The sequence below is a fragment of the Vanessa atalanta genome, chromosome 22, assembly GCF_905147765.1.
Source record: "Vanessa atalanta chromosome 22, ilVanAtal1.2, whole genome shotgun sequence".
NCBI lineage: Eukaryota > Metazoa > Arthropoda > Insecta > Lepidoptera > Nymphalidae > Vanessa > Vanessa atalanta.
The window spans coordinates 9,643,146-9,715,234 of NC_061892.1; the positions used below are offsets into that span (position 1 = coordinate 9,643,146).

At 33.3% G+C, this 72,089-nt stretch overlaps 1 protein-coding gene across 1 annotated transcript; it reads right to left on the minus strand.

The window, feature by feature from the left end:
• Window positions 1–13,769: 13,769 nt before the first annotated feature.
• LOC125072786 (retinal homeobox protein Rx1-like) lies at window positions 13,770–53,765 on the minus strand. The gene is made up of 4 exons (XM_047683480.1): window positions 53,354–53,765; window positions 39,303–39,547; window positions 14,241–14,400; window positions 13,770–13,939 (listed from the first exon to the last, which is right to left on the minus strand). Exons 1-4 carry the CDS (start codon window positions 53,763–53,765, stop codon window positions 13,770–13,772), a joined length of 987 nt encoding a protein of 328 aa, XP_047539436.1.
• Window positions 53,766–72,089: the final 18,324 nt, after the last annotated feature.

The following is a 72,089-nucleotide window of genomic DNA, read 5'->3' on the forward strand; positions in this document are numbered from 1 at the left end:
CAATGCATTAAATATCAATATTTAGTATTGCTGTGTTCCGGTTTGTAGGATGTGAGCCAGCTACTACAGGCACAGGGGACGTAACATCTTAGTTCTCAAGGTTGGCGGTGGATTGGCGATGTAAGGAATGGTTAATATGTCTTACAACAAGTCAAGTATTAAGTACTATGTATATATGGGCGTGAAATCGCCATCTATTAGTAATGGTTGTCAAATAATTATGTTTATGTTTTAAGTCATCGTTTATGTCTAATAACTATTTGTAAACATGATACTGTTATTTATCAGACTTTAATAATTAATAGACATTTGATTGTTGAATATTTATTAGACTTTGGTTTGATTGGTTTAATATTTTAAAGATATTTTATGTTTCATTTATTGTTTAAAAATAAACATTTTTTTGCTTGTGTAATGTTCAAAATAAAATCTCTCACGATTAATTTAATTATTCTGAATCGAATTGAATTGATTATGGAATAAGTAAAACTTAATTCGGATTCGTCTTGTAACGCCTGTAATGTGTCATAAAGGACTTTGTAATAAAAATGTTGGTTTATTTAAGTATGTTATTTTTTAAGTAATTCGCTTAAAATTAATTATTTAGACCTATGTGTAATAATAAGAATCAAATATATATTATTTTTTAATATTAAACTTTATTTCAGGAATGAATTGTAGTAATTGCATTAGTTTATTATAAAAAATTGTAGATATGAATAACCGTTTGATTCATTCGAAAAGCACGCCTTAGAAACGGGCATTGTTATAGCAACGCCATCTTGCATGGACACTTTTTAAAACAATAAACTGTTAATATAACAAATAAAACTTCTCTAAATTGATTGTATTTCACTGCGATGGAATCTGTACCAGGAAACCCGTCAATATCTCCGACATATCCTTTCTCGTAATTTTGACCGATAACAAAAACTTAATACTACTTCTACTACGCACTATCGACATTATAAAGATACGAATACCAAGCGAATTCTTAAATTAAAACTTTTATTCTATTAGTAAGACGGGCGTTAAACGCGGTAGAGCCGTTGTAAAAAGTAAAAACTCTGGCTCGCGTCCAAACGCGTCGTATCGAAACTAGATCGTCTTGATGATACCTCGAACTAGTTCTTCCATATTTCATCGTAAAATAAAATATTTTTCCTAGTATTCATTGTAGGAATATAATGATATACTTAACACTCAAAACAATACCAACCTACATATAGTTTTGAAAGCACTTTGTGTTGTAATTTAATGAGACTCAACGTAAGTAGTAGTTATTAGTAGTCTTTTTTATCATATATATTTATTATCAACAAAAAATGTTACACAACTATTGGCGACATATTTAATTTAAAAAAAAATAGCCTGTGTCTCTCACCATAAGTATAAAACTCAAGGTAAGGATTGTATCGAGAAAATATAAATCAATCTTTTTAGGTGTTTAAAAGTTATGGTGCAACAAAGAAACACACATAAATACATTCATGGATCTTAAAATCATTACACTCCTTATTTGGGTTGGGTAGTCATGTTCACTAGGATTATTAAACAATTTTATGAGATGATTTTATTTAATCTAAATTGAAATGCTCAAGTTAATATAAGTAGGTACATAATGTAATCGTGTACGTGTTGTAGGAGGAGAGGTAGCGGGCTGGCGGGTGTGCGAGATGCGGGGACGTAGGGGGGTAGGTTGCAGAATTTAATATTGGAGCGCGGGTTAAGGCGACGTGCAAATAAAACTCTATGAGACCGCACCCCTGCCTTAAGGCCAAGACTATAAACTGCAAAATTTAAACCACACCACTTATATTTTTATAGTTATTAAAATCTACGCTGTCAAGTGTGCTTATTTCGTTTGTATTACTTGAGATTACGGTTAGCAGACAGAAGGAAAATGGCTCGAGGAAATTTGCTTATTAAATCGCATGAAAATCTTCCACGTGTGTATTCAGCCAGCGGAGGAACAAGCATCCCAACTTCTCTCTATGAGGTAGCTTCTGCCCGGTGCTGTACTGACTGCTACTTATTTGGCCCGTGTATCGTTTAGTTATTCATTTTAATTTAATACCGCTCGTCCTCCCCTTAACATTGTGTCTGCAGATATTTTTACAAACTTTATTAGGGTGGACAGCGTGCGGTGTAGCGGCGGCGCGGTGTGCAGTAACAGCTCAGCTTTCTTTATTAAATTGTCCTTCGGGGTCGCGAATTTGCTTACAACGACATCCGACGACACGACCATGAACCGACCACGACACGACACGACTACTACTACCAAATGACAATACCCTTAATATTTATGACCACTTAGATAATTTAATATTGGTAATATTCTGACGTCATCAGCTGTATTACACCGTCACCACACACGTCACACGTCACCGTCCATTCATCTGTATATTTTATATATCTGCAAATATTCTTCTGATGACCGTGGAAATATATTTCCTTAATTGCTATATTAGTTTCGATATAAAAAGTATACTAATGATCAAGAAAATATATCTATTTATCTCCATGGATTAAAATTTGAATAAATAAATAGTTAAACATGCTGGTGATGCGCTGTTTTATTGATGGTGTTGTTATGACGCTCATAAATACTCCGATGCTGCGAAATCTCATATCCTTTTAAGGCTTTCAATCGACAAATGCAGGTATTCTCGTGCTGTTGTTACCGTGAGAGAAGAAATGATTTTATGTCCCATTTTCGTATTTATAGGGAAAAAATCGCTAGACAATTTATTACTCTTTATAAATATTAAAGTTATGTATTATAAATAAAAATACATAATCGAACAGATTAGATAACGTGAAGTGTAATAGAACCTCCGCGTTGAATGCATTCGGCGTCTCAACGAGCTCTTAACATATTTTAAAACGCGATTCGATACAACTGATAACGAATTATCCATCCATCCTCCTGCCCTTATCCCAATTTTACTTTAATTTTTATTTTATTTTATTGACTTAAAATTAAATGATATTCCTCGTAATTGTGAGTCGATAGAGCTTCCTTATTATAAGGTTTATTCGATGAGTTCACATTCGTTGATGGTCATTCGGAATAAATAATAAGTTAGCTGTGTTTAAATAATATACATATATATGTAGTTTAACAGTTTGAAATTCTGTAATACAACTCTACACTAAATAAATGCAAAAGACAAAATTTATTTTTGATTTTCGATGATCCTAATGATATATTTTAATATCTACAACACTATTGAAAATTCGTTGATAAATGATTCAATAGAAACGTGTAATCATTATTAGTATTTATGTAAATGTTATTTGAAGGCGAAACTTAACTAATTATATTGTAACCACAAATCATACCTAATTATTTCATGAACAAGATGTTTTTTTACTGCGCTGATTCTGAGCCGATACGCTAATTTGCCTTTATTTTATTTAAAGGTAGGTATAGGTTTGCGGACGAGCAAATGGGCTAACTGATGGTAAAATGGATACCACTGTTCTAGCCATCGGCAATATAAGAAATAATAGCGATTAGTTACATCGCCAATGCGCCACGCTTCAAACTGGAAGTAAAGGTGAGAAAAATATTTGATGAGAGTACCTACCCAGACGGGTACTAACTACTAATTAATACTTTAAGCAGTAAAGTATTACCACCAAGTAATAAAAGTGTTCGCTCGTCTTATTCTAAAACCCTGCATATTACTGTTAATATGATAATAACAGTTGTTCTTTATTTTATCAGTATCGTTTTTTTTTTTTTTTCTCGTAACGTATAAACAAAAAGAGAACGAAGAGGGACTTTTACCATGTGACGCCATCTATTAAATGTTTTACATACCACATTACATTTTCTATTCCACGCTAGATGGCTCTCTATGTAACACTGAGATATGAACTAAAGAACAGAATTACTTTATACAACGACTATTAGATGGCGCTTTTAGTTTAAAATAAAAAAATACAATAATGTACATGTAGGTATATATATTAACGAAAACGATAAGTAATACTTTTTCCTCTATTTTAATTTTTTCGACGACGTCCGTGGTCGAGTAGTCTGTACACCGGTTTTCATGGGTATGCCACTCTGAGGTTCCGGGTTTAATCCCGGCCGAGTCGATGTAGAAAAAGTTTATTAGTTTTCTATGTTGTCTTGGGTCTGGGTGTTTGTGGTATCGTCATTACTTCTGATTTTCCATAACACAAGTGCTTTAGCTACTTACGTTGGGATCAGAGTAATGTATGTGATGTTGTTCAATATTTATTTATTTATAATTTTTACACCTATTAAAATTATTTGTTGTAATTTCAGACGTGCACTGGTATTCCTTTTATCATTAAAATCTTTTGAACTTTATTATAAGGTACATTTTTAACACTTGTTGGAGATATGTTTGTGTTTTATGTAATGTGCAATAAAGTGTTAGGTACATAGCTAAAAAAAGGATTATGTACATATCTACGCACGTGATTTCTTCTTTTTTAGAAAACAAAAATGGGAAATTATATATTAAAATTGAAACAATAAATAAAAACAATGATACGTATAGTATATAAATGCAATCTAAAAGGTAAAAATAAAAATTAAATATTGATACATCAATAATAATATTTATATTCATGATTATTTTTGATTTATCACATTTTAGAATGACAACAGTTTTAATTATTTTCCTTTGATTTAATGTTATAGACGTCAAATTAATACTCAATATCATATTTGACATAAATTATTCATTTTATTTATTACATAATTGATTTGTTATTTTAAATAGTTTATTAGATTAATACAAAATAATTATTGATGCTCCTGGCTTCAAGCGATTTGTCCAATCCAAGAATCATCGAAGCTTTTCCCAGCCCTGAGACGAGCTGCGAGCTTTTATTATATATATTATTTAATTATAATTATGTTGATAAGATTGTAAACGGTAACGTACAAAATTAGATAACAATCTAAATTCCAATAATCTGCTCTTCACTTAATCAATCGCTGTCAAAGAAGAGTTGATAAGGCGGTTAGCGAGTGCTTGGGAGCCAATAAAGCAATCCAATAAGTCGGCGGGCGGCGATCAGGCCTCATATCTGCAGCAATTACGGCAAAACAAATGAAAGCTAACGAAATTCACCTCCGAGAGAGCGAGGAGCGGGACACGGGACCGCTGGAGACGATTCCAGAACTGTTTGGTTTTATATTTATTGATTAAATTAGGGCAAAAATATGTTGTATTTTTTTTATAATATTGTTATGTCAAATAGATCACAATAGGTGGTAGGTGGTCTCCAGGATCAATAGACATTTTGCGTCGTAAGAAAAATTAGCCTTCCCTTAAAAATCCAACGCGCGACCAAGTATATAATATCATAGGTATAGGCTTTACGGCGTCTTAATACGGTAATATTTTTCTTATAATTATACGCACTTTTTTATATTGAGTGAAAATAAATGATTTTTGTCAAATATAACAAAAGTGGTTGAATGATAAACTTGCGTACAATTTCGTCTTGATCGTTTCAAACCTGTCACCGCATTGTATGAGCGTTAAGTTTTATTAAATAAACTAATTTATTAAAACAACAAACTATTATTTAATTCCGTACTAAAAACGAAAAATAACATACATTGGTGTACATATACATGTTACTTATACTTTGGGTTTCCACCAGCACCAAGGCCGTTAAATTTAAGCGCAATTGTTCGGATGGTAATTGTTTTAAAATTCAATTTTAGTTGAAAAAACGATATCTCTATATATCCACAGGACAATCCAGCAGCACGTATGCATCATATAACGTATTATATTGTATGTATTTTGTTTTACGAAATCTATGAATTAAATGTGAAGGAGTCGCATCCTCGTATCCCTCAGTTCGCAAGCGAGTGCCAAAGGGCTGTGTGTCGGGTGTTTTAGGGTTTTTTCAGCGGCTTTGAATTGCAAATTGTCGCCGCCGCCTCCCCGCGTCGTCCCGCCCTGTCGTGAGCCCCGCTCGGGGCTACGAACGTAATTAAAAATTGTAAGCGTCGTCAGCGCTGCAGCGACGAATAGTTGAACTAATTATATACAAATTATCTTGTTGTTTAGTGTTTGTTTTTATTGGTTAAAAGTTTACGTTTACTTTCTTTAATATAGGATAGTAAATTATTTAGATAAACATAAAAAATGGTTTATTGAAATTAAAAGTATTTAATCAGTATTCGCATTTTAAAGTAAAACATCTTAAATGCTATAACGATATTCATCGTTTTAATAGTAATACTAAAAATAGTATATAAGAATAATATTATATCGCACCAATAGTGGCAGCTTACATCTATCGGACACAAGATGGCGCTAACGACTTAAATCAAGTGTTTGTCTTGAATAATTAATTGAAATAACGCAATAGAAGACCTCTTGATAGCCATTTTTAAGTTCTGATTTATTAATATTGTTGTAAACAATGTGAGTTTAAAGAACAAGAATGCTGATCAAAAAACATTACATCTTAAAGAGAATACAGATATATGTATGTATATTTATGTACCGGATTGGGTAATGTTAATGACACTGAGATTATGCAATGTTTGTTCTGGGTTTGTAATCTCTGCGTCGTTAGTTTTTATTATTTAACAGTATTAATATAAAATGCGTGCGCGTCAATTTGTCGACAGCGGCGCTAATGCGCGCTTGCCGTGTTGAGAGATCTTTACGTGTAATTATTGGACGCCCAGTATTATACTGTAGGAGCTATACTTGGTTTTATATTATTTAAAATAAATATATTTTATGTAAAGTATACAACAGACTCTAAGAATTTTGAATTAAGGAGGAAGTTTTCGATATATTATATATACTGGTCATATTATCTTAGTCGAGCGAGTGATAAGTTATAAACACAAATAATAATAAATAACCATTTCATTGATACTTGTCTTGAATTTAATTCGCGACATTCACTTAAAATCCACATGTCATATTTACTGAGTCATCAGGGATTAAATTGTATTACCAGTTAAAGTATTTGCAACATCATGTTTGGAAGTACTTAGACTTAAAACCTATCACAAATACTTCTACGAAATGTGTAATTGTCCCTCACAAATTTTTAAATGAACCATAATCACACATATTTATATCAAGGTCATAATTATATCGACACTAATAGTCGATTTTTTATTAGTAGTCGAGGAAAGTCGAGTGTAAAATGTAGCTCGTCCACATATCTTGTGATTGTCGGAGCGGTCTCTCGGCTCGCGGGCGCTACACTCGCTGAGCGCGCAATAATTCGTTGATTTAGTTAAACTAAGGCTCTATGCAAATCACTTTTAAAATATTCCCCCGTTAATGAACCTAATTTGTTTCGTTTATTAATATTTTTTGGGTTCCGTATTCGTTTTTATTAATTATTTATTTCATAATTATGTTGTGTTTCATTTGGTATTTATTTAAATGTATTTTACGCTATAAAAAACTAATAAAAAAGGCATTTTAGTGCAATTTTTATATAAATAATAAAAACTGTTACTTCTTTTTTATTTTCCTTGTAAAATATATGAAAATTTCATTGTAAATAAATAATTAAAGTACGTTTTTTATGTACTAATATTGCTAATATGCCAATACATCTTTGTTTCGTCAATATCTTTTATAAAATACTCATATCGGTTGAATGCATTTGCTTCTTAGAGCTCGATACTCTCCTCGGGATGTTTTTACAGTGGGAATAAAAATATTATGGTTTGGTTATATATATATTGATTGTCACGAATATATATATATATATATATATATATATATATATATATATTTATATAAGCGAAATATCACTCACCGACTCATCGTGAGATTTCCGGAACTATAGCTCTAGTTGACTTTAAATTTATCAAAGTTACTTATTCCGCGACGAAAATAAAACTAATAAACGTTTTTTTTTTGCAGACGGTCGCTGACTTCCTACTAGACCCATAAGAATATAATATCGTCATGTACATTAACTATAGAATAGATCATATTGATATAATCATCGTACCACAAACACGGGAAGAAAAGGTAAACTTATAACACCAAGTTTCCGACTCCGCAAAGTTAATACATCCTTCCTGGGGCATTATTTTTCGGAGGTATTCGTTTTTATACTAAGATTCCGCAGATATTTTTATTTATTCTAAATTTAAATCTAAAAATATTATATAAACCTATTATACAAGAATATATAGAATATACAAAAGCGTGGAGTTCATCATATATAAACATTTTTGGAAATGGTGGTGGAAGGGGTTTTAGGGTTCATATTTCTTACAGCGCCTTTGTCTATGTCATATCGGTGGTGACCACTTACCATCAGGTGGCCCATATGCTCGGCCGCCAACAGAAGCCATAAAAAAAAATCATTGAAGAAAAAGAGTAAATACTGAGTTTCTTGTCGATTTTTTTCACTTTAATCTATATAACTGGTAGCTTTACATTTATTTGAATTCTACAACATGACGATTGAAAAGATATATATATATATACATTCAATGTTTGTTATTTATTATATATATATATATATATATATATATATATAAGATTGTACTTGAATTATCAAAGTCATTTTATAAACGTGATAAACTACCGAAAGATCAACCCACTGGGAACTGTACTGGCGAGCGCCACGTAAGCCAGTGGAGTTATACGTATTACGATACAAACGTTTTATGTATATCCTTACGCCCGTACGAAGCCGGAACAGGTAGTTAGTATAGTTATTTTTTAATCGTGTAAAGAGTACAATGAGTACGGAACACTGAACTGTCACAAATATAAATAATAACTTTGAAATGGTAAACAATACCGAAGCAAGATGACGGGCGATAGCGGTGACTGATGCGTGCCTGCGTTAATGCGAGACGGCGCGGCGTCATGACAGATGTCATTAAGCTTTAACCGACTGCAGAGAAGAAGGAAGGATATATATATATATGTGCGTTTATATGTTCGTCGTTCGGAAGTAACTTTATTGTTTATGAACCAATTCTAACGAATATGTTCAGGTTCGGGAAAGTTTAGCTTCAAAGTTGTATCATCTTAATTTCACTGGTAATTTTTTTATTTGACGCGCATATTCAGCAAACTTTTGATATTGGTTTTAATGTTTTGAGACATAGACATAGACATTGGTGCTGTAAAAAATATTAAACATTCCTTACTTCACGTCAATGCGCCACTAACCTTGGGAGGGAGGTATTATGTCCCTGTCTGTGCGTCTGTAGTTTTATGTGTTATTTATAATGATGTTTTAAATAAAATAAAGTCAAAAAATATTGGTATTGTGTAAAACCAATATTTTTTTACTTAAATAGAATACTGAAATATGAAATGACTAGTCTTGACTTGATGGCATAAGAATCCTCTCTTACAAGTACGAAGCGTTGTTTCGAAGAATAAAATATGAATTATCAAGTTTTTTTTTTTGTTAGAAATACAAATTACTTTAACAATGATTTTTGCTGTATTACTTTATTTTATATATTATATTTTTTTATCTTCGTTAGTGTTCAAATTATTTTTTTTAATTTGACAACAGACGTATTTTGGACGCTTCCTGAGATCCTGTTGTAGAACCATATGAACTGTTACACGAAAGTTACTGATTCTATGCAGTCGAGTAAGACGAATAATAAGTTTGTGTTTGTTCCTTGTACCAATGAGTATTACATTTTCTTACAAAATCATTAATATTTTTCTGTACATAACATTACAGGATATATATTGAGAAGCAATAGTTAATATCTTGATTTCTTTAAATATATGATTGTATAGCTTCAGCCTAGCCTCAATGATTCTATAGCTTCTATCAACCCAATAACTTACTATCGGTCCGACCTGAGAAGTATATTAAATAAATATCTAAATTTTATTTTTCGTGGAATATTATTAATAAAAAGCCAATTCAATCTAAAAATTGGAGTAATCTCGGAACGCACCGTTCGCCGTTCAATCTCTCTCGTGTTTACGATGTAATCCGAGAGGCGATTGGCGACACATCGTGTGTGTACGAGTCGACAATCAAGATTCATGTAAGCCATAAAAAAGATAAGATATTAATCATTAAAAACTTTTTGCAACGCACCTGCAAGCACCCCGGTGTTGCGGTGGTGGTCACTTTCCATCAGGTGAGCCTCCTGCTCGTTTGCCAGCTATAAAAAAAACATTCTATCTTCTTTGGACAATTTCAGTTAAATTATGACTTTAGGGTAAAGATGGTGCTTATCAAAGTGTTCGTTAGTTGTATTGTAGTACTAGCTGAACTCACGGCTTCGCTCAACTTGAATTCAGTTTGATGAAAATGCTAAAAAAATATTGGCCTATACCAAGGTTATTATTTAAAACATAATTATAAATAACACAAAAATCTACAAGGGACATAATACCTTACCTCCCAAGGTTTGTGGTGCATTGTCGAGATGTAAGGAATGGTTAATATTTCTAACAGCGCCAATATGTATGTATGATCGACAGTGACCATTTACCATCAAGTAGTCGTTTGCCCAACCTTCTACCTAAATTACCTATTTAAATATAGAACTACTAAAACTAATTTAGGCATATCTACTCCTTTGTATAGGGCTATAAAAGCCTCTTATTCCACTTTTAACCAAGCTGATAGGTGTTATTGATACATTTAGCAACTCTGAATTGACTTTTAAAAATAAAGTAAAAAATATCCGTTACCATGACACTGATCTCATGCCACTTGTATGTTTGTCTTAAGATTTATATATAAATGTATTTTTCTAATATAACTTTCATTCTATAATTTGAATATTGAATAGTTTTGTTAGCTATATATTGATTAAGTCTGCACAGTAGTTTGTTTTTTTGTTTTTAAATGATGAGTTCGCCTGTAAAGGAAAATTGATGTCAATTATAACACCCAGATCTCGACCGTATTTGTCTCTTTAAGCGTTACGTTCGAGGGCAAAAAACAAAACTATCTGTCTCTTGAGACTTTTAACATCGCAATTTTTTTTGATAATCGTTTTAATTTAAACGATACTTAAAAATATAAGTATATAGTTTTAACGATCTAAATATCCGTGTCTTACTTCAAATTGCACAGTTGGACTTTGGAGGAGTAATGCAAAAAGCTTCATTAAAACTATAACAGCTCGCCTTATTGCCTTCACTGGTATATATTTGTAATATATTACGGAATTATTAACATTAGTTAATAATTCTTATACGAATAATGAATATAAATATAGAGCTTAAAATTTGTGGTATGTTACGCATGTTGATCGGTTGTAAATAAATAAAAATCCATTTATAAAAGAACACATTTATTTACCTCTCGTTACGTATCGTGTGTATACTCGTACATATATCTTAAGCTAAGCTACACATTCATTTCTATTTACATTCATATGTTACTATTTACTACAACTATATTTATTACATTTTAATAAAAAATATATAAGAATCTAATTTTTTCAAGTGAAACTTCTATAGAAATATTTTAACGAATTTTAAGAGTTAACTTTTGAGATGCAAGTATATTTTTCTTTTACGTTTACATACGTTGCGTTACGTTTGACTTTGTGTTTGGTGTGCAAGAATTTGTTTGATAAATTGCGATTATTCACAGATCTGCGTCTTGTCAGCGCGTTTACAATATACGTGTAAAAAATCAAATCCTAACACACTCAAAGTTCAGGACGAAATCGTAAAACGCAAGTTAATAAATAAAAAAATTGATGGCCTCGACTGTTGAAAGTGAGCTGGTAGAGACGCTATGAGTTTACCATATGACTATTAAATCACGTAGATATTGCGTTTCTTAACTTTATAGTACTGTTTGGTACGTTATCGACCAGAAGATGTCAATCACGAACAAATCTTCGGTCTTCGGTGCAAACTGTAGGCATTTTATTAAATGATGTCAGATCTGTATCCAGACATGATGCCAGATATTGTTAAACAGTTCGGTAGATTCAGCACCAAGGCCATCCTTTGATTATGTACTGTAAACTACTAATTCACCCACAAAATAATTTATATTAGATCTTTTTATGAGTTAACCAATTCATTTAATTAAATCCCACCGCTTTTAAAACAATTTGTTGTAATTAGAGATACGTTGAAGAAAATTGAAATTTTTCAATTGAAGTTAATAAAAAAAACAGAGTGTCATTATATGAAATTACAGTACATGTCTATTGTTTGAGTCGATAGTACAGTTTCACTCATATAATTATGGCGATTTTGTAATAAATTACGAAATTATATTATGTACATTCTCTATATACAAAACTTATGTATGATTTGACAACACTATGTGGTACAAACATCAATTACAAACGAAGAGTGACAAGTCTAATATAGTATTATAATATATTTTAAAGATATATAAAATGATAAATTAAAATATTCATCACGCGATTATATTTACAAAATAATAATGATTTAAATGACATTGTGTTTATAATTTTATCGAACAAATTATTTGCAAAAGAAAACTCGACAAAGACATATAAATATTATACAGCCCGACAAGATATTCTGCATTTTAAATTACTGATGAGAGAAGAGATTGACATTTCCGATTTATACCTATTCACACACGAAGGCGCGCCCCTCCAAACTACATTGACGCCCGTGCTTACAAATATCTTAGTGTGTGTGACCGATAAGAGTAAGGTTAGCAAAAAAATACAAATTAGATTATATTTGTTTTATTTATTTTATAAAAACGCCGACAATTCACAGTAGAGGGGCGCGCCTTGGTGATTCAATAGATATATACGCCGAGCTATGTCATTAGAAAAAAAAAAAATAAGACTTTTGTCCAAAAACTGATCAAAACTAGTGTCGTTAAATTATATAATATAAACAAGATATTATATATTTTAATTATAAATAACTTAGAATAGTATTTACAGTTATTGCTTTATAATCTACTTAAGCTAGATTCAAACATCCTTCGAACATAAAAATACATATTCTTATAGTTTTCATTACCCTATATATATTCATATTTTAGATCCGGAGGTCATTTGAAACAAGTTTCATTTACTATATGGAATGTCAGTCAAAAATCTCAAACTAAAATATATAATTATGATACAATATGCTCTATTGCAGATATATAACTACCTAGTACGATCTGCGGATCTATTGCGTAAAACACAAACCTCGACTTCGAACTCGATCGTAAAATTTCAATTGATACGCGTCATTGAATACAATAACTATTTTGAAAGGACACAAAAATCTGAGTAGCCTATGAATGTCATTTCACGATCGTTGCGAGTATCGAGATACAATTTGTTTTAAATAATAACTTAGGTGACTCAAGACATAAGAAGATTTAAAGTCCACAGAAACAAAAGAGTTCATATGGTTCAGTGGACAGACCACTTGAATAATAGCCGAAGGTTCAGGCTTAAAGCCAATCATCGCTGAGCTATAACACACTAAACATTCGTCTCATCATGCGGCGGTGAAGGAAAACACCTGCATCTACCAGCGTTGGAAAAAGGCATCAGCACAGCCGTGAACAATTTACAGGTGTTACTTTTTTACTTTAACACCACTGCACGTTATTAGAAGGCTTTCTTCTAAGACTTCTTATAGATTTACCAATAAGATTAATTTTCCTTTACCGCTGATAATTTTTGATCTAGCCAGATTTTAACTCATGGGTTAAGATTTAGTTAATCAATTTTTTTTGGGAGTCCCACCGGAAATATCATGATATCCGAACTACTTATATTAATTTTTAGCTTATAAAACTGGAATGTGTCAAAGTGGAACTAACTAAACCATCTGGAGACCCTTGCTTATGCTTTCTACGTGCTCCTTTGCCTTGAGACGTAAGGCGGCAATGGACGAGGACCTCGGGTCGGGTGCTGGAGCGGGCGCGGGGGCTGCTGGCGCGGGGGGAGTCAGGTAACTCGGGTACCCCGATGGTGGATGACTTAAGAAACCTGAAATAGTAAAGACGTGTATCAGAAAATGTATTTAGTTGTATTATATTGGTTCGGCGGTAAAAATAATTCTTATTAAACGAATTCACTACTTAACAGTAAGGACATTATAATACGTTAATTTTTTAATATTTGTTATATCATGAATTATCTTACAAATATTAAATAAGGAACATTCAACTAAGACTTCGGAAATATGTATCATAACACTACCTTCAGAATTGTTTATTTAGTGGGATATAAAAATGTTTTTCTTTGGTTTTAAAAGTTAACGCTTGGATTAATTTACAAGATATATTACCTGGTAAAGCAGTGAGCAAAGGCGGTGCCAGCCACGGGTCGACTGGCAAGCCAAGACCAGATAGTCTCGGCACTGGAGCACCATACTCTGAAAGGCCGAGTCTTGCCGCTTCCATTTTCTCTTGCCGTCGCCATTTTGCACGGCGGTTTTGAAACCATACCTGGAATGGAGAAAACACTATGAGTAAAGTTTGGCTTTCAGTCTTCTATTCTGCACCTAATCTGCACATTAATATCTTCTAGCAAAGTAGCAAAAGTTAAAAATTGGTCACTGTGACCAAAAATGTGTTAGTTAAAATCTTTTAAGCAAACTATCGAAACGTCATCGCTATGTTTAAGATAATTACCTACCTATTAATTCACTAAAACAAACAAGAATCGTGAAATGAAAGCTAGCAACAGTTTTCATACAACCATAAATCGTCCCTAACCGTTAAACTTTTGATCAGCGACACCCTACGATTGCTAAACAACAGACCTAACGAGCCAAGCCGAGTTCCACCAACTTCCACATAATTGATGTGCCATCCATAATACCATTATAGTATCAAACTTCGCGTTTCAAGCAATAAAACCGAAAAAGCAACGCTTCAACGATAAATCAGGTAGAAAACACGTCACTAAACTGTTTGAGGCCAGACATAACAAAACTAACTTTGAATACTCTGAAGCATGAAACGCGAACTCAATCATATGAATGTGCCATCAGGTCTTCTACCTCCCAGGAGCTATTCACGGCAAATTAAACTTTATACAATTTAAAATACAGTTAATATTAGTTGTGATCTCGTGAGACGTACGACATAAATGCGGCGTCAAGTTGTAGTGTGAAATGATATATTTTTGGGGGTAGAAGAGCGGTAAAAGTACGGCGATCGCGTGACCGGTTCGATTTCAGTTCTGAGACAGGTTAGGGACATGCGAGGCTTGATGGCTTTCCTGTCAAACGTATTAAATTTGTTTAACATTCGACCGAAATGGGTCTCGCGGATCACGCCATAGATATGACAGTCGAGTGTAAATGCTATGAAAAAATATATCCAAGACTTTGGCAACCAACAACGAAATACATTTATTCATTTGCCTTAACAGAATTGCAAAGTGTAACTACCTAACGTTCCAGCCGCAGCTAGTAAATGTCCTAATGGGTAATGGTCTTCTTTTAATACATTAAAAATTTGGAGTGATATCGTAAAATAAGTTCCATTTTTTTTTCTTAACTGACGAAGGCTTACAGGTGAGAATTGTACAACCTCTTTTAAATATTTTGGTTTTGCTTACAGGAAATCATGCCGATCAACTAGTTTGCTTACTAATAAATAATTCATATAACGTGTTTATTCTGAAGAGAAATCATAATCGAGACCTTCATACAAATGATTAAAATGCGTGCTGTTATTGATAGTAGAAGGATAACATCAAAAGTGCTAACGATTTAATGAGTTTGGGGGCTTTTGACGAATGGTATCGGCTGGTGTACCCGCCGCTAGTCAGCGCTATGCAGACCGTTCTTAGAGAATTCAAAAATTATTTAAATTAAGTTACTCACACAAGTTTTAATCGTTATATGTTAATGTCATTGGAGCTCTTATTAAAAGACCGATTTCAATATGTATTTAAATTTGTAACAATAGCAATTAGAAATCGTTGTATACAATATGTGTAAAAATTACATAAAATTTAGGAACAGCAGGTGTACAAAGGCGATATTATTACTAAGGAAATGATTTCTTCCAGGCAACCTACTATTATGCCGCTCGCAACTCGCTGTAGTAGCCGCGGTTTGTGTACAAGATGATTAAGATTATGATATAGATATAGAAATACAGACATATATTGCTCAGATGATGGAACGGCAATTCAACACCAATCAGATCAGAATCAGTCTTTAGGTGCTTTCTGAGTCAAACTACGGACTGATCCTAAGAATATTTCTCGTATAAATCGCACATGATTTTACTGGAGTGGACGTTTGAGCTCATGAAATTTGCATTTGCAAATTAGAAATTGTAAATTGAGCTAATATAGACAACGTGCTTCGGCATCTGACAACAATAAATCTGAAAGAATAAAAAAATATATATCGGGGGAAGGTAAGATGCCTTTGATGACCTCTCCGAGCTTTGGCTTGGAAGTAATAAGCATTGAAGCGTCAAATCTTATAATTGTAGATATTTTTGTTGATATTTAAGATCACGTGTAGTGCGAATGGGTATGTTCGCCTTGTCTTTTAAGCGAATTTATATAGCTAAGAGTATATTCAGATACATAGTGTGCCCAGATTTTTCAAAGATCTGGTAATATCAAAGATGATGTTTTTACAATCATGTGTTTTACAGCGATCATAGAGACGTTAAGTAGGTTTTTAAACCTAAATTAACAATAACAAACAGAAGTAACGCCTTAATCTATAAAATTGGAATGTTAACAAATGTAAATGTTAATAATACAGCAAATGTTTATTTAATGACATTTGTGGTGACTAGTTATTAAGGTAGCATTTGCGGAACAGTAAATTGAATACCTACTTAAATTAACCGGAAAAACAAAACGAACTAATAGACAACTACATATGTTTAAAAGACAGCAAGAAAGGGATGACGACGATGATAATGATGAAATTGTAGCACATTAATGTGCGAAATAAGACACACACACACAAACAATGTTCCATAATTATGTCTACTAAGTAAAATGGAATGCCCGGTCCCCATTTATAATTCACATTTCGTAAAAATTAATAACAAAGGAAATCAAAACATTCGAAGCAATAACAGGGTTGTCACACTCGCACATCTACGGTCTGAAAGCGATGTGGCGGGCGGTTCGGAAATCTAATTATAACTCAACAAACGAACGGCAAATAGCCCTGTTTTGGTAATTAATAAAAGTAAAATTACACTCGCGAGCATGAAACGACTGGTTCCCGTTTGTTAGAAATTAATAAGTGTTCGGCGATCACGCAATGAGGGAGAGCTTACGATAGACCTCATAATAATTATGTTTGAGCAATAAAACTATAATAGGCTTGTTTATTAACTGATATGACCGTTTTTGAAATATGTGTACTGCTGGGTGTCATTGGGTCACATTGGGTGGGTGTACTGAGACCACATTGCCTTAACTATGATAGAACTATGATTCACTCTTAAATGTTTTTATTTTTATATTCTAAATGGCTGTACCCTTTAATCTTACGTTCTGAATTAGTAAAATCAGTGATTACGCTAAGTAATTTTTGAGACACATATTAACACATAAAGTAGTCTAAATTTTTTAGGTTTTGGTAGAAATGATTGAGTGGGCTCTTGTGCCCGTCTAAAAAAAATTTCATGTGTCGGATAAAATTCAACTATATCCCCCAGCCCGCAATATACACCCAAAACTTCACCTCAAGAGTAAGAAGGCCTTTGCCCAGCTGTATGAAACAAAATGGTTAAGCTTACGTAAATAGACCTGACAACAGTTCCGTTCGTAAAAAATATAAGCGATTCGGTACCGCGTGACTTGAGACAGAGTTATTAGTTTCTTGTCACTTACGCCTTAACACGATATCGCTAAATATTTGTATGATACTCAAATATATGGATAGTATAATTTGCGAGTGAATTGACTTCGACGCCTCTAAGCGATTATTTTTGGGTCATTAAAATGGCATTAATATACCTATAATTAAATTATGCCAAAAGTAAGATACAAAAAAGTGTTTCATAGAAAATTAAACTCCAAATAAACATTCAGCATAGAACTTTAAGTGATGTTGAAATAAAAATAACAAATAAGAGCATTTAGCACGCAGCGGGCATCACATCCTTACGTCCGATTGAATAAAACGTAACAATAAAACAAAATAACCGAATACGCCCGCGCCAACTGTCACGCGAAAAAAAAGAAACGTCAAAACACTAACAATGGCGCTCAAATATGACAGATGTCAGATTTGTGTTCGGAGCGGAGCGCCGTGATTGGTCGCCCGCGGTTAATTTAAATATCGAATAGTCTCTCGAGAGCACCGAATCCCAGTTTGTTATATTGGATTGGGAGTAATTGAGTTATTCAACGCTTGTACGAGGTCTTTTAATGTTAATCGAGTGACAAATTGACTTTGCTAGTAACATGTGTTGTTTCGTTGCAATAATGTTAACATAATATCCGCAAATCGAATTTTACAAACGAGCCTGTTTGGGGCCTTTTAGGACGCATTGTTTTTTGGGGGAATTACTTTTCGTTTTATCAGCCGAATGAACAAAAGAATTGACGCTTTGTAGTAGTTTTATTCGGTGTGCTTTTAAATAAAAGTCGCATTTAATTTTAATGTTGTTATTTGTTACTTGAAAGTTATATATTTTAATAAACACGCTGAACATGGTCTTTAATTAGTAATTTCTTAAATACTGAACTTTACCTTATAATTTCATTTGAGGCAAGTCTTATCAATTATTTCAGTGCGTTTTATGACCATTACGAACAAAAATTAAAAATTACAGAGTTCGTGTTAAGAATTCTGGCTCTAATTAGCCCCGCGAGGCGTGCGTGTCTGACTGTCGAGTGCCGACTGTGAGCTTGTCCGAGTGTAGACATATTTTTATACAAATATTGTACCGAGTTAAAGAACATATTTGTCATTAATATAGAGTATAAAGTTCATATCTAAAATTAAATTTGTTTTTTGTTCCAAATTTTTTATTTTATTTTTTCAGTTTAATTATATAAGATAAAAAAGGCAATGTCATACCTGTTTGACTGGCTAGTAATTTAAGTACAGCTTAGACACTGTATTTGGGGAAACATTTTATTGGAAGATTTAATCAACTGTTTATTGTATCTTAATTTAAAGCTGTTGGTTTTTTGCTATTCGGAGATGATAATATATTGTTACATTTAGTACGAAAGATTAAAGATTAGTTGTTTTTTAAGAAATAAATAATAGCTTCAAATTGTTTTTATATTGGCGCAATTTTAGACATGTTTTTAATTGTCCAAGATAGTTATAAAATTCATGTTATTTGTTGAAATCCAAAAATATTCCTATTTTCTTGTGTAGAAATCAAGTGAGTCGATAACGTTCGTTCAGGGCTTCAGATTTAGAACTTAATATTTATATAACCAATAAAATAATTGGCAGCGTCAAAAGAAACTTCACGTTTGGCATTTCTATCTGGTAATGAAAATGTCTTTAGCCAGGAAATACATAATTATAAAAAAGCGTGTAAATCACTATGGGTATGTGACGTGAAGTGAAACGGTAAGTCAATTAAACTCCCGACGCAGATACAGAAGTTCAACTTCATGAATAAGGTACTTAGTGTCATATTAATGTAATTTCAGAAAGTGAATTGATCTCAATCCACATTATTCGATAAACAGTACGCATTCCGTGCGGAAGTGTCGGTGGCACGCCCCCCCGCCACTAATCTTGCTTCCGATTTAATAATATGAAGAGCATTCGTCAAATAGACTCGCGGCGAGGCAGACGTGTCGTATTATTTGTGTAATCTTGGCGCAATTTTATGTATTATGAATTTCTGTGTTGTACGCCACCTTCTTTTATGAATGCTTTTCTCGTGATCTTGGAAAAAAGATATGCAATAAAAAAATATTAGTATGTATATGTATATTTGTGAGAATTTCAACGAACAAGTTTTGTTGATGATAAATGATTATTATTTGTTCTTATTGCTGGAAAATCATGCAAAAGTAATAACTTTTTTTTATAGTTGATCGGATGGCTAAATGGGCCACCTTATGGTAAATGACATCAGCCATTTAACTTGCTCACTCACCTTTCAAATCAGAGCACATCAATACTTTGTATTGCTGATGGAGTGGTACCCAGATGGACTTGTAATAAGCCTTAAGACCAACTTAAATGGTTACCACTTTTATATAATACTAGCTGTGCCTCGCAGTTACGCCTTAAATTAAGATTAAAAACATATATATATATATATATATATATGGCTATTTTATATAGTTTTTCGTCTACTATTAAGCTACCACTCCAATCTATCGTTATAGCGTAAAGTTATATATTCTATAACCTCAATAAACGAACTATGTATTTTATTTATTTTATTTATTTAAAAACTTTATTGACCAACAACAAAAGTTGGAACAAAAGGCGGACTTAATGCTTGAAGGCATTCTCTACCAGTCAACCTTTATTGTATAGGGTATATATTCCAATCGAAGAATGAGTAAAGATAAAAAAAGCCTTAGTTTAACATATTCCGTGTGAATCTCTGCTACCTATACTTATTATGTTGTTTGCAATGTTCTTCAAATATCATTCATTGTCAAGTAGGAGACAAATTATAAAAACAAATTAAGTACGTAAATGAAAACATCAGTGGTCAGTACGGGCTCGAACCCGCGTACCGGCTAGACTCGCCTACAGTCGACTCCTACTACAACAAATAATCTAATAAATTATTTTTGGATTCGATTGGAAAAGGGTAAAGCAACTTTTATTCGATGCAAGTACAATTGCATTCAAAAGTGTTTCATATATTGTCTGTATGTATAATGAATGGCTGCATATGTATCGTACAGTCAATGTCAATGTTAAAAAAAGAACATCCATGCGCCTAACCAAAAAGAGACGCGCCACGTTGACCGTTGTCAGTTTTTTTCAAGTAACGTTTCGTACTGCGAACGTTAGGAGCTCGACACAATCGATAACCGCTTGACGGGAGAAAAAGATAAAAAGAAATAATAAATACTGCGGGAAACAAAAAGAGACGGGACGGACTCGTTTTTTATTATATAACGTCGTGTATAGTTTTCAATTGGACTTCGAAACACTACGAATATGAATGCAATATATATTTAAAGACAATACGTATTTTTTAGTATCGGCGAATCGAAGCCATTGATTTGGTTCAACTGTTAATTTTAATTATAGCGTTCGGTCGTATCCGGCTCGTTTAATGCACTATGACATAATGTATTCTAATATAATATACTAAAATCAAATCACTATTCAGCGACGTAATTAGTTGAATATAAATGTTTTTAAATATGACAATGATCTAGTTAATTTCGAAGTGTCAGTCAGTCGTTTGCGGTTCTGATAAGTAATTTAGACTCAGTATCGAGTAGGCGGGGCAATGATGAAATGAATGACCAATGGGTGAGAAGTAATTGTGTCCGTTTGTATGTATGTGTTACTCACTCTTGATTTTAATATTTTGAAATGTAATAGTAGAGGATGTTCTAATATTTTTTTGTTAATCAAAGATCTCTAGGTTTAAAATGGGTAGGTACTTATAGATACTAAAATTATTTGTTATATAAACGGCGAGTAGATATGCGCTTAGATAATATTATATTCTTTATTGCACTAAAATATGTTACAACGATGGTACAGTAATATATGTACAGGCAAAGGTGGACTTATCTCTAAAAGAGATTTCTTCCAGTCAACCTATGGAGGTGAGTGACAGGGTGATGTAGCGGGCAAAATAGTGCAGACTGTAGTATAGAAAATATGAAAATATAAATACTTACATAAATAAAAATATAATACATAAACATACATAAAAATACAATACACATAATACATATACTACGTATATTGTTTATATATACTATATAAATACATATACATACATATTTACAAATCGATAATTATACAAGTTTAAAAGTAGAGTAAGCATAGCTTATTATAATAAAACAAAAATAGTCAATATTTTTTGGAAATATGGAAATATTATATTTTTTTTTACATACAGCATATTTGTTATATTCTTTTAATTTTAAATATATATTTTTTTAATATAGGCAAGTGTTGCATTTTTTTTACCTAAAAATAGTTTGACGTTTAGAAAGCGATCTCCAAAGTATCATTGCAAATTGCTGTTTGAAGTATGTTAAAAAGAAAATTCTCTTATACGAAAAAAAACTTCGTTTTCGCGAAACACCGAAACCCGTAACTGTAGTCTCGCCTCCATCGATCGCCTTCAATACCTCTTTATTTACTTTACAAACCCCCTCTAACGCCCAACACAAACACTGACTTCTTTCAAGAAACAAAACGGGATGCCGATACGTAAAAAGCATACGAGGAAACGAGACAGAAAACCCTCGCCATCTTAGATGCAGCCTGTGGACCAAAAGTTAGCCAATAACTCGCTTTATGCGGTAACAAAGGGGCCTATCTTCTAACCTGTATGTGTAGCAAATTGATCTTTATTGTTGAGCGTGAGAGTTTTATTTCGCTCAGGGAAGCGCGAGGTAAAATTAATAATAACGTTCGTTACGTCTTAAGGGGAGGGATGCGTGTCTTTGATGGCAGCACGGGGCCTGCATGTGATTCCTTGTAACTGTTCCCATTAATTTTGGAATTGTTTTTGATGTCAATTATATAATAAATGTTTGTAACTACATCATTACAATAACAAAGGTACTAATATATAGCTCTCTTTCTATCTTTACATGCTTAACTAAAAAAAGACGATACAATTTTAAATTATGTTTGCAATATATACATCAAGAAAGGGATATGAACATGAGTAATTCATTTTAAATAAATAGTAACTATTCAATACAATAGAACTTAGTTACATGGTCATTGCACTGCGAGAAAAATAAATCACTTCAACGTCAATTAATTTCTAGAAACAGTTATTTGAACAAGATACACTTTCTCGTAATAAACACACCTCACTGACTCATCTTTTCTAAATAAAACTCAAAAAAAGCCCAAAAAATATTATTTATGTTATATTAAGAGATAATCAAATCATTTTTTTGGGAATCAGAATTAATGTTTTAAGTTTTTTTAAGGATCGAAGATAAAAATAAGCCTCTGAGATTGCCAATAAAAACTATAATAAGTATGTAATATTTCCGTCGAGGCAACCCGTACAACGCTACAAGTATTGGAACTCGCATCAAAAGCGGGAACAAAAACATCAATCGCTCAAACTGAGTTAATCCACAACTAAATTAAGTCCTGACAAATAGCGTGATGTCCCCTTAACACGAAACCCGACAAACAATAATTGACTTTATTACAAGCGAACAAGGATACATTTTATATAAACTATCAAAACACCCTCGTCGCATTGCCAGGTGAATTTGAACTTTAATTTAACAACAATAGAAATTATAATACAATGAAATTGAATCCTCATCTCTTGATTTCTTCTATCGTTACATCATTTACTTTTACGAAATTCAATAACAGCTTAAGTACGTTTGTATTTAAAGAAAAATAAGACTTATTCCTTTGGTTTAAAAATTTAAATGTTCTGTGGTGTGTTTTACATAATAGCAAGCTGAGAAGAAGTATTTTAAGATCTTTAATATAATTTACTTAAAATTAAAAGGACGTAAATATCTGAAACGATTAGAGGAGAATAAACTTTAAAGAGGGAATGAAAATTTAATTAGAGCAGTTAAATAATAGGAGAGTTTAATGAGTGACTTAAATCAGTTATTACTACAGATAGACGCAGGTTTTTATGTTTCACATACTAACTCCTATATTTTCACCGTAATAGCGATCCATCAAACATCACTACATTGTATAAAATAAAGTCGCTTCCCACTGTCTGTCTGTCCCTATGTATGCTTAGATCTTTAAATCTACGCAACAGATTTGGGTGCGGTTTTTTTTAAAGATAGAGTGATTCAAGAGGAAGTTTTATATGTATAATACATACAAAGTGTGGTAGAGAAACGCTGATAGTTTTAGAGGTTTCGAATGTGATGATATATATATATATTTTATTTTTTTTGCGCTTATATTGCAAACGCTGCCTGATCCATACGAGATATATCAAAATAATGTACGACAGCATTTTACACCTTAAAGGGGTCTACAAAAATATCCGCGATGGTATATGTCTATCTCATAGGGATAACCTACAATAAAAAAAAAATTATCCTTTACTTTTTAAGACAAATAATAACTTTATGAAGCGATTTTAAGCAACACAATATTAATCCTAATCGAATTAAGTACCTTAAATACACTGTGCATTTAATATAGATCAATATGGCCCTGAACTGACTGAAAAAACTGTAAAAATAAAGACATTCTGTAGTATATTTAGTATCAACATTGCACCCGTGCGAAGCCAGGGTGGGGCGCTAGTTGGACATATTATCGTTTTTTTTTTATAATCCCTAATTACTCTGACTGAGACGGCCCAGTGATTGAAATAATTATATTTAACTGATGATTGCGGATTCACATCGGGCTAGCCGCGATGATCCTTTATGTGTTTATAATTTATCTCATGAAAAGAATCTACATGTGTATCCAATAATCTATCTGAAAGCAATGTGGAGATCCAAGCCATCTCCTCAAAAGGAGAGAAGGCCTTAGCCCAGTATTGGGGTAATTATAGGCTTTTAATTTTACTTTTTATTTATCGCCCTAGTCATGAAGAGTTTATTTTCTGTAGTTGCACCAAACTGGTTAAAAAACAATTCTATAAACACCTTAAAAATATTAAAGATTCTTTAATAGTAGGATATCAGGTAAGTGGTACCTACATCTACGTAAACTAGCAAAGGTCATAAATAAGACTTAACTGATGTACATGGTGTGTGACCTTACCCCTCGGATGGTTCTACGATGTACAAAAAATATATAATTGAAGTCATAAAATGTAGCATCTACCAGGAACGCATAGAGCCGCAAGAGGTCGAGCGTCCCCTGCAATTAAACGGCAATATCTTTGTACAAATTCAATAAGAGCGCGCGCAAACATTGCGTCACCCCCTCGTTATGAACTGCACAGGGTTACCAGGCGTATATTTCATTCATACTATGAAAAATAACAAATATTGTCTTTATGAAAAAAAAAAGTTTAATATTATTATAAAATTCATAATTAATAAATAATAATCAAATTTTACTTTCTCATGGGAAAATAAAATTTTGAAATAATTTAAAAAAATATCATTTTTATATGTAATTAACTAGCCTTTATGAATGAATACGTTTTAAACACAGCCTACGTCACATTTGTTCTTAAATAAAATAGACAGGTGATATAATTAGTTGTTTCTGCCAACGCATGACGAAATCATTTTAAACTTTCACAGATCGCAGATACCGATATGTATCAACAAAGTAAAAACCTTAAAATTTAATTAAAATTTCAAGGTCAAATTGAAGTGCAAGATTCTTTTACGTACTTAACGAATTTCACGCAAAAAGGTTGAGTCGCTTACTGAGTTGTATAAGTTGTATTTTTGATTACGATCTACTTGTTAGTGGCAGCCCTATTCTGTATTTTTGTTTGCGGCCCGTGATCGCGAGGTAATAGGAGCACTATTAACTTGTGCACGCGGCTTTATTTGCGGGGGCCGCTCTCGCCCACTTTGTATGCTAATTGTAAGTTTGTTAGCTCGAGAGTCTGCATAGACGCGTTTATTACATTGATTTTTATGACTAAAGACTGTGTTGATGAAATCATTTCATTATAAATATATATCACAGATTAAGTTGTTTTTATGTGTAAATTTTACTCAAAATTTTCGTTTTTCATCAAATGTGCGAGAGGCACTATATAATTGCCTTTACCTGCTTGCTACTTACGGATCAGTACGATTAACGGATAGTATGATAAATGTATGATAATGAAATACACTATTGTTAATATAAATAATTGTAAACTTAAAGTCAATTTATTATAAGGAATTGCTTTTTTTAAATATACCGCTATAAATGACTTAGCACACGAGTAGAAACGTCAGTCAATTATCTAATTGGGATTCAATACAAATCGTTGAATAAATATGCATCAGTTTTGTTTTTGGGTGACGCAATTGCGACTAGACTAAAAAGCGACGCGCTCTTCTCTGCGTTAAAAATATAACAGTTTAACGAAACGATCGACAAAACAATTGCTCAACAAAAACATGACTGCAAATATTATTCAATTAGCTAAATATATTTTTTTAATCTGTCAACATATTTTTACTTTACTTTGTAATAAAATCGAATGTTTTTTTTTTTCAATTCTCGTTAAAGCTTAATCGACAAAGTTATTGAATTGTACACGTAGGTAGTTAGCTTCGGTCGCAAGCAATCAGAATCGGAAACAAATTACATGGAGGAGTCGTTAGCTAACATCGTGTTTGTAAGACGATTTACGTATTAAAGGGTCCGGTATGAATATTTTTGTGCAAAAAATAAATGTTTTATTTTATTTATTGACAAGTATCCGAATATCCCCCACCATACACCTATGTATGGTGGGGGCAGATGTTACGCTAGGTTCTTTTACGTAGGTACCACTGACGAATTGTATGCAAGATTTCGTAAAGACCAATTGACTAGTTAAGATATAAAGGTGTGACAGACACACTCATTTTCGCATTTATATACTTAGTTTGGATTATCCGACATGATTTAGACTAAAAACATCTTCGTGCTAAAATGCAATCGTCTTTTAATCGTACCCTATGCTGCAGCGCAGTGGGGATAAAATCTTAATTCTCCCCATATAAAGTCGGTAAGTAGCTAACTAATAATAAATAAATAAATAAAATAAAACCAAATTTATACCGTTCATAGTTCGTTCTTTAAATAGTGATTAAAATCTACAATGAAATTCAATAACACGCTCAATAAAACTTTACGTCGAACCAAAAATCCATTTGTCAGTTTCAAGCTCGTCAAAACAAACAATTAGTTTAAAATAAATAAAGGAACTAATTAAACCGCTCCGCAGCGCTGAATTAATTACGCCAACGAATCATCTGTTAATTGCGTAATTACGAACATTACTACGGCTCCGCGTTTCGTTACCAGACTGTGGAAGGGAAGAAAAATCTTAGTTTTACAAAGGAATAACTTGACTACTTTTACGTTTTATTGAAGTGAAGCTTCTTACGCGGCGATTTGATACATGACAGTACAATTGTATGATTGCGTTAGGGTTACGCACATTGCGTTACACGTGAAAGAAGAGAGATGCGACGTAGAGTGAAAGAGAAAGAGAGTTACCTATATATTTTAAGTAGTTTCAGTTCTTTGACCATAATGTTTCAATGCGGAGTGGTGGATACGAATTAAGCACATGAAAATCAGTGGTAGGTTCTCGCTTGGGTTTGAAACCGCAATCATTGTTTAGGGTGTGTGGGGTGATAAATCTTCTTATTTACCCGACCCGGAGATCGAACCCTGAATGGGATATGCAGTCTCGTAAACAAGCCAGACCATCGAGCAGTCAAGTCTATGTATCATATGAATAAAATTTCCCGTATTTTCGAAATGATACGCGTGTTTAATAAAGCTTAAACCGTTTTTACTCATTGTATTTTCAGCAGGGAACTCCGAAAGCAATCAAATAAACTCGCAGACAAATTAATTACTCGTTCGCCACAAACAGCACTCGTTTTGTTGTGCTTACAGAGCGACCAGTTCCTTTTTTTAGTTCGCATTTTCAAGGTAAACGTTTTAAGGTAATGAAACTTTGGATACAAATGCACAAAGTTTAAGTTATATTGTAACATAGTTCCACGAAACAACATACTTGTACATACTTTGTACATGTAAAATTATCGATGGCACTTCCAGTATCATAAACAGATTATATTTTAAAAAGAAACATATTTTCTTTGTTAGGGCTCACTTTTGTTATCTAAGAAACTCATCAGTGTTGCATGTCAGTTACTCACTCAGTTACGGTTAGTTTGATTGAGTATATAGTAATTTAATATATAAAAAAATACAATATTTTTACCCGTTACTTATGCTATATTGTATGTATGTATTATTTTATATTTCAATATATTAGCTTGCAGTGTATTTCTGTGCTCCTGTAATGAAGGTTAGTGAACCAGTGTAATTACAGGCCTCATTCCGGCAACGTGCAAAGCCGAGGTGCTATCTCGCGAGGTGGTCCTTTACGTACCAAATCTCATTACTCAGTGACAATAGCAATAGACAACCGGATGGAAATGATATAACACGTCTGCTACCCATGGGCGATACGAACGATACAGGCAAATCCGAAGACTATCAAAAATCAACTGATTTGCTTCTTAAAATAAAGTATAATAAAATGTATTTATACAGTTTCGATACAGTGACAGGAACATTACAAACGAAAGTTCCAAACAATAAATAAACATGCGAAAATGCAAAAGTCGCCGATCCACGTGTCGGTCTCGTGTCGACCTTATGTCGGTCACGTGTTCGTCTCTAATTGGCCGCGTCGCAACCGCCAATCCACGCAACAGTATTCGGTTACATCATAATGAGTTTGGAGTTTAACTATTACTTACACGAGACAGATGGAGAAATTACTTCTGATACAGACGTACAGATTATTATACTTAATGTTATTTAGAATATTGTTAATAATTTGTATTATTATTTTTGATATACTTCATTACGGTTCTGAACAGTCTTTCGTTATTTTTTGTTTTCGATAAACAAAAACCGCCGTAGGTAGCTAAAATGAATTATTAATATATTTTGTATTAAGATTTTTTTTAATGTTTATTTTACACGTAAAATTTTAGATGACTTCAATCACAAACTTCCTGACCAAAGAGGTGCGTTAAGTACGACGGCACCCCACAACTACATCTTAACATGTGCCATGTCCAAATAGCCGGTTCAAAAATAATATGTAATCATAAGCGACACATTTCACGCATCTTAATATTTATCATAGTAAAAAAATAGTCAATTTATCAATATCTGCAGACCGTAGGTTTCTTTTATGGTAAGGGGCTGAGCAGTAGCCCAACCAGCCTGAGTAGCTAACGGATATAATGAATGCGAATGAAACGCCTAGGCAAGGTTCTTATATACCTACTAATTATCCTCACTTCCTACGGATAAAATTCGCACAAAGTTACCCTTCAGTTCAAACTCTCAAAGTTGAAATTACCAAAAATCCCTTTTGCAGCTGCTTACTTTATAATTTAAGTCAATATTCCAAATTTCAGCTTCTTAAGCTCTGAAACTGTAGCTGTGATTTGATAATTAGTGAGGACAAAGTATGACTTTCAAACTACAATATAGAAGGAACATTTTAAGTGGTTGAGGCAAATCGATTCTCTTCCATTTTTGGAATAGTTTTAAACCATTTGTCCGAAATATTGACGAAACGATACTTTTTCAACGAAAGTGAAATTAAATCCGCAAATAGATCAAAATACGGATAGTTAGTATAAAGGAGCCGGCTGTGTCGTCCTTCCGAGGCAAGCATTATAATCCGACTTATATATAATAGTAGGAATCCGATACCCGATAGTAAGAAACCAGGAGCTCACTAACAGTGTCGAATAACACTAGAATACCAGACACAATGAGACTTTCAATATAACTTATTTCAATAATCATAAAGTTACAAATTGAACAACAAACATGTCTCAATAAACTGGACCATGCTCTTAAAATTGTCATGAATTCTTAATTTTTAAATAAGATTTTAAAAACGTATTTTGAATCTTTCATAACTAGACATAAAGGTGAAATTTAACTAAGAAATAAATTGTTAAAAATAGTTTTAAATCTTTAGGCCAATTTAGTATATCATAGTAAATAAACCGTGGACCTTATGATTTAGAAAATAAAGTCCATTTTATAATATATAAATGTTCTCGGCTAATGGTTTCTTAATCTTTATAAAGCGCCGACACTCAACACCGAATTGAATAGTAGGTATTGAATTGGCCGCTGCGTTGAATTCAGTTGAATAGTTGTCAAATTAGACGGATAATCTGTTTGTGCGCATGCGCAGGCCGCCATTGTTGTACAACAAAATGGCAATATTGGCGCTAAATACTTTAACATTTAAATATATATGAAATTCACGTAGTCGTTAACGTAAACAACCTAATTCATAGATCTAACGAAGGTATTGCAAATTTGAATATATAAACATACTTAAAAACTCCAACTCCAATGTGTGTCATGTAGGTTTGCCACTAAAAACAGTGTCACAATCTCGTCCAGCTTAAATTATTTTTAGATCATAAATAACTATTTTAGCTGGAACTATTTGTTTATTTTATTTTATTTTCAACAGAACAACCAACAGTAGATACAATAACGAATCAAAAAATAAAAACATTTCAAAATTATCTTGGCAAATGTTCTACTATTTATAAGAAGTCTCACCATCCACTATCACATTTGCATATGTATTAAAAATATAAATTAAATATTATCAATGATTAGAAATAAGAATTAAATTAACATTAACATTTTTTAACTATAATAAATAATAATTAATAAAAACAATGACACCAAATAATGATATAGTTATACGTTTCTCAATAAATGGTCGTTTTCAATGCAGAAATAATCAATGTAATATGACTTAATGCGTTCTTATTAACATTTCAGAAACATATTTTTTATTAGTGGCAGATTTGTTAGCACTCAACAGTCAATATGAATGTCTAAAATAAAGTCAGTCTGAAATGAACTTCTAAAGTGAAAAAACACTTCCGAGTATTTTTTATGTAATAGTTATACGGACGGGCAAATGTACCACCTGATGGTAAGTAGTCACCACCGCCCATGGACATTAGCGCTGTCAGAAATAATAGAAAATCCTTACATCAAACCAATGCGCCACTAACCTTGGGAACTAAGATAATACGTCGCGTGTTTCAAACCGGAACTCAACAAATCAAGAATACTAAGTATTGCTGTTTGACGGTAGAATATCTGATGAGTCCGTGGTACCCAGATGGGCTTGCACAAAGCCCTACCACCAAGTCTTACTTACCTTGTTAAAAATGTGTAAAATAATCCCCGCAAAATAAGTTCACATGTCTTGTTCAGACTACGCCCTGCGATCTTTCAAGTACCTAGAGGTAATTTATATAAAAATAAGAAAACCATACATACCTGTTTATTTAGTTGAAGCGAAATTCGCGAAATTCCCATAACAGTTCTGTAATAAAAACTATCAAAACGGAAATATCAAGTTTGGAGTTCCGCCGGCGTTCGTAATCTACACCGACATGATACGTACGGAACCTACAATTAATATTCGAGGTAATTCAGACATACTCTTTGTTGAGCCGACCAAGTAACTCAGACCCTGGATACCGCCCGATTCCATTTAAAAAGGCTCCTTTCAAATGTCAGCGGTAATGGTCGGTTATTTTATATGGAGTAATTGAATTACCCTTATATTAGGCAGTTTCCTGTTTTATTTTTTAAAGGTTTTTTATACAGGAAGGAGCCGTCAAATTTTAATCAAATTATTATTTAACAATGCAAGTTATGATTCGGTCTATTGATGTGATCCGCCATTGATTAGTGCCATAATGCACGGTATTAACGCTTTTATATGATTATAGTTTTTTTTATTGAGAATCGGGTTAAGACGTTATTTTTTTTTTAATTGTTACTTTTGTGATTAAAATTATATTATTTATTAGTTTGTTGTCACGTGATCGGAACCGTTTCTATTAAAAGTACTTAATTCATTTCTGAATTCGAACATGGCACCTAATCCCGAGACTATCCCGCACAAGAGATATTAGGTATAATAGTGATTTACTTGGTGGTTTGACTTTTTTCAAGCCGGTCTAGGTAGGAACCACCCACTCATCAGATATTCTTCCGCCGATTCGCAATACAACTTTTGTCGTCTCAAGAAGACGATAAGGAGGGTGAACGAGTTTAACTTCAGCACAAGGAACGTAACGTGTTAGTTCCCGAGATTGGCCGCGCATTGGAATGTTTAATACTTCTTACAGCTCTAATGTCTGTAGGCGGTGGTGACCACTTAGATAACATTGGGCGGCCCATTTGCTCGTTCGAAAAAAAATAGTGTACCACTATGTGCACAGTGCAGCCCCTTACTAACCTAACTAAGAGTATAAAATTCAAATTTGTCGATATTTCGCAACGACGAGATATACATAGGTACTCAGGCCTCGAGAATTAAACGTGAGACGTCGGGAGCTGCAGCTCTGTAAGTTTACCACTAAACTAACGAGTCGAGCCATTAAAGTAAACTACGTCAAATTGAATAGATATTTACTAAGAAAATATAAATCAATTTTAGGGTAATTTTATTTATCATTCAAGTGTCGTCACGGAAATAAGCGGGTAAGACTCGTGAGACATCCAGCATGGAAGCGATTCGATACGGTTCAACCTCAATAGTCATTTCTCAGACGAAACTATATGGAATTGACGCTCTTAACGTAATGTCTATAAAGATCACAATACCGTGAGCCAATTTTACTTTCAGCTCGTCGCTACATATTCCCAGCCACTGAGCGTTGCAATAAATAATGTATACTGTATTAGTTCTTGTGTTGAAGAAAGTAAAAGTCAAATTTCTTTGCAATGTTTTAGCAAATGTGTAGGATGTATATCATTTTACTTCCTTAGGGTGAAATGTTATGGGGTGTGATACGTCTTTTTTCGCCTGTTTATGAGGGTAATGAAGAGGGTTATTTATACTTAAGCTTTTGATCCGTAAGAAAGGGTCCTAGGTTCAATTTGTTTGTTGATTATTCTGTCATAAATTCATCTGAGGCTATTTACCTGAATTTATGTTTTAGCCGATTATTATACAAGATTCTTTATTGTCTTTATTATAAGTACTATGAAATTAATAAGTTCCACTGACAACCGTAGTAGGTGTATTAGCACATTAAAGTCTATTTTATAAATAGTTGAATGTTTTTTTACATATAAATTCCAAGTATAATTTCTTGGCTGTAAATAAATAATTGGTAAAGTTTGCAAGTCTTTAAATTAAAACATTTTGAGGAAAACTACTAGTGTTGGATGAAATTCTGGCCAATGAAAGCTACCCGCAGTGTAGCATCGTGGTGGAGGGCGCTCCAAACGTGGTAAGAAATGAATGACCTTGAACTAAATAATTATACAGGTTACTTTTTACGCACAAAATTAAAACATTTAAAAAAAACCATATGTAGGTACATACATTTGTAGACTCCTTCATTGGTCTACTGGCTATATATAGGATAGCAGATCCTGAGGTTCTTAGTTCAAATATAAGATTGCGCCGAGTAATTGAGTTTTGCCGTCAAAAAATTATCTGTAACTTAGAAAAGCAAAATGAAGCCATTTTTTTGCGCCTGAACCCTTACATTGAATTTCATAGTGATTCGTAAGAATGGAGAAGAAACGTCTTAATCTTCTATCAAAATAATATTTATTCTGAAAAGTTTATTTACCGTCAATGTGTGTGTGTGTGTGAGAGTAATTGTTAATAGTTGTGTATGTAGTATTTACAATATAATGTAATCATGTATGTCCATATATTCAGAGCGGGTGACGGCAAACTCGGCGCTCTTAACTGAATTATATCGGTTCATGCCCAAACAAAGATCTTACGATACTAGATAAGACAGTCTCGTCATATGACTGACACAGAAATTTGAGACTACCATGACATGTTAAAATGTAGCCTGTGATAACATTTCAACAGACATGTATTTAACAACGTCGTTTGTTTTGAAAATTTTGTATCTAATTAAAATTTTATGTCTGGCTTCTATATTTATTGTCTTATATACTTAAAGAAATATGGCCGTTATGGGATAACCAGCAGATAGTTGAATAATATAAAACAACGATCTATATAGTATACGTAGAAAGTATTAGAAGAGGGCTTGAAGGCTATGGTAATGGATTAGTATTATAACGTCAATGCATGTCACATCCAGTAGCTTCAGATCTAGAACAAGCTCATAGGACTTAAGTTATAATAGAAATTAATAGCGCGCTAACACGTCGCGCGCTAATCGAGTCCGCGAGCTCTGTTAACTCATTACTCTGCAGTTTGTTGTTTTTATCCTACCGAGAAGAGAGGTGTACAATGTTTTATGTTACATTCATTTTTAATTTAAAAACATCAAAGTAATATAGCATTGAATATGTAGTCTGTATCGCATTACATATTAAAAAGAGCTTTATTAAAGTGATCGGCGACTTAAAGATACTCGATGGTAGGGCACTGTGCTAGCCCGTCTGGGTAGGTATCACCGCTCGTCATATATTCTAATAACAAACAGCAATATGGAGTTTTGTTGTGTTGCGGTTTGAAGGATTAAACAACCAGTTTAACTACAGGCACGATAAAATAACGTCTTAGTTCCCAAGCGGTGCATTGGCGATGTAAGGAGTGATCAATATTTATTTCAACGCATATGTCTAGAGATGGTAATGATCGTTTACTATCAGGTGGCAAAATTATCAGACATATATCGGATTGAAACAAATCCATCCCTTACATTATGTTATGTTACAGTGGCTCACTGACACTTAAACCGAAACACAAGAATATTAAGAATTACTGTTTAGCGGTAGAATAGGTAATGCATGGGCGGTATAAATGTGCTAGCAGAGAGTCCTATCATCAAGTATTATATACATAAGTCATTCTTTCTAAACAACCTTTGGAGTAAAGTAAGTAACTAATGCTTGGCTTATCAATGTCTAAATCAAAGTTATTAAATACTTATTCATACATCATTGCATATCATTTATTCGAACCGATCCCAGCCGGTAACAATGCTAATAACGAACCATTACTCTTGATACCGATCGACCCCATAATTACACTAAAAATGCCCATTGAAAACGATACCAAAGAAAAACATTCTTAACGCGCGAAACCGTCCGAAACAATGCGTTCACGCCAAACAAACATTATAAAACGTATTTTATTTCAACCCTACGGTGAAAAAAAACACAAATACACGCGAACGAGAACCGTAATGTAGTGGAATAAGGTCACATTTCCAGTGTCGTTAAGTTCTATACAGGGTGTTTCGTACAAAAACGTTTATTAGCGCATTTCTGTCGCAAGTCGAGCGTGCGAATGATAAGTGACAAGCAATTGAGGTGTAGGGGGAGCAAGTGTTTGCAGCTTTGGGGACATTGACGTTTTATTACTGTTAAAAGGTAGGGTGCTCTCTGGTCGAGATGTTTTTTTATGAATTTTAATTATATTAGCCTTACAGCGACATAAATATAATTACAAATTAATTCAATGTAACTAATAATATCTTTCTCTTAAAAATACATATAGGTATGTGTATTAAAGATGAACATGCTTCCAAACGATAACGTATGTCGTTTTTTTTAAAGTTTTCATAGTGTACAGTATGTTCTAAATATCCTTGATCACCATATTATTACCTTTATTTATTGTAAATTTAATGAATACAATAAATTATTTAATTAAATTCTTAGTTTATAGATTAAGAATACGTAATATTAGTTTATCTGTTGACTACCGCGTGTAAAATTTGTCTTAAATTAAACATATATTATGGTAACCCTAATTCAATAGTGCGTTAAATGTAGCCAATTCGATTACTATCGCGATTCTATTGTGCTTTAATACACTCAAAAGATACAATACAATTTGTATCGAACAAACTATAAGGATTTTAAAAGACATTATAATTACTATTTATAATTTCAATGTTATTTTACTACACGGACTAAAAGTCTAGAGTCAAAATAAAATTATTTATTCAAAGTATTTATTAATTATTCGCTTTTATCAGTTTGGAAATAAACACCTCAGACTTCAGGAGAACGAGTGGACGAAACTAAGCGGGATAATTTCTATTTTGTTTTCCAAGGTTGGCAAAGAATTGATAGAAAATTTGGTTATATGATCAAAGTTTATATTCAAGGGTGGCGCACTATTACACGATACAGTTATTACACAATTCCACTCGCCCTTCACAATGAAAAAAGATGAATGACTTGGCAAGGGAATGAAAAAGAAAAAATGTATAATTACTGCCTAGCTTATCAGTCATCGAATCCAAAATATTAAATGTATTTGAAGTGAAACCTCTTTGGACGTCATAAATTTATATTCATATTCATTTATTCTCTTACTTATTTATAATTACACTAAAAACTATTTTAACTATACTAACGTAAAAATGCCAACAAAAAAAAGCTCACCGGTTTCTTTTGGTAATTTTCGTTATTTACAATTTTCAATATGATAAAGAAATAGACGAATAATGCAATTAATTAAGATTTCAGTGCAACGTTTCAATATGTAACGTTACGACATGAAACGTTTCTGACGTTGAATTATATGTTAACATTTGATTATTATACAATCAAACGACTGTTCATTCATTCGCGTCAGACTTACATTCAATTGTTCACTTCAAGAGGTCACGGATCTGCAGTTAACAATACAATACGTGTGAGTGACTCCATTCAGCTGAGCTCTATTGTCACAGTAGATATAGATAAAGATAAGATAAGTGCTTAATAGCTTGTATTATGCGGGGTAGTAACGGAAAAACAGCGGGATGATGTGATTGAAATGTGTAACAACATTCGTTTAGTTTTCAAGTACTTTCTACTTTAATATATAAAAGACTAGATGTCGCCCGCACGTTTTAGGAATTGGTCCGGCGTCAGGTCTAAAAAGGCCTATGTTCTTCCTTGGGTTCAAGCTAGCTTCATACCAAAGGTAATCAAATTCGTTTCAGTGGTTTGGCTGTGAAGATTAGAGTAAGCAACTCTTTATAATATCTTATCTAAGATATAATCGCAGAATTCTTACAAAATATTTAATATAAAAGTTTTATTATAATTCATCAGTTCCAGCAGTTATACTGTATAGCATCTTAGATATCTTGTTTGGCCCCTCGGAGACAGTGTATGTGTATTAGAGATCTTCTAGTATTACCAGTGTCAGGTGGTAGTGACCACTGACCATCTGGTAATTCAAACTCAAAACTCAAACTGAAATTCCTTTATTCAATATAGAAGCATTACACTTACTTATTGATTGTTAAATTAAACCCTACCAAAATAGGCAGTGAATTCTTTTTTTTTTCTTACGGAAATAGAATACCTAAAAAAATCACATTAATTCCATTTTTGCATCTATTAGTACCAACTATTCAAATATCAATTATGAAAAAGAAAATTTATTGGTGGTAGAATTTAACTAACCTTAGACTTCAAAATACAATAGTGTATAAACTGACATAGTACTATATATTCAAAGGCGTCAATATCAAAATATAGTTGGATATGAGTAGTTAAGGACGGGCGACGTCGGACGCGACCGGTAATTCGCTTAAACCCGCGCTTGCTTGCGTATCAACACTACTATACTGACTTCCATAGCACCGTCTAGCGAATACTCAGCTTTAAAGCGCTATCACTTTAACAGAGGTTGTTTATTGCAGATATAACGTCCAGCTACGTGAGACTTAACTTTTCAATCAATATTTTTTTTATTATATTACAAAAAAAGCTTTATTAAATTAGGGGCTATTAAACTCAAGATTTTTTATTGAAGCGACAATTTGGAAGTTGTTGATTATCAAATCGTCAATTTAATTGTATTGAGTTAACATATGCTATGTTAATGAATTGGTGGAATAGAGCATATACTAAGTTTCCTCCCGGTTTTTTTCCCGGTTTGAACCGGTAGACGCTTTAGCTTTAGTATTGTATTTAGTAAGATTCTGATTACTCACTCCGTCTTCTTAAAAATTACAAACGGCTACCATTAAATAAAACAATAAACATGTTTCAAATACGATTTTGCTATTAACTGTAGCCGACTATTAATGAATATCGAATGAAGTCACTGCAAGCATTTAAAATTCAAATAACACTTTCAGCATCTGTTCATCGATACAATGATCTTACTTTTATTGAGTAAAATAAACGAGAAACAGAACATTAAGCAACAGACATAGAATACAACGTTCATTGAAGAGCTGAAGTAATCACCGAAGTAATTGTTAATACTACCCTCGCTTAAAAACCGAGCGAAAACATCTTTTCCGCCGTAATTGAGACATTAACGGGAACGGGTAATTTGGCGCCGAGTTCAGACAGCGATGACCGTCACGAGAGCGCTAGGGGCGCTAATTGAAACTATCAGCCGGTTAAGAAATTGATGAATTGCGGACAAACGATATAATTAGCTGTAATATACGTGCACAATTCGAAAATCTGGAAAAATAGGTTCAATGAAGCTTGTCATCAGAAGTCTGCCAACAGCTATTCAGATTTTAAACAGCAATAATTTCTAATGCTGTAGGTTGGTTTGAAAATGAAATATTAGCTTATGGTACGATTACCATTAGAACTAGGAAACCTATCATTTCGTGGTGGGCGGCAAAAATCGTGTTAGTAGTGGTTTAGATTTCTTACAGTGTCAGCTTTATATTGCCGAAAGCAAATACCTAAAGTATAAAGGAAAATCTTGACTACATTATTATAAGAGATAATAAAATAGGGAATTAAATAAAATGAAACCTATTTGGACGTATGTTATAACGATCGTGGCTACGATTGAAATTTAAAATTAAATAATAAAATAGTTGAACTGTTAAACGGTAAGAAGATATGAGTACAAAACAAGCTTCTCCGAACAGTGCCAACAATACTTACAATGGCCGTCTCGCACCGTTGCTAGTTAATCTTTGCAATAGCGTTGCAAAATGACACGTTTTCCCATCAAAAACATTCGTAACCCTTTATTAACTACCAGATTAGCTACAACCGCATCATTTGACAAAGGTCCCAACCGCGAAATGCGTTTTGATTAAGCTTTTTGGCAATGGGATAAAATCTAAATTGGCTTGAAATTTTTCATTTTTGACGATGTCCCAAGGAAGCAATTAGGTCACGTCCAGAGTAAAATGATCCCTCCGATCACGTTTAGGCCCTATAGACAATTTCTATGAGATGGGGTCCCGTAGCTCTCGTAATGCTGGTGTTGGTTTGACATATGTTCGTCTTTCGTATAGGGGATTGAGTGACATAAGCCCCTTGGGTTCATTATAGGCCCTTACCCTTCCAGGCAATTCTATTTGCGAACTTCACATTTCACTTAATAAAGGGCGATATTATTTAGTTCCGCTTTTTGTATGTTAAATGGTTTGAAGGATATTCGAAATTAATATATATTGTGCTGCGCTTAGTTTGTTAACACTGAATTTCAATAGTCAATTATTATTACTAACAATTAAATCGAACAAAAAATTTGAGTACGAAACTTGTGTTGAAATATGATGGCCATATTTTTTGTTTACAAATCTGTGATATTATTGGTATCATAAAACTTACCTGAACTCTGACTTCAGGCAAGTTGACTTTCATCGCGAGTTCCTCCCGCGAGTATACGTCTGGGTAGTGGCTCTTTTCGAAAGCTCGCTCCAGCTCATGCAGCTGGTAGGTGGTAAACGTTGTGCGGTTCCTGCGATGTTTCTTTTTATCCGCTGCGGAACCTGGACGAGGCGCGTCATCGTCACTCGCTGACTTATCATCTACCGGTGCTTGGAAACCATCATTGCTATTGCATGAACCTTCACCTGGAAAGATGAATTAAGTTGAAAATTATGCATAATTAAATTTCTTAGGGATTTTTAATATATATTATTGAAATAAATTGTATTTCTTATGTATAAGATTTTAAATTAACATGGTTATTTTTATTACTAACAGTGTTACGAGACTCTCGTGGACAAGACATTCGTAGAGAATTTCGAAATATCGAGCTCCACCAAATAAAAATAAAAAAACATGGTAAATATCCCGTTTTAAATACTGTTAGTAAATTCTTATGTATTTGAGTACTTTATTTATTTTCACAAAACAATTGTTTTGTACAAAATGCAGCGTTAATCTATATATGCATTCTCAGTCAACTTTTGATATCACAATATACATAAATGCTTAAAACATATAATATATAAGTTATATATTTAGTTGATGTGATTGAACGCGTTAGCTGGATCTATCAGAACGAATAAAAAGACAGTTGATTGATGAAAGAACTAATCTGGACGCTGAAGGCAGGAATTATATTATGTATTGAATATACAAAGCCCTGCTATGTATTTTTAACGCGTCTACGACTACCAGGCATAGCTTACTAACCGCTAATATATACAAATTAGGCATTATATATATAAACATTATTGCATTCGTAAAGGGAAAAAAACAGTCTGTAAATTTCCCACTGCTGGACTAAGTCCTCCTCTGCCGTTTGGGAGAAGGTTTGGAGCTTATACTATTGAATTTAATACTCAAGGTGCAGAATTTAATTGGCAATAAGCTCATGCAGTTGCCTACCGGGGTTTGAACTCACTATCCTCGGTAATAAGTGAACAAGTTTTGCGGAAAATATATATGTAATGTATGCAAATGACTTAACTAAGCTAATAACGAATTATTCTATGATATATTTATATTCAATATGTATGTATATACCTAATTAAGACAACGACCACAGTCCCTCGTATCTTTGTTGACACTAAAAGGCTGTAGGTAAATGTAATTAGCATCAAAGATTGTAACTGTGATTTTAATTATGTTACTTAGTAAATTTTCTTTCAAGTTCTCGGTATAATTTACTCGTCGAACCGGTGGCAGCTTAACGTTGATTTTAATCTATTAGCATGACGATTCAAAATAGCTCATTGGAGGTTATTCGAATAAAGTATTTATTCATATATAAATCAAATCAAATCAATTTCATTCAAGTAAACTTCACAATGAAGCGTTTTGAATCGTCGATATTTAAATAATACCACCGTTTCAGAAAAGCAGCCACCAGCGAGAAGAAACGGCAAGAAACTCGCATAGTTGCTCTTTTCAAATAAACAGCGTATATAATATAACCTAAACCTAAGCGCTTTTTCTAAAAAGTATTCGTTTATTGAATAATAACATTTATTTATGAATTTAGTCTTATACTCGTCTTATAATCTAGAATTTAGAATTAATACTTTTGTATATTGTTCTGTATAAACATTATATTATCATAAATATATTATTAATACACATATCTCTAAAATTTTTCGTGGAATCATGTCCAAGGGCTAATATTGTAAATAAAGATTTTTAAATAGGATATCTGATGGTAAAAGGTTACTATCCCCTGTAGACATGACATTGTTAGAAATATTAACCATCCCTTACATCGCCAATACCTCAACAACCTAGGAACTGAAAAACTAAGATGTTCGTGGCCGTAGTTATACTGGCTCAATCATCCTAAAAACCGATACACTATATAAAAATAATACTAAGATTTATTGTTTTGGTCGTAAAATATGTGTTGAGTTGGTGATTACGCTTTACCAAGTGAAGTATACTTTGATTTTGATCTGATATGTATATAAGTTAGACGTATTGATTGTGACTGCGAGATGTTAATTGTAATGCTATATAAGATATATATTTTTAATACGATTTGATAAACTAACAACATTACATAGATTTTATTCCAAAAAAATAAATCAATACGCATCGAGATATAAACATACAAAATAAAGGTCACGAGAGAATTCAAGACAAATAATCTATTATTAAGTTGGAGCAATAAAAGTCTCAGCGAGAAATGTTTGATTATAGTGTACCAGCTGTTGTCAGTGAATGGTCTGCAATTAAGGGCGCACTATAAATCAAACAGCGCAATTGTTTGCGTATGTTAATCTAGATGCTAATGTATCTTCAACGATAATGCAATTATATTCAAATTTAGACTATTTGTGTTTCATACGCGATGTTAGAATCTGATATATGATTGTGTGTGTTGGTCGTAAACTCAGTGCTTTGATTGGACTTAATGTTTTATTCAAATTTCTTTATACAGCCATACAGTACTGGTTGGAAAATTGTAAACTGACACCGGTTAGAAAAACGAACTGCTTACATCCAAGACGAATGTGATGATTTTTTATCTTTTCTTTAAAAACTCATTACAATTATTATAAATGTAATTAAGGAAGAGATACGCTCGATTTAATTCTTAGTTATTGTCAATAAAATACCTAATTTTAAAACGTTTTGACGCGTCTGTCTCTGTCCGTTTGTCTGTTTCGCTTTCCTGACCACACTACTGAAACTGATTTCGATGAAATTCAAGAAACAGGCTAATTTTTAATACCGACGACTTGAAAATCAACCCCTGCAATGCAAGCGGCGTCGCGGGCGACGACTAGTTGTATTTATATACATAATAATAATAATAAACTAATATTTCAAGTTATCTTGAAATATTAGTTTTGAATGAATGAAAAACATTTGGCTTACAGAATACCTATCGATATCACACAAATATATCGTCGAGAAGAGCTCGATGCTTCCAATAATTCCTTGATAAATAAACTCGGTGAAACTCAGTGAAAATGAAATGATGAAGGTGACGGAACCAGATACCCTGGAATAACCAGCATTGGATGGCGATTGGGTGGTGATTGATCGATCGATTGGTTGATCAAAACTCATCATCATCATCATATGATTATGATCAGGCTGATGCCTATATTATAGTATTAGTCCACTGCTGGACATAGGCCTCCCCCAGGGCGCGCCACTGAGCCAAAACTGTAATAGTTTAAATAATATTTGAAATATTTCATAACTTTTTAAAACTTGTCAGTTTTGCATAGCACGGTGGTGGTAGGTTTTAGTACAGGTACTAACTTTATAATACTATTTAAGTTTCTATTTAATAGCAAGCAATATGAAAGACACCTAGCCGTTACAAGCATAAAATAATATCATGATTGAGTGAGAGGGCCTGTGTCTCACCCTGTGTTTAAAACGTAATGTATTTGTTAGTTATCTGTTATGACTAGTGTTTTGGCATCATAACTGCAGCACTCGTAACGCAAACACCGCGGCCGCTAGTTACGACTGCAGGCGGACATCAATTATTTACACAACTCGTAACTGTTTGCATGATGCGATACCGTTCCGACAGCGGTTTCCCATTTCATTACAATTTTCCCAGTCGTTGTAAATGTTGGTTTTACTTGTCGAATATTTGTGTAAAAAATTGAATACAATCAATTTGTTAATTCACGTCAAGGTACGGAACACTTTCCATGGTTTCTCAAACTTTTACTTTTATTACACGTTTTCAGGATTCATGTAATTAATAGAATTGTGAGACTAATAGCGCATCGAATCTAAATGTTGAATTTCACTAATTATAGATAACTTAGTTTACAAGTAATAAATAATGTCCCCTTAGGCAACGATCTCGATTCCTCGTGGCTTGGAGCTGATTCTGTCACACTGCTTGCAGCGTGGTTGTATAGTGGGCAGTTGATAGTTTACATGTTGCAGAACCTCAGGAAACATGGCGATACATGTGATATTTTTATTCATTGCGATTATTTAACCCAACGTGATAACTCTTAATCCAATTTTAAAATATTACTTTTGCTTATTGATTGTTGATAAAATAAGAACAAATATTAAATAATATCTCTGTAAATTTATTTTCTAATAATCATGAATCTGTTTTTAAGAATCTGTAGCTAATTATTCCAGTCAAGTTTGATTTGTGTTACTACATTATAAGTCTCAGTTAAACGTAAGTAAGAGTACTTAATTAACATACTCGTACGTTTCAAAATGTTTATCAATGTTAAAATATTAATACAATTCAACAACTTGATCGAATTATCTCACTCGAAACAGGATTAAATAAACATTTTAATTCAATAAAAAGAAATTGACATCACATGTCACTTGAAACACAGATTAGGCAAAACGAAATCTCAGTGACACAGTTGAAGCGTTTCAGATTGAGCGATCAAACGTCAAAACACAAATATATAACACTCCCTCACTCGTAACCGAACATCTCTAGTTGGAGCGAGATAGGTATATTAGATTACTCAAGATTACGACAGCGATAGAAAACAAATAAAAACATTATGGGCAACGCATTAAGATGTTTTACACTTATCGCGATACGATCGCTCGTCTCCTTTTTGTAATAATTATCGATAATCTGGTAACACTCGCGGCATCACCGCCATAATGGGCTCTTGTTTTTTTTCTCTGGCAACCCTAATCATGTGTCAGATTTGCCGTGTTGCTACATATTAAAGCTCTTCGGCATTAATGATTTTACAAATGGGTTCGTTATTTAATTTCTTTTTATTGGCACGACTTGAGACAAGTATGAAAATTAAGAATCATAACTCGTAAATACAATTAATGTGGCGCCCACGCTGGCTCTTTGAGTGAATTACAATTAGAGTGGCGCTAGTTCTGTAATATGATAAATATTTATGTACTACTACTTATATAATACGACTAATTTATGCTCGCGACCTCGCTTGCGTATATTTTAGATTATTACGAATTTCTCATTTTAGGATATGATTTTATTGCTACATCTCCGGCTCTCGTCATCGAAAAGAGTAAATACATAGTTTTTTTTTAAATCTGCATAAGCTTTGAAAAAGTTTCATCAAAATCAGTCGGTAGTTTTTACTAGATTTCCGCGCGATGTTTTCCTTAACCTACAGAAAATCATAAGCCCAAATTTAGCATATGAAAACTCATTGGTGAACAAAATCTTCTGTTAAAATGTTTCTCTAGCCCCTGAGCCATTTAAAAAATACGTTTTAAAATCGATTGTTACGATCAAATATTATTCAATGACCTGACTCCTTATTCTATAAAGTTATTTTTAAGATCGAGTCACACGACGAGTTCACAAAGCAACAACAAACAAATAACACGAATCGTAGCGCATAATTGCACCCGCACCGCCATTTTGCGCTCACATCGGAATAATCTAAAGCTTCATTAGTACTCGATTTGCGGTCCACAATCGATTCGGGCGCGATTACGTTGCGATTCGATTATCACGCCGACCACCGCTCATCCCGGCGGTAATGGCTCTGTGCTATACTTGAATGTATTGCTGCAGCTGAGTCGCAGTATTGTGCGTGATTGCTAATATGAATTAATTTATTTCAAATATATTAACATATATATATACTTATATACATGAAAATCCGACTTCACTCGCGTAAAATAAATACAACTAAACAAATATATATACTAAATATGGCCGCCAGTTTGTTATGTCGAAATATCTCGATTATACGAATTTTGCGGATATATGTTATCGACTAAAAAAAATATTTTTAACGATCTAAAATTGAGGATAGATTTCGATCGGGTCTATCGTAAACCTGCATAACATTATTAATATAGATAACCCATTATATATTCGATATATTTTAATATAATTTTAAAATTGAAGCTGAGATGGTCGGGCGATATAAATATCGGTCTTGAGTAATGACCCTGACTTCAAATCCGGGTATAAACATACTTACTATCATAGTTTTTATTTGCTTCGTATTAAGAAAACTTTTATATGTTTATTTGTCTGTTCGCTTTCAAATTACTTTTTACTTTTTACTTTTACTTACAAATTACTTTTTACTTTAACTGAAACACTATGAATGTAATAACAATGCAATGTACGTAGATATTTTATTTTATATAATTTTAGAATTACACGCGCTCATTTAAGCAGATATGAAAACGGTTAGTCGGGCAGTTTTTTTTCATTAATTTCTGTTGAAACAGAATATAGTATTTTATAATATTCGAAACTAAAAAAAAAAATACTACAAACCAATCCACTAACGGAATTGGAGCAACATGTTGGAAAATCTTAAAAGAAGTTTTGTTTTGGTTTTATTTTTATTTTAACAATAAACATTATACTTAACCAACTAAGCCTGCGACTCTGTTCGCTTGGAATTCAGTTCTTGACGGAAATTCTTCAAGTACTTGTATACAATTCCTTATCCAGATTACCTCCTAATTAAAGTGAAAAAGTAGCGTATACCGTTCTTGGGGTTTTGCTTGCTTCGCGTCAATTTTCACCAAAGTGTATTCAGAGGTTTAGCCATGAGAGTGCGTCAGAAAGACAGAATTACTATCACATTTATATTAGTACAGAAGTACGGATTAAAAATGCATAGAGTTTAAAAATTATTTACAGAGTGGTAAAATTAATATGATTAGATATGGCAAGTTCTTGTTCCTATATATTATTCGTTCCAATGAGCTTACATAATATAAAAATATTCAACGGACATTCCGATATAAGATCCAGTCGCGTCCTGTTGCTATAGTTTGATTAAAACAATGTCCCACTATAGTAACATAAGCTGAATTCAACTAATTTTACTTCCATAATTTCTAAATAAATATCAAAGGAAAGCGCTAATTAATACTAATTCGGTCAAACTGCTGTAATATTTAACAAGCTCAGTTAGTTTTCGTCGCACGCGAAGCCTTAAATACTTGGAAGGGAACGCAAGTTCAACATTTATTATTATAACTACATTTTATCCACGACCTTGCTTGATTGTATCTCCTTATAGCGACCGAAATGTCAAAATTATTTCTCGTGTGACATACGGAGCCATTGGATGATGAACTTTATGTTTTCCTGCCTCTTGCTTGCGGACTTCTGTGCAGATGTCTTCCGTCAATTAAACGTCAAAAATTTTGCAACTAGTTAGGAATTGTTCTGTATTGTATTAAGCAGAAAATTTATGTACATCTTTTAATAAAATATCGGCAAATGTTTTCATAAATTTTAAGTGTCATATGAATAATGTTATGCAATCTGTCTGTCCGTCTGTTCTATCGCTATATCTCGAAATCTAAAATACTCGTTACGTGAGTCTATCGGTGCTTACGTCAGTGTTTATAACGTGGCTTGTATATTTACTTTTATAAGAATTTTCCAAACGCTCGGGACCTTTTTTAGATCTCCAACAACGATAGGCGATAATACTAATTAATAATTTCACAGAAATTATACGAAATGGTGACCTTCAACGAGTACGTACAATAACGTTTATAGATACGTAACTTTTACACAATTAAATGTTTGTATGTCAACAATATTTTTCTTTATTTCTTTGATTGTTTTTACGTGGCTATTATGTAAGGTAAGGTCACGTTGAACGTTAGACATTTAGCAATAAAGTCCGTTTATGATATGAATGATGATATGGCTTTGTAACGCCATCTGCTTTGGACACATTATAGTGCACAAATATCTGTACGAACATATAAAAGGGAAATCCGACACGACCAGAAAAAGGCACAGGATTAATGGCTTTACGTGCTTTCCGAGGATACTGCCAGCCGCTTTGGCTATTTCCAGACTTTTGTGTGAGCCACTACTAGACAATACCGAAACATTAACAAAACATTTAAATACATAGTCTATAAAATAATATATAAATCACTCGAGAACAAAACACGTTATATAACTAGTATCAATATTAATAAATTAGAGTTTATAAAAGCAGGACATTTCGTTTTTGTAATTATATAAAACAGTACTTTCTTGTTTGTATAACGTCATCTAATGTTTTGTATAAAAGTATTATTAAATCGAGTTCTAAGTTACATAACCACATAAACACCGGAAGTATAACCCGTAGCGTCTCGTTCAATGAAAACGTCACGAGAAGTGCTTTGAGTAATATTATTTGCGCTGATAAAAGGATTATTTACGTCTTACACTTCGTATTAATAGATTTATCTCGACATGATCGCACCATGATACGAAAATATCTGTAAACTTATCTATCGGGGTAGTCTAAATGATGTGGCAAATAAAGATACCTAGTTTATTTATGGGTGGTTTTTTTTTAAATAGATAGGCGGACGCGCAATTGGACCATTTGATGGTAGGCCAACCTTGCAAACTAATATGTTATGTCTTGTGCCTATACACTGGCTCACTCAGCCTTTAAACTGGAACACAGCAACGCTAAGTATTGCTTCTTAGCGATAAAATATACGACGAGCGGCTGGTACCTATCCAGAGAGGTTATACAAAGCTTTAAAGCCCAAAACCTATAAAGGCCAAAAGCTTATAAAGCCCAAAACCACCAAGTAAAGTAGGCCTTCTTCTTTTAAAGTAGATCTCAAACCTTATTCCACCACGTTGCTCCAATGTAGGTTGATGAATACCCATTAATTTTTTTATCCATAAATTACGTATATTAGAGCCGAGCGGTGCCGAATTTTATTACTTCAGACAGATATACCACATCAATTTTAATGTATATAGATAATCTGCCTTCCTACTAGCTATTGGATATATTCAGATGAGACAGTAATTGATAGATAACTTGCTAAGCGTAGACCTCGTTTTTCTTGCTAAGCAACGTATTAAGGAACCAGTATTTAATATCTAGGAAGTTGTGAGCATTCGAATTAGGTTATTTAAGCACTCACTTAAGTTAAACTTGTGACACAAGGAACAACTAGGGTATATTATGTACAATAATAATATTATAAATAATTCAAAATAAAATTCAGTGAATATAAGATAACAATCTGAACTGTCTTTTCGTTTCTTTTCGGTAGAATATATATTCGGATAACTGATGTAGTCCTTTAATACAATAAATCAAAGGGTTTATATTAAGAGCTTAAATAATGCTTATGATGTCATTCATTTATAAGTATCCTTTACTAATAATTATCTATTTAATTTTATTTTATTTAACAAGTTAGAGAAAAGAGTTAAAAGTTAAATTCAATTTATTTATTCCATACCTAATGGAAATGTAACGCTTACTTAATGATAGTCAAAAATCTACCACCGGCGAAATTGAAATGTCTTATTTTACAATTTTTGTTTTCATGAAATAGCATAAATAATAAGCATAAGCAGCCTGTAAATTTTCCCACTGCTGGGCTAAAGGCCTCCTCTCCCTTTGAGGAGAAGGTTTGGAGCATATTCCACCACGCTGCTCCAATGCGGGTTGGCGGAATACACATGTGGCAGAATTTCGTTGAAATTAGACACATGCAGGTTTCCTCACGATGTTTTCCTTCACCGCCGAGCACGAGATGAATTATAAACACAAATTAAGCACATGAAAATTCAGTGGTGCCAGCCTGGGTTTGAACCCGAAATCATCGGTTAAGATGCACGCGTTCTAACCACTGGGCCATCTCGGCTTTCATGAAATAACAATAAATATATTTTCGTTATGATATTTCGAGTATGTAATATATGTGTAATAAGTTTAGTTCTTTTCAGTTGAATTCCAATCGAAAGTAGATATCTTTCGATTTGTTCGCTTTTTAACAGCCAATGAGCCAATATAACGTAATTATTCTATATTTAATAAAGTTTTGGTTGTGATTTTTTGATTTATTTTTACCTATATAAGATTTTAAATTAACATTGTTATTTTTATTACTACAAGTATTTGAAACGAGATGTTTACCATGTTTTCATTTTTATTTGGTGGAGCTCGATATTTCGACATTATCTACGAATGTCTTGTTCACGAGACTGATTTTTATCTATATTATATATAAATGAGAATTGGTTAGCTCCTTATATGTATAATACATTACTTCAGATCAACTTGACTAACTAGACAATTAGCACTTATTAACTACAAAAACATTAAAGCAACCACGAGATTGGCAACCATTCTGTACTTCAATTACCATTACGTTAATAGTAAATTAAAAACATTTAAACCAACTCGATGGAGAGCCGGATGCGTCAGTCAGTCGCTTCTAGTTTAGATAATCTTGCAACTTTTACCAAAGAACGCGAAATCGGATGGAAGTTGCATTGGTATTAATGCGTATGACCTTAATACTATCAAACCTAATGCTTTGAATGTTGCCATTTCTATAAAAAAATATAGTTTTGTGTTAAAATGAACACAAACCGTGGATACAAAAATGGTGTCCGGAAAACTGAGTAGTCGTTTTCGGCTAATAAAAGTATTTTTTTATGATATAGGTAAACGGACGAGCAGATGAGCCACCTGATGGTAAGTGGCCACCACCGCCCATCGACAACGGCGCTGTAAGAAATATTATCCATTTCTTACGTCGCCAATGCGCCACCAACCTTGGAAACTAAGATGTTATGTTGTGCCTGTAGTTACCCTGACTCACCCACCCTTCAAACCGAAACGCAACAATACCGAGTACTGCTGTTAGGTGGTAGAATATATGAAGAGTGGGTGGTACATACCCAGATGGGCTTGCATAAAGCCTTACCATTAAGTGTAATTAAAAGTTGTTTGAAATGCCACTTTTATGTAGATCTCTGTTCTGTGGTCTTACAATCGAGAAAACAGTTCGACCAACTCGATCGACAGTGACTGCTTCGTGAAACACTATGATTTCATTTGCTAATGAATTGTATTGAGTAAGTCGAGGTAACTGCGTTACGCGAATGTGAAATTAAAACATTATTTAGAGTCGGTCATTTTTAATCGCTACATTTTATTATTCATTTATTTTTAAGCTTCATTCCAGCTTGCAATATATATATAAATTTTAGCGAAGTATTTCTTATTTCATAGGATTAAATAATGGTGCCAATAAATTTAATTTTGTCGTATTGTAGCTGAGATGAAATAGATATGTATAATTGTATTTGCTAATTGCATTATATTAATGTTGCCATAATTGACAAATAGGTATGAAGCGTGCGTGAATTTAAAGTGTGCTACCCGTGTTGGCTTTACAAGCTTTAGATTGAAGAACAAACTTGATTTATTTCTGGTAAAGTATAAATTCTTGGATTTTCTCCACTGTAATATGCATATAGGTATTATACGTATAAACCGTCTCGAATCACTTAGTTTATTGATGAATACCGCCTTAAATTCCGTTGTGTAGTTTAAGAGATCGAAGCGTGTAGACGGCGGGGTTGGCTATTTTATTCTATGTGGAGATATTCTTTACATTACACAAACTAATACTGGTTAAAGTATTTCTTCTTAAATTGTCTAAGAAATATCGTACCATCAAGATAAACAGTGTGTATAAAATAGTCACCATATAAATATGACTTTGCATTGGCATATAAATAAGAGAGGAAACCGAAAATATAGGAATAATTTGAACCATAATCAAACACAAACATACAAACAACAAGAAGCATATTTGAAGATGAAAAAACACAAAAGTTGTCGGGAACAACGCCAAGTTTAACATTTCTCGATAAATAATATTGGAATCAACAACAAATGAGATAATTATGTATTCTATGACAGGACTTCTGCAAGCCCGTCTGGGAAGTTACTACCCACTCATCACATTCTTCTTCCGCCAATCAGCTATACTAAGTATTATTGTGTTTCGGTTGGTTGGGTCAGCCAGAGTAACTACAGGCACAAGGGACATAAAATCTTAATTCCCAAAGTTGGCGGCGCCTTGGCCAGGTAAGGGTGGGTAATATTTCTTTCAGTGCCGATGTCTATGGGTATAAGGATGGTAACTACGAACCAATAGATTGCTAGCCAACTACCGTTGTAAAAAAATTACCTTAGCTACGAGATAAGTAGATTTACATTTAACACCGATATTGTCTTTATATAAAATGTCTAAGGCAAAGTCTTAAAGAGTTAAGATAGCCGCTTATAACTTTGCCGATGTATAATATAATAGATAATACAATATCTTCTTTTATTTTAATTATTCAATGTATAAAACACATTGAGCTGCAATCTATTAGATATTTACCTATCTATAGGATTTATTTGAAACGTTAGGTCATACTCGGTTTTTAAAATACACGCAAATGCTTCAGATATTTAAAGAGATAAATAGAATAATCATGTGTTGTTTTTTGTCTAGGAATCATTCTTACAACCCTACCTAGGTAGCTTAGTACCTACGTCAGCCTAGTCCGGGGAACGCCCCTAATGACATTATATCCACTCCCGCTTGACGAGGCTTATACCTACCCATAACACACTCTGCGTCCCTTGCATTATAAGGGATAAAATACTAGTAGATTAAATAATAGTGTGATGGCAATAAATAAAGAAGCGCGCATTTACTAAAACTTTGGGATGAACTTAAAATGGAACGAGTGTTCTCTTTGCTAGTTTAATATTTAGAATATACATAGTCAAATACAATTACCATAATTAATATAATAATATAAATTGCTTTCGTTACAAAATGTCATTGTGGCAACTGCCAGACCTGATGGTAGTACCTAACCTCCGCTCGTGGATGCTTCCGCCTTCCTTAACGCTACAATGCCGATAACTGTTGGTTCTTGAATGTACATAGCAATACAATGTAGATATTAGTTTAACTGATAGATATCGTTAACTTGGTGATGAGATTGTTGTGTTCCGGTTTAAAGATGACCCAATGAAAGGTATTACTTATTAGTTCACAAGGTCGATAGCACATTGGCGATTTAAGGGATAGTTAATATACTTTTTAAATAAGATATAGGCGGCGGCAACTCACATGGCAGCTCTATTATAAAAATTAAAGAAAAAGTACCTACCTACCTAATTGGACTTATACAATTGAACACAAATTGCAGCCTTGATACGTACCTACATTATAGGTAAGTATATTTTTTCTTAAAATATAATTAATTATCTACTTAATAAAAAAATAAAAAAGACTGTCTGACATACATACAACGCCCAGGCTTCAGCGGTGGGTCTAACAGGATCTTATAATTGTGATTTCAATAAATCTTTGCTATGACAAAATTACTCTTTAATTTATACTAACAAGAGCTACGTAGAATATTTATTTCTTGAAGTCAAGTAAAAAAAAAACTAGAGAATAATTATTTTTATGTATTTAATTACTTATTTTAATCCGTTGCATATAAATATATTAAATATACAAATAAAAAGCAAACGTAAATAAATAATCATGTATAGGTACGTAATTATTGCAAATGTTTTCGGCTTTTACGTTTAAAGCTTCCAGTATTAATTTACTACGATACCTTTAAATAAATTCATTAAAAAATAATGATAGATTACTACAAATTAATTACAAATTAATCTCTTAATTAAAACATAACATTAAATACTCTCAAAACGTTCACGGCTGTTACGTCAGTTTGTTGTTTAAAATAATTTCGTAATTAATTATATTTAAATTATATGATATGAGAGAATTGAATTTTTTTTCTATCAGTGTATTCAGCTGTAAGTATCAAACAGGCACTTTTAAATCTTATAGTTGTATTTATCCCGACGGCGGCAAAGTAACCCTTCCGAAAACATAAGCTTTCGGAAAGTTTATTCGGCGACTACTTCAAGCGGTACGGTGGAACAAAGTGTGTTTTATTTAATTAATATTATATGTGTATTTATTTGGTATTATTTTTAATCATAAATATGTATAAGAGTACTTAAGTAACATAATTTAATATTCGAATTAGTAAATAGTAGCACCAAATTGTGAATACTAGGAGTTGACTTCAAGCGTTTTTTACATCAAGCAATGCACAGTCTTACAAGCGATATGTTTCAATTATAATTAAGACATCTATTTAAACTCACCCGCGCTTTCCACGGCGCCGGGCGACACAGGCACAGCATCACACTCGCGCTCCCTCTCCTCCCTTCTCTGCTCGAACTCACTCTGAACTCTCGCCTGCCTACTCCCGTTTAGTCCCAATATCGCATCAATCGTGTGCCGAGGACCCTGGTTAACATTGGGCACTTGGGTCAAGCCTAACCGCGACTTCACAGCGTCGAAGCTCTGATTCAGATGCATCTGTTGCGCGTGGAAGAACATCCCCATACGATTCAAGGTCTCGAGGTTTTGCTGATGCTGCGACATCGTTATGGACTGGTCCGTGACGTTGATCGATGATGTGGAATTCGGGCTACTCATTTGTGATCGCGGGCTGTTAGTTTCGGAACGGTCCGGCGTTTGGGAGCCGTAATATCGATCATCCGATACGTCCATCTTGCTCAAGCGGACGAGCGTGACTGACTGCTCGGTCCGGTGCCGAGTCGGGGTTGCGAAAGGGGCGGAGCTTGGGGTGGGGGTGAAATTGCCCATTGAAAGTGCGAATTTTCGGGTCGCGAAGTGATTTTGTTTGGCAAGGCGCGAGGCACTATTAGCATTTTCCCCTCGGGAGTTCCTTACGGTATTGAGGCGTTCAATAGTGTTTTTCACCTCTGATTGGGTCGATTGTGTGAAGTGTTAGCTGATCGTATTCTTAGAATCGTGTGACTTGTTACTGTTTTCTTTGCTATCTTTGAATTTAATAAAGTTGTTGTCTCGTGTATTTTTTATTATTTATTGTCGTTCAATAAAAACAAAATAAAACACATTTAATTTTGTCACTGTAGCGTTTAACAATTGGCTATTAAATTATTTATATAAAAATATATTAAGATGAACAATCGATAAACAATAGCATAATACGTTTAAAGCTTTAAAACCTTAACATACACAAACTTCAAAGGTGATTGATGTAATACAATTCAAATTAATCAGTCCAAGGCAATTACTCGTTCAATTGGTGGACGGAGTACAATCGCTCGAGCCAGAGCGAGCAAACAGTCGGGCATCTGTCTGTTAACACACGAATTTAACCAAATCGGTAAACCGGTAACCCAACAATAACAGCTTTTACGACTGACCGCTTCAATATATCTTTTACAAACCTTTCGTCGCCTCCGTAAAATATACCGTAAATCAATGCGGCATAGTCTAAATTTAATGCTCGATAATAAAGTAATAACGTCATTATAATATTGGAAGTTTCACCGTCAATATTGCATCCGTCTCGTTTCTACAGATCCGTGTCTTGCTCGCTCTCATCTCAGTGTAGCGACGGTTGCTAGGGGGCGGGGCGCGAGTGACGTCACTCCGTATCGACCAATCAGCAGGCGGTTTTTTTTTCTTCGCGGGTCTTTTGTGGCACGTTTCTTTTGTTCGGGTGGCGTCGCGTTAGAGGGTTAACTTGGGGAATAACGAGTAGCTTAGACAAAACTACATTAGCTTTTGACCGGCTTTTTTAAAGTTAGCGCCATTAGCACCTTGTTATCTGAGGTTCTATTCTTGTGTCGACTTCTTTTGAATTCGTTCGTACGAGTTTGAATACTTAATTTAAATAAGTTATTTAAGAATAAGGACGTACGTATTTTTGTTTAATGAGTTCGTTCAATTGAGTATATTATTTTGTATTACTAAATTGTTATTGCAATAATGTGTTACAAATTATTTGATTCGAATTTTTTGTATGAACTTATAAAATTTTTATTATGTAAGTAACATCTTTTTTTTAATTATATGTTTTTAATTCATAAAAAACATGATACAGGAATATTAAAAATGATTGGAATAAAAATCATATAAATAATAGGAATTTGTACATTGCGGAAAAAATTAAAATCTTTAATTTCTTACGTAATAATTTAACTGTTTGAGCAAATTGTTTGTTTTTTAGTTAGTGTGCACTTTTGCCGACAGACGACGGCACTGCAAGAATTATAAGTCAAAGCCTCGTGCCTGAAATTTTACTGGCTCACTCACCACACCAACTATTTTACTGTTTTCCGTAAGATAAAATATCTACGATTATATATTATGTATATTAATTTCTTTTCAATATTTACAAGTCTAAGGAATAATAGTTAATTTATTATTGCAATTGATGTAAATTAGTTTGAAGTTTAAATATGTTTATTTTAAAAGTAATTACATACTGCAGCGAAGTCGTTAAATATTCAGCACCAATCAGGGTAATGAAACGATGCACCATCATTGCTTAATGGACGCCTGAAAACACTGAAATAACGCAACAGAATCAATTACGATTATTATATAATTCATTTAATTATATCATTATTATAATATAAGACTAATCGTTTTTATTATATCAATTATACGTGATAGCTTTTTATAAATAATATATAATTCATCTCTGCGTGAGTTTTGTATATATACTTACTTAACTATACTAACTAGTCTAAATTTTTTTGTGTTGGAGTTCGTCTCTGGATGGTTTAGTTTTGAACCAGTATTTTAACAAAATAATTTAAATACCTAGTAGAAGTCGTGGCAGCAGCTAGTTTATACTAACAATTGAAGAGATAGGAATAGATTCCTATGTAGGAAATTAATTTTTTTTTTCATTTATGAATAAATGTATGAATTAAAATATTTTTTAAACATTTACATACCTAATTGTAGACTGAAGTATCGGTAGACAAAGTTGGTTGATGATTGAGTACCCCCATTAGTTTAGTGGTTAGTTTATGTGGCGCACGATATTGAAGGCCTGAGTTCAAAAACGGTCCAATAAAACATTGAGTTTTTCTTTTAAGAAATTTGTACTCATGTAGCATGTTAAAGTATTGCAATAACCCATAAATTGAGGTAAGCTTTACTATGAAGCATTTTTGAATCGTTAATATTTTATCGATCGTCGGGAAACAGCATCTAGTGAGAAGAAACGGTAAAAAACTTGCGAAGTTGCTCTTATCAGATTGCTTTTGAATAACGAGAGTAGGGGATCAGAGAATTCACCTCGGCTTATAAACAGCCAAGACTATAATTTGATTAGAAGATCCCAATTGACTGGTACTCCCCACGCTCTGCATAATGTTTGGAAATTAGCATTTTTACACACAAAAATTACCAGATCCCTGTACTCTTTGTTAGTTTAAAACTTCGCAGCGATTTCAATCATATTTCATTACTTGATTGTATGTAAATAATTAACTATCACTCGCTCCCGGCTTTCCACTCGATTGGTTCACGCGAACCTTCGCTTGGTAATTATATTCAATTGAACTGTGGTCATTTGATTTCCCGACGAGCCGGGTTGAAGTTTTTTTTTCATTAATGTAATTGTTTGCGTCAATTAAGATTGCGTTGATTTCAAAAATATTGTATTATTTTCAAAAATATATAGTCTGTGATATTAGATCAAATAAATGTAAAAAGTAACGACGTATTACTTACTGACCCACAACTGGGCAAAGTCCTCTTTAACTTTTGAGCGGGAGGTTTAGATTCACTCCGCTACGCCCACGGGGGGAATTAGGTACATGTGACAGAATTTCTTTCGAGATTTACAGGTTGTCTCACAAAGTTTTCCTTCCAGCACTGGCAGAATTATGCACATAAAATAAACAGCTCGCGTTTGAACGCGTTAACTTTGGTTAAGATACTTGTGTTACAGCCTCTGGACCATCTCGGCTTAAATGCTGAAAGCATTCATATTATTAATTAGCATATAAAAACATATAACTATCCGATATCACAGGTTAGCTCGAGTTATTTATATTTTTAATCAACGAGACAGACTACTAATGCAACTTTCGAACTAAGGCTGAGACTGACTGACATCAAAAAACAAAGTCTCATCATTAAATTGGATAATCCCATAATTTCTGGTTCTACAGGCTTGAGGTGACTCAAAATATTTGAGAAAAATTCACTCCTCTAGTCCTCATTCCTTAGAGCTAGGAAATTAGGAAGTTCATACATGGAAATTAATTCATGATTAAAAAAGTTGACTTTTAGTATTACTGATAAATTGGGTCTTTTTTCAGGATTCGGATTTTGCAGAACATTTTTGCAGTATGTTTTAAATTCTATCAAATGGGGACCTCATCTGTAAAAAAAATATAATTTTAATAAATTACCTATATAGAAAAATTTTATAAAAAATGTACCATCACAATGGCCATTAAAGACATCTTCAACTAAAACAGCAAATATTTGTCGTATCATATGCAAACACAGACTGAACCCACAAACATATTCAATATGCCAAAACACTCCAGCTCTACTACTGATCAAAGTGTGGACGTTCGACGCAAATATTTTCAATTTTATTTGCAAATACAAACTAACAATTGGACGAAAAAACGTAGTAATCGTATTTGAGTTTTTTGATATATTTGTGCAATGGAGCGAGTGGATCTTCTACGCGTCATCGTATTGCAGGGAAATACAAAAACACGCAACACAAAGGAAATTGCCGCCATAGCAGTTGCCATAATATTTGATCACGATTCGCCACAAATATGTTCTCTAATTAAATAACCTAACGGACCTAAGGTTCAGCGCATGTTATTGATGGAAAAGGACTTGAAATGTATGAAACGAGTTTAGATAAATAATTGAAACTAGACAATGAAAACTTCAACCCGCTGATATTTTTAATAATTTAATTAATATTGATATCGATTTTAAAAAAAATTGGACTGACTCATTAGTTCCTCAGACTATCCCCTACATATAAACAAACAAATTCATCTTTATAATGTTAGTTTAAATTAAATTTAAGTATATTATAATGATATTTTAAGTAGGTATTACATATTTCGAAGATCCAAAACTTCCAAGCGAATTAATAGGATTATTTTAACTCTCATTACGCCACGTATATTTTCGTATTTAAATTAAAAATATTACCAGTATCTACGAAATCTAGTATATACAAAAGATCTTCCGTCACTATATTCGTTTCGTTTATTAGAATGGAATAATGAGATCAAATTATTTTCATATTTAAACATTATAAAGTGGTGCAAAATGCGCCGTTGTTACTAAAAATAATGTGCGCGGTATTTAATCATCAAACATTACCCTTTAAGTTAAAATAATGAGTCGCTAATAGAGAATTGAACGTTAAATTAAACGAGTTTGCGTTCCAGATTGATTCCAATAAGTGGGGAAGGGGGACTAATCTACAACCACCATATAACATTTTGATTTTAGTGATGTGAGTGTGATAACGGTCTGACGATGAAATTCAACAGAGAAAGGATCGGCTGGCCAGGCTCTATTCCAATAATCAAGTCTATGAGACTAAAGGTTTCTTAAAGAAATCTCTTGTAAGCGAGACGACTAAAGTGACTATTCTTTTTTTGCTGTATTTTCAACTTTGCCGATATTTTATAAATAAGGCGTATTATCCAACACAAGATTATATAGATTATAAAACACGGAGCGCATACTTGTTGACTTTCAAGCAGAATATATTATGTCTAATTGTATTTAACTGACATAACTTGGTATTTCAAATGTTGAAAGAAATAACTACTGAATTAGTTGCCGGTTCGGTAGAAAATACATTCCGAAACGGTGGTTGCTTTACGTTTAATACAGTTTTGTGAAATGGAAATTCAACGTGCTTGTAAAAAACTACTTGAATAAAGTATATTTAGATTTTTCTCAATTTTTTATAGGGGTTTTTTGGATGTGGTGAATATTATTTTCACACCTCCTTTAAAAACGTTCGTTGCGCAGTGCTAGTAGAAGATGTATCGGGATGTAGGATGAACCTCAGATGAACTTCGATAACCTAAAGCTACTCAAATATGACGAAGGTAAAATAAACATAAGCAAGTCCAAGCAAGGTCCAGCACTGCTGAATTATCAGATAGTTTATCGTGCGCGATGGTGAAGGAAACCAACGCGTGATAGATGCAATTCTGCCAGATAGGTGTTTGCCAGTCTGCCGAGCGGCGTGGTGGAGGGAGCTCTTAACCTTCTCCGTGAGGGAGATCGGATACCTTTGCACGGCAGCGAAACACTTGCGTACTTAAAAATCTATTTTATATCGATATCGGTTATCGGCACGTTCTCAACCCTACTTACCTTTTAGCTGACAGCACTGTAATTGTTGAATGAGGCAGCATTAAAGCGCCAATTAACCGACATTGATTGGTTTCAAGCCCCCTCTCCCCACCCCACCGCGTGGTCCCGGCTAATCCCGGGACAGAACGAAAAGTTTGCACCTCACTACGGATCAATTAGTGTTGCAATTCAGTTTAATCACGTTAATTTATTTACTTAATACGTAAACGACGGGCGGAAACATAATTTGAAGAATGTTCATAAATATTTTAATCACTATACTTACCTTTATCCATACAGTATTGAAATAAAATCAACGTAGCTCTAGCCTATTTCCGCATCTTTGCACCGCGTAGATATTGGTGGTAGAGAAGTCTAGACCAGTGATCTATTTTTATATCATATGTATGCCGACGGAAAAATGAGCCGACTGATAGTACATGGTCACCACCACCTGCAGACTTTCGCGCTGTAATATTAACGATTCCTTACTTCGCCAATGCGCCACCACCTAAGGGAACTAAAACACTATATCCATTGTGCGTTATACTGGCTCACTCGTCTTCAAACTGGAATACAGCAGTCCTAAGTATGGCTGCTTGGCAGAAGAACATACGATGAGTGGGGAGTACCTACTGAGATGGACTGGTAAAAAGCTCTTCCACCAAGTGGAGTGATCTAAGTGGTATATTGAACAATGCGGGAAGCACATAATATATTATTAGCTGTAATATAATTATTATGAAACTGATGAAAAGATAAAACAGTGCACATCTGCACCCAATGACGCAGTAACTTTATATCACTGTCTGGTAGTAGAAGAATTGATAAGTGGTACCCAGACGGGTCCACACAATTCTTCACCATTATATTTTTGTACATATAGTAGTAGATATATAGGAAAGTATTTGAGTGAGAATGTTGTTTAATTTAAAAAAGAAAAAAAGAGGTATTTACAAAGATAAGTCAAAAATAACCAACTTGCATCGCCTTTGAGCTGCTCTCAAGAACTCTAGCCGACTAAACAGTAGATCCTACAGGATCAACTGTTTGCGCCAGCACAGGTACACTCTGCTCCTGGTTCTCATAGTCCGATGACAGCAATTCGCAAAGACGAATAAAATCTGTCGCAGAACTAGCAGCTTTAATTCACATCTTTCTTTCGGCGTGTGAGCGTTACATTGTCAGCTTCCCAACCCTGGGTATGAAATGAAATACTAAGGGATGAAATGGCCCCTTCAGATGACTATTGTCGTAAACGACTTAATTACTTGAGATGACTTAAAAATATATTTGGTACTTAAGATTTAAAAAATAAAAAAAACAAATAAATTCACATGGAGTTAATAATCATTTTATTATTATAATAATAACATATAGTAACATAGCATAGTAAACGCGATAAGAACATATAGTAAAGTTAATAGCGGCGGTAGAGAGGAAGTATGATGACATAGGAGAACGTCATACCGTTTGACGTCACGGCATATAAGTCGGTCTTACTCCTAAGAAACGCCAACAGATATTTCACCTTGACGTCGAACAGGACCCCGAGTGCTGCAGCTTAATGACGTATAGTCGATGCCTATATATAAGTAAATTGTGGAAAATAATTACTCATCACAATTTTTAGTTTCAAGGAGCAATAAGCTAACAGTAGGTACGAAACGCGTACAAACGTTTATATAATAGATAATAAGAATGGTAGGATATAAAAGAGGGTTAAATAAGCGGTTTACAGAGAGACAAACCGTTGAGTTAATTAATAGAGCGGTCCGGCCATTAATATAGGACTCCGCGGGGGCGCGCTGGAGACACCACGCGCTCGAGATTACCGGGACAGATGGACAGTAAATGGAGAATCTCATTTTATTTTAATAGTTATTATTTATATTAACAGCCTGTAAATTTCCCACTGCTGGGCTAAGGCCTCCTGTCCCTTTGAGGAGAAGGTTTGGAGCATATTCCACACTACTCCAATGCAGGTTTGATGATACACAGGTGGCAGAATTTCGTTGAAATTAGACACATGCAGGTTTCCTCACGAGATGAATTATAAACACAAATTAAGCACATGAAAATTCAGTGGTGCTTGCCCGATGATTCTGGATTTGAACCCGCAATATACTGTGAATGAATGATGGCGAGGTTTTTCTTGTAAAAAAGTTTTAATTAAACTGCTCAAAAGTGATTTATTAATTCTTAAAGTATATTAATTATAGTAATATCCACGGGGAATTATAGCCTATTCTACCACGTTGCTCCAATGTGAGAAGAACACTTGGAAGAATTTCATCTGAAACACTATTCAATGTTATTTTACAAGTTATGAATGCTAAGTATGAAAACACAATAACCTCATCCGCACGCCATGCTCACCCTACACCACCTGTGCTTGTCAGGCTTTGATCGCAGAATTATCCTTTCTGCGTGAAGGTTCAAATGTCCCCCTCTCACCGCGCCACACCGCCCCGCCCCGCCGTGATTGTTGCGGGCCCATTAAACGATGATTACCACCTCAAAGAGTTTGAGTAATAGCTTGGAAAAATATTATCATGAAGCGTATAAAGAGAGGATAAATATGAAAGGAAATTAATAAACTAAAATTTTGTTCGGACGCTTCGAGATTGTTAACTTCGCTTATTATATTGTCAGAGTTCACGACTGAAAACACGTCTTGCACTCTGAATGTATAGTTATTATGTAAGTTTACAAGATACATTACAATTACATTTCAATTCTAAAATCTAATATACTTAATTAAATAACTGAATCTAAATTGTGTGAAAGACGGTATGGTTAGAAAGAATGTTACTTGTGAGATGACGTCCGACAGAGAAGTATGGAAGAGGAAGACATGCTGCGCCGACCCCAAGTAAAATTAGGATTAGGGCAGGAGGATGAGGATGATGATGAAATAACTGAATCTTTTCTAAGCTTAAAAAACTATAACCAACGGCAAACCTACGAAAAACTATTGACCGGAGTCTACCGGTCACAAACATTCTTGTTTGTGTATATTATACTAAGTGTCATGTCATTGGTATGGACGTTGAAATCCTATTTACACAGAAATAAATATACATTTTCGGGAACAGTCATTCGTTTTCACAGTGAACTCAATTTATTAGTCGATTTTTTTTGCCATGCTTAATGATCTCATCACATCAATGACACGTGGGACACAAAGCAAATGTATAAAATGAAAATATAATAATTCATTTAAGAGCTTGAATTTAACATACCAATTCATTTTGCTTTAAAGTAACTCGGTTAAAAATAAAAATAAGGTTAACATTAATGAATATCAATTAAGGGAGTGATAATCTCGATAATAAAATTAAAGTTTTGTATAAAGAAAAATACAAAGGTAGCACATACAGTACTTTGGCTATAAGAAATTGTATACGTAATAATATATTCTTGGACACAAAATGTACATCGCAAAGTCAATATACACCCTCCCGCCGGGGCATTCTTTCTGAATTAAAATCCGCAAATAATTTCACATGTAACAATAAATCATATTTTAGTATTCATTTAAACTTTAAATAGAATGCCTATATTAAGTATCATCGTTATTACATAAATGATTGATAAAACAGAGTAACTACCGAGTTTCTACCTGGTTTTACTCGATCCCGTACTAGCTTAGCTATATGTACATTAAATTTGATCTTTTCAAACTGCGATTGAAAGCGCTTGTAATAGCCTACTTGAATCCAGTAATATTATCCAGTAATGTTTGCAAGTTTGAATGTTTTTTGCTCAATCACGCAGAAACGCTGGATGATTTTGGATAAAATTTGGAATAGAGATAGCTAGTCCTTCTCACGCACGCGGGTAAAGCCGTGGGTGGAAGCCAATAAAGTATATTTTGATATTGCCTTTACACATATATTGTAGGAAATGAAAGCCTGATTTATGAAAATCAATATAATAATTTAATTGTTGCGTTATTTGATTATTTTTTCGATAATATTTGAATCTATAAATACAGTTTGGTATCTAAATAATATTATAAATACACAAGTCTGTGAGTTACTGTGTTTGTTGTACGATCGATCGGATTGACGTCTTTAATAAATTTTTCATTTTTTGTCAAAAAAGTTCTATGTCACGTTTAAGGGAGCGGATGAATCAGTTAAAACATAGATACTATAAAGTAATTTATTTAATTGTTCCAGGAAAACTGCAATTAATTAAAGGAACGAAGTAAGGGCATGTCACTAGTCTCGTATTTCCGAAGCACTATCAAGAGACGCAATTATAAGTGCATTGTAAGTAATAAACAAAGGGTCAATTACCAAGGTATTCGTCTCCGGTGTGGAAGCGCGCTATTCAGAGGTCATCTCGTCGAAATCGAGTTACACTGTTGCCCGACGCTGCGGACTTGCGGACATTGATATTGTATAGGCAAAAGGTTCAGATGAAGCAGGTATCAACTACGTCATACTTGTATATGATCATATATTGTACAATTACTGGCAAGCGTTATCCAAATCGGCTCGTAATTAATTAAGCAATATATGTGACGTCATATAAGATTTAAAAAATATAGTGTTTGTTGTAAGTGTTAGTTGATTTATATAGGATTTTATATAGGATGTATAAATATGTTTAAGGAACTCATGTATGTGAATAAATTCACCTTTACCAACAACGAAGTATGATGGTATGCGAGACATTAAGTAATAGTTTTCAAGCAAATTAAAGAGTCATTGGAAAGTATGTCGGGGGTGAGCCAGTATTTTATACGATTTTAAAATGAAATCCTTTTAATGGTTCTGTACCCTAACTCAAATATAAATAAAATAATAATATGAGTAAAGATTGGTTACCAAGATAATGTGAACAAATACCCTCAGCTCGTTTGCTATAAAACATCTAGCAGTAAATTCGGAAACGTGATTGATCATCTTCAAATTATTAACAAAAATAATACATAAATAAATAAATAAACTAAATGATTGTAATAAGACCTCACCGCTCATATAAATTGAACTACGATGTTATATATTCTGTGCCTGTAATACCCATGACATACTCACCCTTAAAACCTGATTTATATGCCATGATGAATATGCCATGAGTAGCAAATAAAAGAAATACACCAGCGTCATCTTAAGTGTCGTCATATACTGGACGGACAGCAAGCAATCACAAGACGGAACAAGTGGGCAGCGACCGCTGACCGCGGCAATACGCAGCGCCATGCAACAGTAACTCATTTTGCGCTTCCCTTGAGAAACTACCCGCGATACTTAGATGCAGATTGACGCCGCTAGTGGACGAAGTTCCTTACTAATGCTGTTACATATTTCCACTAGTTGTGCTGAAGTTCACATTAACTAAATAAATAGATTCGATTTGGTCGCTACTTTTAGTTGACTACGTATTTTATGGAGAAAAAGGGTAACTATTGAAATTATTGCCGGTTCTTCTTGGTAGGATTTATACTGAGTACTTTCATCACCCTGCAAACTGGCCATAAAGATCTGACAGTGTTGTAGTGCTGAGTGATGATGATATTCAAACAAAATAAAATAACAATATACATAGTTTTTTTATATAAAATTGACATTGGCGCTGAAAAAATATTAACCCTTACATCGCCACTGTGAAGGATTAGTTACAGAATGCTGTGGAGAGATCAATGTTTAATTAAACACCCATTGGCCCTAACAAGATTCAGCTTTTGTATTTCGGCAAAAGGTGAACTAACATTCTGTTATAGAAATTTCAGTAATAAATAAACATATTACTGCAAATAACAATTCCTCTTTATGTTTTTTTCAATTACTCTCTGACGCACTAAATATCCCGAATGAATCAGCAATATAATTCAATTTAGCAGATAATAATCAAAAGAAAGTGAAAAAAATGGCTCGTGCAGTCACTTCACTATAAACCACTTTACAAATGTGTTATTAAGAAGCCGCAAAATTGCTGACAACTGGTGATAACAATTGGTGATACAAATCGATACACATCTGAATAAATACCAGACTATTGGATAACCATCTTGATCATTTCAACAGAGGAAAAAGAAATTATTGAGTTCATGATATTTGTGAAGCAAATTAACTTAACTACCTTGAATTAGTGCACTTATATGACTGTTGATTTGAAGAAGCTTAGCTAATGAAATATCGTACAGCAGAACAGGTTTGTTAGCAGTGTTACATTCCGTGCCTCGGATAGCACGTAAACCCGCTAATCCTCAACTTTTGATTGAACACACATTTGTGCACTATAATACCTCCTGCTTTTGACATCGATCGGGGGAGAATGTTTGAACTACTTGTAGTCGAATGTATTTTATGACGAATATTAAAAAAACGATAAATTGGCGCCGATGTCAATCGCATTAAATTTGAAACATTTGGCCCAACATTTAGTAGTTCAAAACCAAATATTCGCTTACTCATCCAATCCATCACGGGGATCATAATAACACGCACTCAAATTAATACCTGCCTACACAGAAATAGATTTGAAAAAACATCCACTAGTGTAACCTGAACTCTCGGGTCACAAATGTATTTACAGAAAAATACACTTTACTACTTACTTTTTAAATGCTAAAATAATATACACTTGTAGTGCATGTAGCGTACGATTCGATTTCCTTGAATTATGGACGATTCGTAATACGGGCTTATTAGTGATGTTAATTTTTAGTATATTTCGAGTGAAAAAGTTTCGAATGGCATTTAGAGTGCTTTTAGAATAGCCACCGATATATTTACGTGTAAACTACCGTCTTTAAACATTTGATGACTTTATTGGGGGCTATTATTTAAAAATAAAAAACTAAATTATGTTATTTAAAATATAGCGTCATGCAGTTTGTGCTACGCTTGAGGATTCATATTTTAAGCTTTTAACAAGCATTTTCAAGAAACTTTCTCGTTAAACTATTTCTTCAATCGGATCTTTTGTACTGTTTTTTAATATGTATTTTATTTTAGATAATAATATATCTGAAACCTAAAAATGACAATCGTAAAAAAATATTCGACACAAATTTCAATTTCGACACCAAATTATATACATTTGAGTTGTTTCCCGTTCAAACACTGATTCCTTGTATGTACACCACGAATATACTTTTATTTATTTATTCCAAGTTTATAGAATTAAAATTCTCTCTATGTAGTTCTTAGGAGTGTTATAAATTCAGGTCCCACGATTGTAACTTTTCTTTTTTTTTATTTATTAGGGTTTATTAGGTTTACCGACAACTTATAACATCCGTATAAATCTGCGATAGTTCCAAACTTATAAAACACTAAAACAAAATAATAAGTTTATTAAAGATAAATACCGCATGTAATAATAATTTAAATGAAATTTACAACTAACTAACTTCTGATATTGTTAGTATAATTATTATTACAGATAAAACTTTCAACAATGAAAACATTACGAGTATATGCAATTTAATATTATAACATTAAAAACGAGAAAAATAATCAAATACAGGTTACAGGTACAACTCAGACCTAGGGACCAGTTTAGATAGGGTTCTTAGGTACGTGTTACACGATGAACTTATCACTTAATATCAACCTCAAACATTTGCTCTTAATGAGTCCAAGGCTCAAAGCCGCTAGGGTAATAGTCATGCACCCGGTCAAACAATGACGAAATCTCTTAATCTTAATAAAAGTAGTGCTAGGGCTTTGTGCAAGCATGTACATTCCTGACAGCGATAAAGTCTACGAGCATTGGTTATCACTTGATATAAAGTGGACCATTTGTCGGAAGGCCTACCTATTAAATAAAATAAAACACTATCTTTAAAAAAATAAACCTATTTATTTTTAGTTAGTAAATTACACCGTAAAATCCAAGAATTAATTTTAAACTTTTGCATATGATTTTTATTTCAAAATAATCAATTCAATACATCTTACTGATAACAGTAGCTGTCAGTTAGCAGTACCGACAGCTCCTCGATCGTCAGCCATTATTTGGACAATACAGCCGTACTCTATTCCGTAAGAACAAACTGCTTCGAGTCTCTTTCTCACTGCCGAACACGCTCGTTAAAAGACATACAGTGCTATACGATATTGAATACAATAATTACAGCATTTTAATATATCACGCATTACAATAGAGTATCAATGTAAGTTTGACGTTACATGAGCGAGACGAAAAAGTACGAAGTGAATTCATACCGAAAGGCTCTGCTTTGCCAATGAGACGTAACGATTGAAGTAATTTTATGGTTTTCTTTACGTCAAATATAACAATTAATTGCTTGCAATTATTATCGAATTTTATTTCAAAGTAACGCTTAAACCTTAACGCCTACAACAAATAATAAAAGAATACAATCAATCTACAATAGTCTCTAACAAACATTTGACGACACAACCCTTTATCATTCACAACTATTGTCGTTCGTAACGGAATGGGATGAATGAGGCGCTGAATGGCTTGAATTAGATGTAATCCGTTATTTATAATCTGTTGTATGCTCACTTGAGTTATTAAAAGCTTTTTTACGATACTAGAAATCGTAACACTCCAATACAAATATTGTGATTATTACGCTTGTAAAATGTGTTGAATGTTTATTCGAACTTAAGTATACTAAGTATTATTTTTTTCGACTAATATTATTAATTTAAAAAATAATAGTTGATTGTGAACTCTTTGTAAATAACTTTTATAATAAATGCTTTTAATAGATAAAATACTTAAACATTATAATAATGGAAAAAATAACCTTTACAACGCTGACTTTTTATATGTTTACTCATCTATTAAAACATATTATTCATTATTTAATATTATAAGAAACTTTCGTTTAGTTGGGCGAAAAATATAGATCAGGATAAAACATATTTTTCTACTTATGCCCGTCTCTATATTTAACTAAACGTTATTATATCCTTAATTTTTGAGTTACGTGTAACGAGCCGTTAAAAGTTTTCCTATAATTTTTTATGGCTAAATGACATTCGAATTAAAAATTACAATCAACCGGATACAAATCAACCGGACATCAGTGGAGCACCTAAGTCATATTCGTAAGAATCTGCGCAGTGCGTTACAAATATATTTATAATATTTGTTTAACTTGATAAATGCTTTAATGAAAAATGTTTAAAAACAAGACCGATCTTTGAATGATCTGATAATAAATTGAAACTGTATTTAAATAAATGAAGTAAACGTGCCGGTGTCCATTATATCGCAAAGCGCTCGCTCGTCGGGTCGCAATATAAAACAATGAATGCTATTAGGCGCGTAATGACCGTCCGGGGAGATTACCGTCGCCTCGAGATGGTACCATCGGGCGATCGCGTTAAACGTCTTTGTTATTACTTAGCTCTTTAACTAGCAAATCGCTCCGGCTTTACGTTTGAATATGTTTTTAAAATTCTCCTCCGGGTTAATTTACGATTGGTTTTAATATATGGTCATTGAGCGCGCGAGAACTCAGTGGAGCTTGTCCATGGTTGAGTCAGCAATTTTTGGTTAGAATTCACGTGTTCTGAGCCACTGAGCCTTTCGGCTCAATGCACGATGGAAACCATAATATATAGAGGAGATGGTTATCTATCGTAGACTCGTACTCCGGAAGGATTTAAAGATTACTTATTTAAAAGCTATCAAATCAAATCAAATGAATATGTTTAAAGATGATTCCTATATTTACCTACTTCTTCTTCGTAAGGGTAATATTTTTTTTTACATTAATCGTTCGGCAGAGTTTGTTCCGTGTGAGGAACTCAATACTAAAGCCATACCTATACCCCTTCTAAATTCCCCGAAATATAAACATGTTGCCAGCCTCCGGGCGCCATGTAAAACGAATCAGCTACAAATAACAAAACGAATTTCTTAATCACAATCGAGAATAACATCTCTAGCAACTAGCTAACTTCTTCTCTCTCCCACTCATAAGTCTGTCCCGTTCGCTCTAATTCTATTAAGCATCCATTTTTGTAAGCGCTCCGAGCCCGATCCAATTTCAAACTCATTTGTTAAAGCGTAAAACAATTATTAAAAAACGGCAGTGATTCGGCGAGCAATTTTTGTCATTTTACATCACTTAGCGCTGACTCTGCCTGGGAAAACCGTGGAGCGGCCCGGATTCAATTATAATTTAATTCTATTGAGCCGTTTTTTTTCTATATTGTCAAACGTTTTTAATCATTTACTATTTACGCCATTATTGTTCTTCCTGTAAGTCCGAGGCTCTAAGGTATTACAAGAGTCATTATAATCATAGAAAAACTACGAATGGACCATTTCAGCAACTATGATTCGAATAATAATTCAATTAGAAAGATCAACAGGGACTATAATCTCTTCACATTCCGGAATGATTGTCCCGAGCACTCTGGACCCCGGCCTCTCTGTAATCATCTTTATGATTTCTTTAGTACTCCTCCGAAACCCATTTTTACGCATAAATAAATAATAATCATATTTGCAACAGAAACCGATGAACATGTATCGACGATCTAGAAGTTGGTTATTTTTCTTACTAGCGAATGGCTAATAAATAATTATGAAAACAGTAGCAACACTGTCTAGGAGTCAATTTTCAATGGAAACAGAGGCTATATAATGAATCTCACTTGTCCGACGGAACTCACTATATAAGTTGTAATGGGTCGAAGTTTGGAAGCAAAGGAGTAAAGGAGAGCGTTTTATTTAAAGAGCAGTGATGGTGAGAACTACCTCTCAGATCCACTTGCTCTTCTTTTAGTGATATTCCAATGAAATGACTTCATCATGAACATATTAAATCAATTAAACTTTGTGGTCGTTTTGATAATTGTGAGCGTTTCTTCATATTAAATGAATCTGGCTGAGGTGAATCCAATGTAAATAGAAGTAAAATGTGTTTTATTTTAATTGACTGAACCAATACACCGACTCTATCTCCATACATTTAAATATTCTCCTTACATTTAGTCCTAAATTGTACAAGGGATACGTCGAGAGGGATAATTTGCACACGTTAATAAACTACTGGATAACTTTGACTATTAACAAAGGCTAATTTCTGTACCCGAATATTTAATAAAAATTGTGAAGTCTAAGAAAAAGTAAGGATTAGAGCTAGCTACCTATATTTTTACCGGTTCGGTTGCATCCACATTCCAAGCCTTTGGTAGAACATCAATTTAATTCTGTAATATAACAATTTAATAGCGCCTATGCTATTATGCTAGTGTATTTTGATTTTTGACTGATTCATGATTGAAAATGATTAGCAATAAATATATAATTATCGACAAGTTAAAGTATTATAGAAATCCAAAGAATAGCTCGAGGTATTACTGGAACAATTACAAGAAAACTCTCTGCCATCTCTTGAAATTTATATTTTCATGTGGTTATAATATAATAAATATATAAGATATATACCTAAGCTCGTGTTCGCCAAAAAAATAAGCAAGGTAGCCTGGTACTTGCAACCCGTGAAATTGCTCACAAACTAGGAAGATAATTTATTCAAGCAGCTTTTTACAAGCACTTGAATGGCTATTTTACAGGATTGTAATATAAATCATCAGTGTCAATCCCTAAGCGAGAGGTTGATCTTTCTCCAGCAGCAGCTGCAAGTAACATGTAAATTTACATTAAAATCTGACCTTTCATATGTTGTGGTTTGGGCTGGTATAGACCTGCATAATCTTTATGTGTATAAATATAAAATACATTTAAGAATTCAAGCAATGTTAAAGTAACTCTCAACCCCCAATGGTTGTGTTCATTGTAATTGTGTGTTAGTTATCAGGATTCGATTACACTAACTGTATCAGAGCTCTATTTAAGCCACCCGCTGGCTTAACAAATACGAACTTAAAACATTTCTCATGGTTCTGTATACAAAAACTAAAGATCATATTTTCATTAAAGTATAAAAATGTTACTAGTCAATGCATTCATTTGTTTTTCTTCTTTTGTGTAAATAAGACTGTATTTAAATTACCATTCTAATTAAAAATGGGAAAGTAGTCAAAAATATAATTAAGTTGCATAAAAAGTTGCAATATTCGGTAATGAAATCTGTATTAAAAGTATTCTGTAGGTAAATTAAAGCGTCGTCGACTAAGCGACTTAGGATGTTATGTCGCTGAAATGAAATTACACTGGCTTACTCACACTTTTTGCAGAAGTGCATATAAGAAGAAAATGGTAAAAGGTACTGTTGTTATTACGAGCTCGTAACTAAATTGCATAAAATCAATATATCACATTCAACTAAACCCTTATTGTCTGGTGAAAAATATCCAAGATACTAAATGAGTTAAGGGCTTTAGATAATATCTCAGGGATCTCTAAACGTACAAAGGAATTATTCGTAACAGTACCGCGGTATCCCGCGGCGTTGCTCGCTCGACTAATGACATGTTTGGACAAACTGCAGTTGTGATATCTGAATTAGATACGGGGATTGTAATTTGCTTGTTATTTTTTACCCTCAGTAAAGTTTACAGTTCCTATTTTTTAAACTTTTAACCGACTGGTGAGTAACAAGGTATTGCAACGATCCCTTTTTCTATGTGTGCATCATCAAAATAGTTACTTACATCGATTTTAAGAACGTTCTACTAACGTGAATTTTCTGTTAAGACATCACAAAAAATGGCGGGTGACATCCGTAGGTCTGTGTAAGTTTAGTCAAAATAAAAATAACACAAA

Coding starts and splice junctions, on each gene's coding strand:
- LOC125072786 (XM_047683480.1), bottom strand. CDS start 53,765: ATGGACGTATCGGATGATCGATATTACGGCTCCCAAACGCCGGACCGT. Junction 39,548..53,353: donor CGGCGCCGTGGAAAGCGCGG/GTGAGTTTAAAT, acceptor TCATCTTTCCAG/GTGAAGGTTCATGCAATAGC. Junction 13,940..14,240: donor TTTGCTCACTGCTTTACCAG/GTAATATATCTT, acceptor TTACTATTTCAG/GTTTCTTAAGTCATCCACCA.